The 60,948-nt window shown below is 33.4% G+C and overlaps 2 protein-coding genes across 2 annotated transcripts; both read right to left on the bottom strand.

Annotated features, from left to right (window-relative positions):
- Nucleotides 1-6,406: 6,406 nt before the first annotated feature.
- Nucleotides 6,407-7,985, bottom strand: LOC114376073 (serine/threonine-protein phosphatase 7 long form homolog). Its single transcript, XM_028333992.1, has 3 exons — nt 7,824-7,985; nt 7,283-7,372; nt 6,407-6,946 (listed from the first exon to the last, which is right to left on the bottom strand). The coding sequence occupies exons 1-3, from the start codon at nt 7,983-7,985 to the stop codon at nt 6,407-6,409; spliced, it is 792 nt and encodes a 263-aa protein (XP_028189793.1).
- A 24,001-nt stretch (nt 7,986-31,986) lies between these two features.
- On the bottom strand, nt 31,987-35,866 carry LOC114393823 (receptor protein kinase TMK1-like). Its single transcript, XM_028355286.1, has 2 exons — nt 33,337-35,866; nt 31,987-32,676 (listed from the first exon to the last, which is right to left on the bottom strand). The coding sequence occupies exons 1-2, from the start codon at nt 35,699-35,701 to the stop codon at nt 32,168-32,170; spliced, it is 2,874 nt and encodes a 957-aa protein (XP_028211087.1). The 5' UTR covers nt 35,702-35,866; the 3' UTR covers nt 31,987-32,167.
- Nucleotides 35,867-60,948: the final 25,082 nt, after the last annotated feature.

Genomic DNA, 60,948 nt, shown 5'->3' with positions numbered 1-60,948 from the left:
CGTTCAATACTTCTCAGGTTATAATGTTAATGTTTGTCACAAATTTAATAAAATGAATACTGGTAGAAAACTTAAATTATGTGGATTGCTATGTAGGTGTTTGAGTGCCGAGAGGATGTTTTGCGGTGGTCTCGATCTGTTGCTCATGAAAACGGATTTGTGGTGGTGATTTTAAGGTCAAACACAAACACAAGTAGTAGAGGAAGGACTACGTTTGTGTTAATTGGCTGTGAAAGGATTGACAAGTATAGGTGTAGGAATAAAGAATTTATCAGAAGAGACACTGGGACTAGGATATGTGGGTGTCGCTTCAAGCTTCGTTGCAAGCCAGTGGTTGGAGGAGAAGGCTGGATGGTGAAGTTGATTTGTGGAGTGCATAATCATGAATTGACCAAGTCATTAGTTGGATATCCATATGCGGGGAGATTGACTAAAGCTGAAAAAACACTTATTGTTGATATGACGAAGTCCATGGTGAAGCCAAAAAAACATTCTACTAACTCTGAAGGAACACAATGACAATAGTTGTACGACCATTAGACAGATATACAATGCAAGAAGTGCATTTCATTCTTCCATAAGAGGAAGCGATCTTGAAATGCAACATCTGATGAAACTTCTTGAACGTGATCAGTATATACATTGGCACAAAATAAAGGATGAAGACGTGGTTCGTGATATCTTTTGGTGTCACCCTGATGCAGTGAAGTTAGTCAATGCATGTAATTTGGTGTTTTTGATAGACAACACCTACAAAACAAATCGGTACAGACTCCCACTGCTCGATTTTGTTGGGGTGACACTGACTGGGATGACATTCTCTACCAGTTTTGCATATGTGGAGGGTGAACATGTTAATAATTTGGTCTGGGCTTTACAACGCTTCTGAGGCCTTTTTTTTTAAAGTGTGATGCCATCCCTGGAGTTATTGTCACTGACAGAGACCAAGCATTGATGAATGCAGTGAAGCATGTATTCCCTGAATGTACAAATTTGTTGTGCAGCTTTCATGTAAACAAGAATGTGAAGGCCAAATGTAAATCACTAATTGCGCAAAAAAATACTTGGGATTATGTCATGGATTGCTGGGGATGTCTGACTGATTGTCCTTCAGAACAACAGTTTGATGAATGCCTAAAGAAGTTCGAAATGGCTTGCGCACCTTGGCCAATGTTTGTTGACTATGTCAAGGAAACATGGATAATACCACACAAGGAAAAATTTGTTTCCGCCTGGACTAATAAGGTGATGCACTTAGGAAACACAACAACAAATAGGCTTGTGAGCTATCCAAATATGTTAGTGGTTGCATCCCACTGGATTCAATCCATATGTTCTGGAGGAGACTCAGTTTTTTAGACCAAGGGTTATTTGAGCCCGAGGTGAGAATCAAGGAAGTAATGGAAACAATATCCAAAAGATTTAAAGAACTTGATGTTTGTGGCAAGTTTACTCTGAAGACTAAACTTTGGGAAATTGCATACCCTGATCAGAATTCGATGTGTCCTCCTCCAACAAAGGTTAACACAAAAGGGGCACCGAAGAAAGCTATGAGCAGGAACCCAAGGTCAACAAAGCGCGATCCATCTTACTGGGAGTATGTAGATGCCTTTGAATCTATGCAAAATAGCAATTCATCGGTGAGGCGTACTGCATCATCCTCTGAGCAACCGAATCAAAGAACGATGATGCCCATGTTGGACCAATTTCAGCCATTTATGCACGACTTCATTGATAAGATTGTTGATGTCAAAGCTGATGGTAACTGTAGATATTGGTCGGTTGCCGATTTATTAGGTATTGGTCAAGACTCTTGGTCGGTGGTCTGCAACCATCTGCTTAAAGAACTTGCCAAATTCTCAGAAGACTATATCAAGCTCTTTGGTGGCACAGAGAGATTTGAGGAATTAAGGATGTCACTACTTGTTGATGGGTTAACCAAGGTATGTAATTTATGTATTTGATTTTTAAGACTTAACTTTGAAATTATGTTTGACGTGTATATTTGTTTCATTCAGGTGACTACGGATAAGTGGATGGATATAACGGACATGGGACATGTCATTGCATCAAGGTATAACGTAATCGTTGTATCCTTGTCTAAACAGCAAAGCACGACATTCTTTCCTCTTAGAAGTCAACCGCTGGCAAATTCTTCATTGCATTGTATAATTTGTATCGGTCATGTGTATGGCAATCATTTTGTTGAGGTACATTGTAGATATGAAGTGTTTTTTTTTATATTTATGCAATGAGTTTTGTAGGATTGAGTTAACACTTTTTTCGCATGTACAACAAGTTTATTTAAAAGAATGTTGTCCTTTACCGCTTGTCGCATTGTTATGGTCTAGCAATTGTCATCCTCAGGCAAAGCCGTGGCCAAATCCATATATTAGCAGAATGCAACATTACAAGAGCTTCGTGATGTTCAAGAGAGACTATGTTAACATAAATGATGATTGAACATGTAATTTATAATGACTGATAATTTTGAATTGGATATTCACATTTATGTGTCTTTGTATATTTGTTACGTCCACAACAAAATTATTACTTAATTCTAAAAAAGCATGTATGATATATCATTGTCTGAGTTGACAACACATTGTGAAAAAACGTGTATGATAAATTGTTGTCTGCATTAACATAAAGCGCGTGAAAGCACCTTGCACAACATGACTACACATGCAGATCTGATGCAAGCTAAAGCATGTCACGTCATTGGTGTAGTTGACAACACATACAGAAAGCATGTGCATGCATATTTTTAATCTTTAAAAAATGCAGCACTGATATTAAAACTCATCTATGTATATGACACAACCTAACACTGTAAAAAACCATAAGTTCCAGTCGTAACCCAACTCTTACAAAAAACTATGGCATTCTTGGGAGAGACAAGAAGTCAGACAGTTGTGAACTCCACATTAGGTTTTATTTTTCCAAATGGATCCATTGTTCACAACGGCAATAGTGTTTCCTTTCAAGCTTCCACTCTAGTTCCCATTCGAGTACCTAACGGGTGTGATTTTCAAACGTTAAAAACCAAAATACACAATACCCTTAAGCTAACCGAAAAGCAATTTTTGGATGAAATTTACTACCAGAAGCCTTTCACATATGCAGGTAATCAATTTCGGTTTCAATGTATGCAACTGAAAGATGATGCTGATGTTAACACAATGTTAATGTGTAATCATGAATTTTTGTTTGTTGGTCCGATTGAGTTATTATGTAGCATTGCTAGAACCCCAGATGGTATTTTAAACTTACTTCAAGCTACTATGACCCCTACTCATGATGTCCTGCTATATTACAATGGGAGGTGGAACATGTCACGCCAAAATGAGTTTGTTGGTTACTCGTTCACAAGAAAAAATTCCAAAAAGTTTGACATTTCCACTGGATGTACCATGGATGAACTGAAGGATTTGATCAAGCAAGTTGCGCCTCCTGGGATTCCCCCTTATGGTATTAATGAAACACAAATGGTAAGGCGATTGTTTTTTGGGAAACCAAGTCACCATGAGTATTCAGAAAAAGTTATAAAATTTGAAACAATTGAACTCAAAACCAACGATGACGTGATGAAGGTGTTTATTGAGTCTAACTACTAGAAAAAGATTGGGCCAATAGCTTTTTTCAGTAAACTTGTACCGGAAATGGAAGACGAGTTGTCCTTGTCGCAAAATTAGCATGAGTTAGTTGTAGTATTTCATGCAAATTTAATTTTGTTCGACTATGTTGAAGTTAATGTATTGTTTGAATTCATGTATCGCATAATCGTTTTTTTTTTTCTGGAAATGGAAGATGACTTGTCGTTCTATGTTAAATTTGATTTCTACTACTTTAACTTTTTTGTCAGTCTTGCAATTTTATTTTAAATATAAAAAAACTACAACAACCGAAAAATAAAAATTAATTATTTATACTCAAGTAGTTCATTTTTTTTAAAGAAACTACTATAAAATTAAAATTTAATTAAAATATATTTTGTCATCAATTAAAAATAATTTAATGTTGAACTAATTAAAAATATTTAACAAAGTTTTAACCCTGATGCAAAATATGGAAATGAAGAAAATAAATAAATTATATGAGTCAATTATTAATTTAATATGTTGTATAATGCTTCAAATGAGAAGGTTTTATTTTTTAGTCTCTTAAATAAGGTTTTATTTTTTAGTCTCTTAAAATAAAATATAAATTTTACACCTAATTATAAAATTATAAAATATAAATACGGATTTTTATCTTAGGAGAGAAATTAAAAAAACATTTTTTTAATTTGATAGAATAAAATTATAAACTTTTTTTAATTAGAAGTTTTTTAAGCATCTGTTGTTGGACAAGTGGCCTCAGATATCTTAAGAAGGGGGGGTTGAATTAAGATATTACAAATTATTTCCCCAATTAAAAATTCTATTTAACTTTCTATTCAAGTTATAAATTCCCTTAATAATGAATTTCTTAAATGTTGATTCAAATAGAACAATTTGAATATGAATATAAAACAATAATAAATAAAGGAGTTTAAGGGAAGAGAAAGTGCAAACTCAGATTTATACTGGTTCGGCCACACCCTTGTGCCTACGTCCAGTCCCCAAGCAACCCGCTTAAGAGTTCCACTATCTTGTAAATTCTTTTTACAAGTTCTAAACACACAAGGACAATCCTTCCTTTGTGTTTAGAATTCTTTCACAACAAGAGACCCTCGGTCTCTTAATCCCTTTTCAGAATGAAGAAGAAGAAAAAAAGAAATCTCTCTTGAAAGAGATAGATTGAACAATTTGAGCACTCAAATAATTCCTTATTGAATCACAAGTGGTTTGGCCAAGGAATTTGTAAGAGGATAAAACAATTTTGCTTGTTAAGAGGATAAGACCTTTTTGTTCTTCAAAACTCTTCGCAAATTCGTGTCTCAAGTCACATATATATAGACCTTTGATAGCCATTCAAGAACCAAATAAAAAGATGTGACTGTTGAGAATATTTTTTGAAAATCTGTTCTGGTAATCGATTACAGTATATATGTAATCGATTACAATCTTTAAAAGTTGAATTAAAACGTTCAGAAATTGCTGGTAATCGATTACCATATATGTGTAATCGATTACACAGTGCAAATTTTGAATTCAAATTTTAATAGCTGTTGTAAATCAGTTTTGGCCACTGGTAATCGATTACATCCTCTGGTAATCGATTACCAGAGAGTAAATTTCTTGTAAAAGACTTTTTAACTTAAATTTCTTGGCCAAACCTTTTGCTACTTCAATTGGAATTCCCTTCCTATTTAATATACCCTTTCTAAGACTCTAAAGACTGTCTTGATCATCCATCTTGAATATCTTTAATTTCTTTGTCTTGAATAAAGCTTTGAGACGCATGTGATCCTTTGGCATTACCAAAACATCAGCTTGATCCTTTGTCTACCCATGTGATCCTTTGGCATCATCAAAACATCAGCTTGATCCTTTGTCTACATCTGTGTCCATGTTTTCGACTTCTTTATTTCAATTTCCAATTTTTGTTTAATATATTCTTTTCTACACCCTTTCCACAAATAATTCAAAATTAGATTTATTAAATTAGTTGTAAGACTCAAGATTTTGTGGTTCTTAATAAATTTAATCCAATCAAAAAGTTGTTTAAAAGTGTGTGTTATAACTTTTTCTAACTAGAAATATCTAGTTTTTACTCTTTAAACATAAATAAAACTCTAATTAAACATTCTAATTAAAACTCTAATTAATAAACTTAAAAGTATGTGTTATAACATGCTTCCTACACTCTAATTAAACATTCTCCCTCGGCACCACATATTTTATTAAAATAAAATATTTTTTAGTCTCTTTAAATAAAATATAAATCTTACGCCTAATTATAAAATTATGAAATATAAATACAGATTTTTATCTGAGGAGAGAAATTTAAAAAAAATTAATTTGATAGAATAAAAATATAAAATTGTATAAGCTAGATTAGGCAAAGGGAATACACAACCAATGGAAATAAATAAAACTAACATTACTAATGGAAATAAATAAAACCAACATTACTAATGAAATGGGTTCAAGTACAATATCTGTATATACATCGAATATCAATATAAAATATGTAAATAAACTATGTCTGATCTGTGCGCCGCCTGCGTCGAGACCTAAAATATACTAGTTGGTCCTGTGTGACACTCCTGATCATCCTGAGGCATTCAACAATCCCATGGCAAACTTCTTGTTAAATACAAAACAAACATATCACACAAATTATTATGAAAATATTGACGTAAATGACGTAAATTATTAGTATTACTTACCACTGCATGTCTAGGCTCCTCCACAGTGAGCCTCGCAGATGTCGACGATGCTCCTAGCTCCGCCACGTGAGGGATATTTGTCTGTGGGGCCTAAGGGACGACTCGGGGCTGCGGAGCATGACCATTTGGCAGAGGATATGATGCCTGGCCTGGTGTCATGAAAGGATGCGAGATGCGGAAGAACCAGTCCATGTAGTCGTTGGCACACTGACGTGGCACAGCGCACACCTCACCTGCTGGAACCATATGATCCGAGTAGTGCATCCACCTATCGTGTATATCATCATACGACACCCATGAATCGACAGGCGGAGCAGGAATGATCTGGGTGTATCCAAACTGCCGCATGAACCTCTCTAGTCGGTAATACACAGCAACGAGCCCCCAGCGCAGGAGACCGGAATAGCATGAAATCAAATGGAAGTCCCAGACCGGTTGGTGCTCCCCATATGGGATCCAACAGACATCTGAAATCTGGAGTTGGTCCAGGCGCTCCCTGTATGCCGGTGTATGTATGCTCTTCACGGTCTTCTTCGTCACAATCCACCTACAGGCATGCGGTGAATCCTCGTCGTAGTCCTGATCAGCAGTGGACTCCGCGACTGAGGGAAAGTGCTCGTATATCCAACACTACAAAGGTAACATCAAAATGATAAACGTTAATATTGAAAGTCTAACAAAATTTAAAGTTAAACATTGTTGAACCTCAACGAATGAAAAACATGTTTGTTACCTGCAGCAGTGTGATGTAACCGCCAAGTTGTCAGCTGCTACTGATAGAGGCATCGTTCAGCTGATCGTACATATGCACCAGCGCAACTACTCCCCAGGCGTACCTTCCGGTCTGACTGAGGTCACGAAGGGCCTCCAAATACACAACATGAACATTGGTTACACTCTTGTTAGCAAACAGAGTGCAACCCAGAAGGTGAAGAAGATACGCGCGAGCCGCAACTGTCCAATGACCTGCCTGGCATCGGCGCTCGTAGATATCACGTACCCATTACAGGCGTACGTACGGTCCATGACATTGCCTTGTCTCAGCCCTGGAAGCCTCTGCAGAGACCATCAATAAGTCCACCAGCATCTGAACCGCATCATCCACGTGCAAGGGCTGAAAGGCGTGCAAGTCGCCAACTACGGGCATATGCAGAAGTGACGAGACGTCGTCCAGCGTGATCGTCACCTCTCCCACAGGGAGATGGAAACTAGACGTCTCCTGGTGCCACCGCTCGACAAATGAGGACAAAAGTCCCTGATCGCCAGTGTCTACCGAACACATGATCAGAGGACTTAGTCCTGTCCCAACAACTAGTCCTTCAATGGCAGGGACATGCCTGCCTAAATTATGGACCTTCCTCCCGTGAGAGGATTACTTCAACTCAGGACGCTCCTGAATTGAATTATAAAGGTACGCAAAATTCGTTAAAATCATCATTTAAAGGAAAAACTAATTTCAATCATAAAGTATAATTAGCAAGTAACTAAAAATAAATATTATAAATACCTCTCCCGTCCATACGCTGCAAGCTACGTGATCCGCATACTGGGTAAGCACGGATGGGTCGCTCGGACCACCCGGAAATCCCTCATGCTCATCCTTAGCAGCCTGGGCGCCTGTGTCTGCAGGAATGTCTGCCCCAGTGTCCTCTACATCAGCTAGTACCATCGGGTCATCTGGAAATACGTCAGCCTCTACATTTGGCGCAGGGAGAACTGGCTCATCGTGCACTGCAGTCACAGGTACTCACTGCCTCTGTGCGGATGCGGTAGGCCATCAACACTGCGGAGCATCATCGGAATCATCACAATCTCCTCTGCCAGTAACGTGACCTAAGGCACGACCTAATCCTCTGGTCCTAACCATGATCTGCAAATCAGTACCACAAATTCCATCACTGATTTCATTCACTCAAATTTCATTGCTCTAACGCAAATTTCATCAACTCAAACTCACGCAAGTTGTCAGCATTTCATTGACTGTATGGCTGTCATTCAGTCTATTATTTGTTGGATCGAGTGGCCTCAGAATAATTAAGAAAGATGGGGTTGAATTAATTATTCATAAACCTTTACTAATTAAAAAATTACTCTTCTAAGGCTTTTACTAAATTGTTAAGAGAATGAGGACTAGAAGAGAAACTTAACAGAAAGTAAAAGCGGAAATTAAATGCATAGCGGAAAGTAAAAGAGTAGGGAAGAAGGAAACAAACACACAAGAGTTTTTATACTGGTTTGGCAACAACCCGTGCCTACATCTAGTCCCCAAGCGACCTGCGGTCCTTGAGATTTCTTTCAACCTTGTAAAAATCCTTTTACAAGCAAAGATCCACAAGGGATGTATCCTCCCTTGTTCTCTTTGAAACCCTAGTGGATGTACCCTCCACTAGAACTGATCCACAAGAGATGTACCCTCGCTTGTTCTCAGTCAAACCCAAGTAGATGTACCCTCTACTTGTACCACAAAGGATGTACCCTCCAATGTGTTAAGACAAAGATCTCAGGTGGTTAAACCTTTGATACTTTGTGAATGGGGATACAAAAGAATTCTCAAGCAGTTAGTCCTTTGAACACTTTTGTATAAGGGAATGGGAAGAATCAAAAGAATTCTCAGACTGTGTCATTTTGAATTCTTTGACAAGGGAGAAGGGAGACACAAAAGAATTCAGGTGGTTAGTCCTTCGTTCTTTTGGAAAAGGGAGAAGAGAGACACAAAAAGAATTCAGGTGGTTAGTCCTTGGCGAATTCTTTTTGGCAAAGGGAGAAGAGAATGAAAAGATGAATAGCACAAGTTTTCAAGGTTTGGAAAACCAGAAAACTTCAGAAAGCTTTTGGTACAAAGAAGAAGAAGAAGTTCAAAGAGATTCAAGGCTTGTAAAGGATTATAAGAGACTGGTTGGAAAAGTATTCAAGATTGAAAAAATTAATTAATTGAAAATGCAAAACAAAGCCTTGATTTTATAGACTCTTCATTTCTGGTCAAGAAGACCATTTAGAAGAGTTATAACTTTTAGAAAAACTTAAAACCAATTTGAAAAAGTCAAAACCTTTTTGAAGAGTTACATCTTTTGATTTAATTAGAAACAGTCATTGGTAATCGATTACCAAATAAGTGTAATCGATTACACAAAGCTTTTATGTGAAAGGATGTGACTCTTCACATTTGAATTTGAATTTCAACGTTCAAAGGCACTAGTAATCGATTACCAAAACATTGTAATCAATTACAGCTTTTTGAAATTAATTGGAACGTTGTAAATTCAATTTGAAAACTTTTTCAAAAAAATTTTGCAACTTGTAATCGATTACAACAATCTGGTAAAAACTCTTTGGTAAACATGTTTTGAGAAAAATCATGTGCTACTCAATTTTTGAGAAAAACTTTTCATACTTATCTTGATTAAGCCTTCTCTTGATTTTTGAGATCTTGAACCTTGCATCTTGATTCTTGACTCTAAACTTTATTCTTGAGTCTTGAATTCTTCTTGATTCTTATCTTGAACTCATGAATTGTTCTTGTTTCACTTGAGTTGTTCTTTGATTGATCTTTGAGTCACTTGAGTTGTTCTTTGATTGATCTTTGAGCTTTTTGTCATCACCTTTGTCATCATCTTTTGTTATCATCAAAACACCTTTGAATCACCTTTGATTCACCATGAAGCTTTGCTTCTACATTATTTATTTGCAAAGTTGTCAGGATTACATTTATGTATTTGAAAAGTTTAGTTTAAATGTGTATTTTTTAGAAATTTTAGACGATTAAAAATCTATCAAACCCAATGTTAATATTAGTTGAAGTTAATATTAGAGGTATGTACCATATTCACCAAGCAAACTATATGTCATTCCTCGTACAATTCCTAGTGGCTCAGTTCCTAGGGTTTCCTTTGAGAGGAAGAGTTCTTAGAGGATCATCAGCTATAAATGGAGGGTTTTATAGTAGAGCAACTGAGGAATTTGTATGCAAAACTGCTTGGGACAAGGTCAAAACTTCCATAGACACTCTCGTAACTTCCATAGACACTTTGGAATGTATTTTCTTTTTGGCTTTCGGAATGATTAATTTGAAAGGTCAAAACAATTCTAGAAAGAGTACAAAAAACAATTAGGAAGTGCAAGAAGCAACAACCCTTGACATGGGAGCAGTGAGGACATTTCTACCTAGGCCATTCTTAGTTAACCTAAATACCTAGCAAAATTGATTAGTCCAACCCAATCTTAACTTTCAGCCTACAGTTGTCAATATTGCCCAAAACAAAAAACCATCATGCCATGTATCATTGTATTTAACAAACATGTTTCTATTGGATTGTGATTGTTTCAAAGAATTAAGCGACAAGTATTTTTACTCTTTTTCATCAATAATTAGCTTAAACTTATACCTATAATATGTGGTTAAAATTTTGATTGAGTCATTATCCACTGCTCACAAATCTCTAGTCATGTGGAAACCAACGATTATCTTGGTGCGCAGATTGATTTTCCATATCTTAAACCCTTCTCTGCCATGCCATTGCCATTATCAGAGAATCAATGTGGATATATATCATTTTAAAATATATATTTTTTGTTGCACATATCCTGTGAGAATGATTGCTAGAACAAACATTTGGTCATACATAGCGTAGAAGAATTATTATTATTGGGAAGCAACTGCAATAGCAGTAGCGAACATGGAGATGTCTTTGCAACTGAACTGCAAAATGACATTCAACAATAGAAGAACTTTTTTTGGGTTTGGAGCTGGATTGTTCTTCCCTACCACTAGCCAATGCCACCAACTAGTTACTCTCTCAATTCATCCTACAATTGTTTTCTTTTTCATTTATTCTTAAACTTGATGCTGTATTTCACCTTCATCAAGTAACGATCATAATTTCTTTCAAGCAACTGTTAATCAATATCCTAGATTCTTATTAAAAAAATGTTATTAACATACTCTTAGCTGTAATTTTTAATATATTTTCAACATGATGCTTACACCATAATTATGGGTTATGTTAATGTGCTTATGCTTTTAGACATCTTGATTAATATAACAGAAATAATCTTTCTTTTTTTACCATGGCGATGTCAATTCAAGGCTGGTTTTCTCACCAATTCAGCATTCAATCCTAAATTCAAGTTCAACGGGTATAAGGTTACACAAATGAAACTAGAGCTAAGGGTATAAGGTTCATCTAGAGTAATGGCACCTTGGATGAAACCTATGAACCATACATAAACAAAGCCAAGAATTCAAGTTCAAGGGGTGATGTCATTTTGGCAGCAGGTGCATTAGGTAGTCCCCAACTTATGATGCTAAGTGGCAATTACATAAAAGGCAATTACATTTTTGCATTAAATCCAAGTGAAACAATTGATATTCTCCAAAATGACACTATTTATCAAATATTTAGCATAGATTCAAAGGTGATACTAATAACCAAAATTCCTAATTTAATAAAAACTTACTATTTATCAAATATTTAGCAATTTTTAAAATTAAGATTGAAGTATCCGGATCAACTTGATCCGTAAACTATCTTCGAGTAGTTTACGGATCAAGTTGATCCGCAAACTACTCGAAGCATCCCTACTCTGAGAACAATGGTGAAAACATGGTTATGACGCTTACCTCGACGGTGGACGATGACGATGCTCCCTCGACGATGGACGATGGCGTTGCTCTTCATGGAAACCTCCTCAATGCACCTCGTAACCTCTTCACGGCAAGCTCCTCTTCACGACAACAATGGTTGGTGGCTGAAGAAGAAAAAGAACCTTTCCCGACAATGGTGACAAATGGAGACGCCAGTGAGGTGAGCAAGAACAATACGAAAATGGCCGAGGTGTGAGGAAGAACAAGAAGGAAACGGTCTGAGGAAGAAGAGAGGAAAACGTTGTGAGGAAGAAGAAACCGAAACGTAGCGGGAGAGACAGAGTAGCGGGAGAGAGAGAGAGTCATGCGTTTTTTTTTTAAATTAAGCCAGGGGTATTACGGGCTTCTCACCTCAAGTGTTGGGTGCACCAGCAAAAATGCTGGGTGCACCTAGCAACACTCTTTCGTCCCTTCACTCTCTCCGTTGCTCCATAGGCTTCATTGTGGAGACTCCAATTCAAGATCAGTTTTTTTTTGTTTTTTTTTTATTTCACTCTCCAAAGGCAAAAACAGAGAACGTTCCCATGTTCCCAAACCTCCTCAACACCAACCCCCGTCCCCTCCAAAGCTCAACCGTGCGGTCACCACCAACCTCTTGCGCGCCGACACCGTCACCACCAAATTCTAAGATTACATGGGGTTAATGATGATGCGCATCAGAGCACTCCCTTCCCAGAATCTTGTTTGATTCGTGAAGAGAGACAGGGAGAGGGAGAGAGAACCAAAACAAAGAGGGGAAAGTAGATCGCGTGAACAAATGAAGAAGAATCAAGCGTTGATTTTTCATATTTGCTTCTAGATTTTCTTGTTTGGTTGGGATTAATTTCTAAGTTTTGATTTTGGGTTTTTAATCATTCATTTTGAGATTCCATTGTGGGTTGATTGTTTGATTGAGATTAATTGATTCTGGTTTTTGATTTTGGGTTTTTAATCATTGATTTTTACTTTTGATTGTGTTCTTTATCAGGTCTATTGATTATGTTCTTTGCATGATTTCGGTTTATTTTTTCCTCATCCAAAGCAACTATTTTCTCCCTCTTTTTTTTTACTTTTACAGAGAAAAAAATTGTTATTTTATGCTAAGAACGAGTTCGTAATGACGATCCGTTCTCCATGTTGGAGATCCCGTAAGCGCACTCCAATGGACGATCCGTGCACAGTCAATTCGTGCTTGTGACGAGCGGTGGTAAGAACTACTGATGGAGATGCTCTAAGCTCAATACAAATGGAAGTTCCATGGGTAATCTTCCAAGGCATTCAAGGTTCAAAGGTTTATTTAGAGACTCTATCGGTAAGTTGCTATTAGGTTTCTCAGGAACTTGCGGTTTCTCTAACAGCCTAAGGGGGTATTTCGTAGATTAGAAATTTTTTCATACATGGGAAAATGATTTGGAATATGGTAAAATATGTTTAGTTGATCGTTAAAAATTTTGTAAAATACATAATTAAAATTTTCTTTTCACTCAAAAAAGTTGGATTTTTGTACCCTTGGGATTATATTTGCAGGAAAATAGGATAAATTTAATTTCCGAGAATCATAATTTCCTTGAAATCTTTTTTTATTAATTACTCACTAAACTTGGGAATCACAGTTTCTCACTTTTAAGATTATGAGAAAGTAAAAATTTTATTCTACCAAATGCTTCCTAAATGTATAATTATTCACAATCCTTCATGGTTTAGAGTTGGGTCAGGCCAATGGTTTTCGCTCTCTTATATCTGAATCAAACTCAAAGCTGGTGATTCATCTTATCAATGATGAAATAGTTCTCATCGATGCATGCTTAGATTTGCTCACTTGTGACAAGAGCTTAGAATGTGTCTTTCATACATGCTTACAAAGAGAAGCAACTAGTTAGCAAAACATGAGGCAGAGGCTAGTCCCAGATGTTGAAAATGAACGGAGGACTAAGTCCCACAATCCATTAGTCATGGGATGTTCTAATGAGGCCACTGAAGCCCACTCTTTCATCATTCCCTATCTGACTTCCATCAACATTTAAAATGTATTCTCCATTTCTTCTTGGATATTGTTAAAATTTTATAATTCCTAATTAATTAATATGAACTATAAATTAAATTATAATATTTATATTAGTTATTTACATTTAGGTGAGTTCAATGTAGGTGGGTTCAATATAAGTGATCTAATTTAATGAGTCCATTAAATTACCAATAATAAAATAGCATGAGCTTAGTGAGCAAAAATCAATTTGGCCCATTAGGAGATAATAAGTTACAACTAAGATATGGTTGTAGTTCTCAACACACCAAATCAACAAACAGTTTCTCCTTTCTTCATCAGAGAAAAATTCCAACAAGCGGTATTAGAGTCATTATTACTCTTAGATTATTGAGATTTAAATTTTTTTAATTCTTATTATACATAAATTGTTTTGGTTATATGAACCCTAACTTATTTTGGGGAATTTGTTTATTTTCATTTTTTATACATAAGTATTTGTAGTCAGGAATTTTTCTATCCATGGCTAATTGTGTTTTATGTTGATAAAATAATTATGTCTTGCCTTGCCATTGCTATGCGTTTGATTAATGGTTTCATATACATGTTATATTTCCGCTTTTCGTGGATCCAGGTTTGACATTGTTGTCCATAGTTAATAAACCTTGTTTTTTCCGTATAAAGAAGATGTCATAGCAATTGCTTATGTAAAGGTTTTTTTTTTAATTACAATAGCTACAAAGTTACAAGGGCTTATAGTTTTACATAAATTATTATTATGTGTCATTGGATCGAAATTTTTGTATGTCATTGTCTTGATGATATGACACATTTTGTTTTGGATGGATTTTGTGTATTGCGTTTCCTTGATACATGAATTGGTGATGCTACAATAAATTTGATATAATGTGATTTGGGATAGTGTTATTTACATATGTGTTAATTACTTTTCATGATTAATATGCTTTATATTATTTCTGTCATAATTGGATGTAAATTTAGTAGTTATGGACCCCCTTATTTATTTACATGTCTGGTAATTTTTTAATTAAATTGATTGACACAATATATTATCAAAGTAATATCTATTGTGAAAATTGATTTGATTAAAATTTCATAGATGCTACTATGAGATTATTTATGCAAATTGTGTTTGATCCAAAGGAAGTCACAATTTGGCCAAATAATAACATACAGGTGATGATAAATATGTGACAATTATAAAGTATTTTTCATGTGAATAATAGTCGGTCCAAAGAAAGACTATTATTTGATAGAATTAATTGTCAATATTTGATCATTGCATTGAGAGTATCAATTACAAATTAATTTCATTGTTCAAAGACCATGAATTAATGTTGTGTTCGGTATCTTGTGATGATTGTTATGTGAAATATTTGTAGGCCTTATTATATATATTTTATATGAATTGCTTTTTATTTGTGAAAATGTTATTAATTTTTGTTCTCTATTTAGTTAATATTGTTAGAGCTACAAATGTAATCAGTGTCATATTTCAGTTATTTTTTGGATTAAAATGTTAACATTTAGTTTTCGACTGTAATATTTTTCTTATAAACTTCCCTTAAACCTAGTTATTATATATATATATATATATATATATTTTACATTTACTAATGTTTTTGTTTAAATATGAAAGATTCATCCATGATTTTGTAGGTTTTGATGGTTGTTTGTTGGATCTAGAAACCAAGTCAAAAGGAAAGACAAAATGATCATTTTTCCAAGATTTTAGACATCCATTCTAATCAAGTTTCTTCAGGCATAAGTAATCAACTCGCCTGGGCAAGCTACAACTTTCCTGGGCGAATTGGTGCCTTCAGCACTAAGCAAGAAATTCACCTGGGTGAGTTTAGATCGCTTGGGCGAATTTGCCTGCACCTTTTGGCTCTTTTCTATAAATAACCATGCAAATGAAGAAGGAAAACACATCCAGAGGCAGAGAGAAAGCGTGAGAAACACAGGAAGTGAAAAATAAAATGGAAAGTGGAGCCTGGACGCTATAGAGTTGTGACCGTGGATCACATCCTTCGTCATTTCTCTTGTTAGTCTTGTGTTATACCCAATGATCAGTTAGTTTCTCCAAAGGATTGGATGTAATCTTTGTACCCTTATGTATCTCTTTTGATATTATATATTATATATGTATATATATATATATATATATATATACATATGTATGTATCTATGAATCTTTTCTACTCATTATTGGTGATTTCATTTTGTTCATAATGCTTGATTCTATTTGATAACTAGTTTCATGAAATTAGATTTTAAAAGTTTGATTGGGAAGTACTCTTAGAATTTGAACTGAATGAATTTACTTTTTATGTTATGTTGCTAGGAATAGAGCATAACATTTTGATTGCAAATAACATGAGATTATGATTGTAATGCTATGATATTTACTTCATATGCAAGGGACCAATATTCGGTAAATATTCTTAGGATTCTCAAGTGCGAGGAATCGATTCGGGATAACTTAATGTGTGCAGTAATGTTAGAAAATGATTCACATACGTTAATCTTATTAGAATACTGAGGGTATGAATAATGAAATCCAATCGTACGTTTTTCTTGAATTAACTAAATTCATTATTATTGTTTTCGTAATTTTACGTATTTCTGATGCACTAAATTTTGTTATTTCTATTATTTCCATTACTTTAAGTTATCTTTCGTTAGTTAGACAACCCCATGTTATGTCGATTAAATTTGTACATAACTATTAAATTGATAACCTTTATCCGAATGAATTAAATAACTCAAGTCCTTATGGAGACAATCTCTTTTTATAAATCTGTAACATGTGACGACAATTGATACGCTTGCCAAAAGTTTAACAAGTTTCTAGCACCGTTGCCGAGGACTTGAGTCATCCACTTAGTTCTTTCGGATTTAAATTTCCAGTTAGATAGACTATTTTTCTTACTTTTGTAATTATTTCTTTTATTTTGGTTTTGTATAAATTCTCTCTTGTTATATTTTATTTTCACTAACCTTGGTGCTTACGGGTTGTTGTAGTGTGTTCTTTTTTCCTTTATGCTAGGTAAATTTCTAGCAGATGAAACACCATTAGATCGGGAAATTACCAAGATTAAAAGGAAGAACAGGAAGAAAAAGAAACAAGCAACCATTAAATTACCAGGTGAATCTTCTTCTATTGATTCTCCTTCAACTGAAAAGACACTTGTAAATTGTAATTGTTAACATGGTAGATCGAGGAGGAGAAGGAAATAGGCCACTGTAACGACCCGCCTCGTCGCTACGATATCACCACTCTAATAACTGGAAAATTTATTTCTTTTTCTTTCTTTTATGAAAACTCCATTATTTTTGCTTATGAAAATCATAGTAAATTTGAATTTCACAATTACACACACACACACACACACACACACACACACACACATATATATCCCCAAACACGCACCAATGTTTAACCGAATACATGAATATTAATACAGTAGTTCAGTACACATCATACACATAATGAAGATTAAACCAGTTCAATACATAACCATGAGTTCCTCAACCATGACCGTCAAGGAGACTGAGCTCCTCATCCATAATCATCAAAAATTCCTGAACTCATCTTTATGTTTATTTATCGCTTTCTATTAAATTTCAGTATTTTATTACCTTATTTATTGTTTTGGATTTTTCGCTTGAAAACTTATGCGAGTTTGTGCTTTTGACTGATTTATGCATGCTTGATATATTTTGTTATATTAATGTAGTTGTAGATTATATATAACTCTTTTTGGGACTTAAACAAATTTTTTTCTTGGACATAACATGCTTTGGAAAGAATTAGCAACCGGTATTTTTTAAACTTACTTTTGATTGGATTAGAACAAAACAAAAGGATTTTTGGAAACATTAAGAATGAAAACAATGAATGGCTTTCCCAAATACCAAATGAATTCAGATGTTTTTGCATGGACTTGATAAAAGAACAACTTTCAAAACACTAATTTGATTTGAACATGGAAATAGGCCTTAAGCTTTAGTGATTGTGTGCAACCATAGATTTTACATTGAGTGTCCTCATTGATATGTTCTATATTTGATTTTGCATGAATTTCTAATTGTCATAACATATAATTCATGGATATGATTTAGGCATTATTTCTTTCTTTACATTTTAAGTTTAAGCCACTGGCCAAAAAGCTATCCCGATGTATATTGTTTTATCATTTGCAAGCCCTTTGAACCAAACACTTCATATTTTGTTGGAACACTAAACTAGGATAAAAATTTCCTACCTTGCCTTAGGTTAGTAGAGCAAAGGTGTTTTGTTAAGGATTTCTATCATTTGGTGGCTAATATGATGTAAATATTTTGTTTTTAAATGTGGATATTAAGGGAAATTAAATATTTAACACAAAAGAAAAGAAAAAAATAAAAAAGGAAAACAAGTTCTTTATGGATAAATAAATGTTTGAATCATGTACATTTTATCCTAAACTATACAGAGTTGTTGTAAATATCTTAATAGAAAGTAGTGATAACTTGGTTGAAAAGAAAAGGAATAAGAAGTGATCATTCATTTGAGGTTCTAGCTGATTTTTATGTCTGTTCTCCTATTCTCAAGGTATGTTTGAATATCCAAAAAAGCCAAGATTTCCTTCAAAGCCAAGTCCAACCCAAAAAGCCCTAATGATCCATGATGATTATTCAATTTATCTTTGATTTGATGGGAAATGACTTACAAAATTGATTTATGACATATCGGTGATTGGAATTGAGATGAAACACTTGTCTGTGTGAGAATTATACACCTTTGAGAGGTTGTTCTCTGTTTGAGTGAATTAGGTGTTTTCTCTTATGATCTTTAGAAAGAAAATGCAATTGATCTTAATCTCATTTGGTTATGTGAATTTTATCTATGTGCTTTCATTTCTCATTGTTGCATTTAGGAAAATGTTGTTTTGATCAGTTTGGAGTTGATTATTTACAAAGCATGTTCATAGTTTTTTGAAGCATATTTATTTTATACTTATACTAATGTTATTTGTAGTTTTCTACATATTAAATTATATTATTTATATTAGTTATTTACATTTAAGTGGGCTCAATATAAGTGATATAATTTAATGAGCTTATTAGACTACCAACAAAAAATTAATATTGGATTAATGAGCAGAAAACAGTTTGGTCCATTAGAAGATAATGAAAATCCTAATAAGTTAAAACCTGAGACACAACTATGGTTCATAACACACCAAATCAACAAATAGTTTCTCCTATTATTGCATATTAGGACACTCACTAGGGCATTGTCTCATTGTTGTAAGTTTCATGTTCTTTATTAAATAGGTTAGGTGGGATTGTGTATCAAGTGTGAAGATATTTTGTTATTATACTTATATTTTCCCATACTAGTTTTGAGAGATTGGATTTTTATTCTTTTGCATAGGAACCTTTGTTCCCCGGGATGTACCCTTTCATGTATATGATGAAGATGATAATACTTTTGAAAGGCTTCAATGATATTTTGACAAATATAGGAAAACTTATTCTTAAGTAAAGGTCATCATATATGTCCTATTTTCTTTATTTGTTTGAGTTTAATGCAAAGTGAGAATAATATCCTTCAGGGAGAAGGTATTTGTTAATTATATTAATGAAAATTGTACTAGATAAAATTTAATGGGAAATTAAAATTTCACATATATACTATATATATTTATTAATATCCAAAAAATATATACTAATTTATATTTATTAATATACATACTAATAATATATGTACCAAAAAATACATCCTAATGATATTTGCTAACACTTTTTGAGAGATATAAGGTTGGCTTGGTGGTAAAAGGTGAAGGGAGGTAGGAATAGGTCATGGTTTTGAATCCCCTCGCTAATAAAAACTAATAATTAACATTTGTTGATTAAAAAAACTAATAATATTAAGTATTAATAAATGAAGTGTTAAATGCTAATAAATTATAATTAAACATCATTAAATGCAAACAAATTAGTAATAAGTATATGATAATATGATTAAATATTGATAAATTTAAATTAATATATATTAATATAATTTTATAGAAATATAAATATGTTAGATATGATGTAAATTGACTTGTCTTGTTGATTTAGTAAAAGAACCAGAGCAATGACCAATTTGATCAATTATTCAAATAAATTATATTTTAGTATAATTTTTATTCGTCTATCAGAAAACCACACCTAGATCTAGTGGTTTTAGTGTTGTTGGAGTAAAAGTTGGGGTAAACTTTCAACCCAACACTTTTGTCAATTTCTTCTCTAATTTTCACATTACAATAGCTTATATGTGTATGTGTTTAGATTGTCATGTCATATGTCACATTAGTCTTTGTTGTCACTGTTGTTGTGAAAAAGTATTACTTGAATGTTCAATTAACAAGTGTAATAAAACACATACCTAAATCATCCAGATCAACTAATTTAATAACAAACCAAATTTTTTATTAGTCTTATTTGTTATTCAAGTTGGATGCATGCTTCTGACTTGTATAAACTTGTTTGGCTCACCTTTTTGAGCAAAATGGATGACTCGACCCAATTCAAAGTCACAACATTCACTTTTTTTATTGAAAATTTAGACTTTTTTTTTTCACTTTTCAACTTGTCCACTTATGCAAGCTTTTATGTACTTGTCTAATCACATTACAAAGTTGTCCTAATTAAACATTCAATCACACTGCTTTTTTCAAAAGAGGCGGGAGTCTTGATTCACTATGCTCTGAAATTTGAATTTGAAACCCAAACAATTTTTTGCATTGGGATGGATTTGAATTTTCAAACCAAACACTTTGATTTCTTAAAATGAATTTAACCACCACACTAAAGCATGCAACATCTTCTTTGTAAAAGTTACATATTTTTATATACATTTGATTCATATGGTTCAACTAGTAATCAATGATTTAACCAATGACTCATTGATCCACTACATTGACTAAGTTGATAACCGGTTCATTTTTTATAACATCGTAACACAATGATTCCCAAAAGAATTAGATGATTAATACTAAGAAAGGAACTCTATTTCATGATTGTGGTTCTTATACTGCTCCAAAGAGCATTTATTAGTATTCAACGGTGAGCAAAAATTAAATTTACATGAATATAAAAAGGAAGTAATAAAAGGCAATAAAAACAATAAAGATATATGCAAAGTAAAATAGGAAATGTTTGATTGATTGATTGATCGATTGTGTTCCTAAAAATGAGTGTACAAGTTTTGTTTATATTTCTAAGCATTGAACTACCCCTATTCACCACACTTTTAACAACTTGATAACTATTGTTCTAGATAGGTCAAATCACAAACCACTAGTTATCACCACGAACTCACATACTTGTATAATCATGAACTTTGACTCGTAGAGCTCGACAACACATAGCTTAAGACGTGTGTTAGACACGTTGTCCTTAAAGATTTATCCACACCAAAAGAAAATCACTCAGGATTTAACAAGCTCATCTTGAATTAATTAGGGCATTAGAACTATCAAGTAAAAGAACTAAGAATCCAAATAGAAGTAGAGACAATAATGAGATTTTTTTTGCTGGATGTGGAAGCAATAAGGAGAGCACCCCGTTTATAGATAGAAAATGGTCCAACAATGGTCATGTTAATTTTATTTTTTGGTAATAAATAAAGAAATAATAAATATGATTAAATAAAAGTAATATGTAATTAATATGTTTTAAAGGAGTATGAAAACGTTTTAATACGCTAATTAAGTCAGTTAAATTTCATCATAAAACCTTTTAAAAAGGAAATTGTTCCACGTTTAAAAACAACAAGTAAAAGCCTTTTGAAATACTAAAAAATACAACAATCTCCTACATATTTCAAAAGGTTTCAAATGTTTAAGGAAAGATTTATAGGTTCTCATTTAGCATGTAATGTGTTAGACATGGTGTAACAAGCTATATGAATCAGACCTAGACTGGTAGGACATAACACAAAACATAGTTGGTGTACCAAGTTATATGAACCAAAAATGTTTGATGTATGCTAGTGGTCTACCAATCACATTACACTCCCAAAGTCATTGTTGTTATCGTTGTTTTGCGTTAATAGGTCATGTGTGTGCCCAATATTCATGAGTATTCTAGAGATTTCATCATGTGTATGCTGCAAATCATACATCACCCATAAGGGATATGAAAACCATTAAAAACTTTATAAGTTGTTAATCTTTCTCATAACCACATAAAGCTTAACCTCTCATTAATGCAATATCTAGCACTTTCTCACACCATAGGAAGAGGCTAAAAATTAAAATTGATTAAAATCAATGTAGTGCTAGCAAAACTAACAAGTGACTTGTTCTTACCCATATGAACATTCTTCATGGGATCTCCAGTCACAAAGGTTGAGTTACTATCACTTGTTTGTTTTTCAAATGACTTAATAAAGTCTCATTCCCCTTTATGTTTTATTCAATTATTTCTTCCCAAGCAGTTTAAGCTAAAAAGTGCTTATTGTTTTGCATGAGTTGTACGCTATGACACATAAAATTATAAAATATTTTGGAGGCATCATAAATTATATATGATATTAAACATTATGAATTTTCCATTATATTAGAAAATACAATGATGTTAAATGCATCTTAATTTGATCTAAATGGTTGTGTCACTATTGTAGTATATTACTTTGACATCAACCAAACAAATTATAATTGAGTCATCTTTGTTCCTCTGAAGATGGTTGATTATGAGGCTTGATGGTTATAACATTACTACAAAATAGCTTTTCAACAATGGTTCTGGAAGGGTTTCAATAACAATTTTCAAACATCATTAAAATGACCATCATTAAAAGTCGAAGGCTTTTAACGATGGTTTAAAATCGTCGTAAAATGTTGTCTTTCAAAAATGGTTATTAAAACCGTCTTCAAAAAGGCATCAAAAAAATCTCTGAACTACATTTTCAAAGACGGTTTCCTTCAAAATCATCTTTGAAAGTTGACTTTCTATGACGATTTTTGAAAAAATTGTCCTTGAACATGTGTTTTCAAAGATGGTTTTGAAAGAAACTGTTGTTGAAATTTGACTTTCTACATCGGCTTTTGGGTAATTGATGTAGAAAGTTCCATTTTTTTAATATTATTTTTGTTTTGGTAACAAATCCAACTTGTAATTTCAAGCAAAACCAAATCCAGTCAATTTTTAACAAGCAGATTTAATTATATTTAAATTATCATAAATCAAAAGCAATAAATTCAAAAATATTAATAAATAACAATAAACTGATCCCACATTATCAAATTAACTACATTAAACAAGAAAATTCAACATTTGTCATGTTTACAATGTAAATCCAACCTAAACCTATTCTAAAATACAAGTTTAACCATCCTAGACATTCTCATTGTTAAGTGCTTCATTTCTAGCTTTAAAAAAACATCTTGCCTATTCTTGCTGAACTGTTTTCATTCTCTCCGGTTCTGATGGTGTTTGATCACTAAACCACTACAACATATAATAAACACATGTTAAAACTAATCACATTAAATAATCAAAATACGTACCTTTCACCATAAAATGCTCAATAGCAAGACATTTCAAGGCTAGGCCTGGTTCTAGATTTTCAGGAAATACTACTTTCTCATGTATTTAAGACTAGTCAATGTTAGGAATGGTTCTAGATCTATGGTGATTGTTAACAAATGTATTTTTTTAGGTTAAATTAGACTTTCTAGTTAATTGTAAAAGGTCACTTCCTCTGATGCTTTTGCGTTCTACACTTTTGAAACCATTAAAGTGGGTTCACGATATCAAATAAAAAAAGGTTGAATGTATAAACATTATAAGCTACAATCATTTAACTTCTCTAGCCTTTATATAGATACTTTCAACAAAGAGTTTGTATTTCAAGCATAGGACTACTACTCAAATGCATTTGTTAATAAATCTATTGGATAGAGTTCACAATAATTTTTTTATATAACACATTCATTTCTTGTTTTCTCATACTCAAAATGAGTCTTGTTATATATTATATACTATTTTAACTAGTAATATCTCAATCCTGGTTCATCAATATGGCAAAAAGAATGTGATATCATGAAGATTTGGAGTTGAAAAGCTAAACAATATTAATTAATCATAATGGATGTAGCTTATTGATAGGTCCATTATTGTTATTGGATGGAAAGAGAACCAAAGGCCCATTCGTAGGACTCAAGTTCCCAATTGGCACAAGGAATATATTTTAAATTCTGAAATATGTCATTTACAATTGTATTAGGAATTTACTAGAAGCTTTATGTGTATCATCCACGTGTAGGGTGATCTTAGCTTTTACATAAGACCCTCTTTGTATTAATATCTAGACAAAATTTTAATGAAAGATGCAGAGAGTATTATTCCTAATTAGTTATAGCATAATAGTAGAATAGTCTAAATAGGGTTTTCCTTAAGAAACCCCACAACTTACAAATGAATTGAGGAAATGACTGAAGTTTAATTACCATTTAGATTTAGATACTACTAGAGTTTCATGTTACCAATGTTATTTCATAGATATTTCAGGCCTGAGTTGCTCAAATCCAATGCAAACCCAAGTTTAAACCAGAGAAGACACACAAATGGGAAGTGAACTAGTGGCGTATAGAAAATTCATATTAGAGCAATCAAATTTATTTACTTTTACTTGTTACAATAAAGTAAAAATAATGTTGTTGCAATTAGCTTTTTCTTGGTTCATTAATTCTTAAGAGCTAGTTATCATATTGACCACAAGTATCTTTAATGGTGAAACACTCTTTTCTTCTTGATTCATTAATTCTTAATCAGTTAAATCCTTTTAAAATGAAGTCAAATTGGTTACTCTTCTCTAACAACTAACAAGCCAACCATTTTTCATATTATATCTTACCTAATAGATAAAGATACATATATATGCAAACATATAAGACGAAACAAGCTAAGTATTTTTTTAATGCACACACATAGATGTGTTGCCAAATTGACATAACTAGAATTTTGCTTTGAGTCTTGTTTTTAATTTGTCAATCTAATCTAGTGTCATTCTAGGACTTCCTTTGTGTTCCACCTTGGCTTGTGGTGATGTCCTTTTTCTTTATTTTTCCTTGAATCTCATTGAATTAATGTCATGTTAAATTTCCTTTTGGCTTAGCTTTCATTTCACCTTTTGGTTTCTTGCTTGTCTTCTTTTTTTGTGTTTAAATGTTGCCTACAATAAGGATTGGAAGAGGAAATTGGTGCGTTGCTTGAAGGAAGATTTTTTAGTCTTGGAGGTTAACCATCCTAGGAGAGCCATTGGATATGAAGCAAGCAAAGCCTCACCAAATTTTGAGTGAAACACTTGAGAAAACAAACAAGCATTGAAGAAAAATTTAAAGACCTTAATTGCTTTGTTAAATTTTTTGTAATAGAACAATTGAGTGCTGAATTTTTTGTATTGCAATTCCTTTTATTTGGACATTCTCCAGGGGTATATTGGGAGTCTCCAAGAGACCACCCAAACCTCTATTTGTGTGTAATAGCTTAGTGTAAACCGTGTAGACTAAGTGAAGAGCTAGCTGGGACCTCCAAAGGGTCATCCAAGCCTTCACATAGGAAACCATCTAGCTTGCTTTAAATTTCCTTTACCTTCCATTGTTAAACCGCCCAGATAGCTTGCTTTTTACCAATTAGTTTTTACCTTATCTTTCAAACCTCTTTTAGTGTTTATTTTGGCTAGTTTCAACCATAGTTTCTTTTACCTTTTGTTTTCAAACCCCCAACAAGAAAGAACCATAACTTTGGAACCAACATGAGTCTTTATTCTTCATCTAGTGTTAATGGTGAGGGTTCTACTTCTAAGGACCCCTTGTATATGATATTAGATGACTTGAGATCCCATAAATTGTGGAAAGAAAAACAAGAGAGAAAAGAAAAAGGAAAAAAAGAGTGGAAGAAATAAGTCAAGATGAAAGAGAGAAAATAAGAGAGGAAGAAAGAAGAAAAATAATGAAAGAAATGAAAAGAGAAAAACATGTCGCCTATAGTAGTCATGGCTCTTGCAAGAGTTTAAGTGAAGAAATTAACGACTATTATGGAGGGCGGCATAGGTTACATACTAAACATCACTCCCAAAGAGGAGAAAATGATAGAAGACCTCAAGAGGTTAACATTAGTCTCCCATATTTCTATGGAAAAGATAATGTTGAGGCCTACCTAGATTGGGAAATGAAGGTTGAACAACTCTTTGCTTGCCATCATATTAGTGAAGAGAGAAAAGTTTCATTGGCTACCCTTAACTTCCAAGGGTATGCACTCTCTATTGGTGGACTTCCCTTGTTAGGGAAAGAAGGATTCATGGGAATCCTCCAGTAGAGTATTGGAATGATCTTAAGAGTGCCCTTACGAAAAGGCACATTCCCTCCTACTGTGAATGGGAGCTTATGGATAAACTCCAAAGGCTTAGACAAGGGAGTTAGGGTTTCATTATTTTGGGTCTTGCATTTAGGGCTCCATAGTGTAGGGAGGGTGTCCTAGTAATATAGGATTTTTCAGCCCTTGTATTTTAGGACACCTAGACTAGTTTTTGTATTAGGAGTAGTTTTGTAATTTCACTTGCATTAAGTGCACTATTTGATGTGTATGTTGGGAGAGAAATTTAATTGAACTAGGAGAAGTCCAATCCAATTAAATTTCAAACTAGCCTAAAGGGGAGGTGAGCACTTGCTTGCTACAACCCATTGTCACATCATATAGTCACACTTTGTGCATGTCTTTCATGCTTTACATGTCTCATGACACCTAAGCACACTTAGTGAAGAATCTTGGATTTGATCTTGGATTAGTGGGTTGAACCATAACTAAAATTCACTAATCATAATTAGTAAAATTTTAGTTCCAAATTTGGCTCCACAAATTTAAATTCAAATTCAAGTGAAATTTGAATAGAAATTCAAATTTCCCTCCAATTTTGTGTGACACTTAGGTTATAAATGGAAGCCTTGTGTGTGCATTTTTGACAACTTTGATCATTTGAGAAATTAGACTTCAAAGTTCAAACCTCATTTGAGGCATAAATTTTGTTCCCCCCTCTCTCCCTCTCCCTCCATTCATCTTCTCTTACCTTTAAGCTCTTATCCATGGCTTCCTATGGTGATAAGCTTATTCTTGACTCATCTTCTCTTTGAAGTGGCATCTCCAATCATCTTTCCTCCTTCTCCATTCCACTTTCGTTAATCTTCAAGATCCAAGGCCTACAAGCTCTACATGGAGCTACATTATGTGGTATCAAGAGCATCTTCATCTAGGTGATGTTCTTTTGCTTCCTCTATCTTTTGTTCGATCAATTCACTTTAATTCCTTGTTCTTCATCGTCTTCTCCATGTATCTCCTCCATTGTCTTGTGGTTTGGTGCTGTTTAGAGTAGATTAAAAAAAATAAACCGATTAAATCTTAGATCTACACTTGTTCTTGCATTTCTATGGTTCAAATTTTATAAATCTACTATTGAATCATGTTTTTGTGTTGATTTTCGGTTCTATAATTTTTCAGTCATAATATTCTTGTGCTGAACCTTTAGATCTCAATTTTCTTGCAAAATATTGATTAGAAAAGATAACACAAAAATTTGAGTGTAAATCACTTCATTCATGTTGTCGTAGAGTCATGCTTAGTCATAATAATTGTCACATTATGTTCTAAGTTTGTGTTAAATTTTGATTTTGTTGATTTAATTCTAGATACATTTGTTCATGTATTCTTGCAATTCTTAGTCTATCATTTGAATTTTGGATTTAATTCATGCATGTTATTTAGTTCATAACATGTTTTAAATCAATTCCTAGAAGTAGTCTTGTTGTTGAACTTTTCTTGTTTTCTAAGTGTAGGCAGGATTGGCAGTGGCCGCATCTCCTTCACTAATGGCTTTAGGGGACAAGGAGTTCACCAATGACATACCAATAGAGATCATGGGATTGTAGAAGTGAGGCATGTATGGTCTTCACCAATGGTTGCATGTTTTAGTATTTCAAAAGGTTTTTACTTGTTGTTTTTAAATGTGGAGCAATTTCCTTTTAAAAGGTTTTATGATGCAATTTAATTGACTTAATTATTGTATTAAAACATTTTGATACTCCTCCAAAGCATATTAATTACATGTTATTTTTAACTAATCATATTTATTATTTCCTTATTTATTACCAAAATTAAAATTAACATGGCCATTGTTGGACCCTTTTCTATCTATAAATGAGATTTTATCCCTATTTTTTTCACATCCAAAGAAAACAAAAGCCCTCATTATTCTCTCTACTCTCTATTTGGGATCTCGGTTCTTCTTTTACTTGTTAGTTCTGATACCCCAATTAATTTAGGATGAGTATGTTAAATCCTTGGGATTTGCATTTTACGCAGATAAATTTTTTATAACGATGTGCCTAACACGCGTCTCAAATTATGTGTTGTCAAGTTCTTTGAGTCAAAGATTGAGTGGAGGTTCATGATTATACAAGTTCATGAGTTTGTAGTGATAACTAGTGATTTGTTATTTGACCTACCTAGAACAACAATTTATTCCCTGTTTAGGAACAACAAGTAGAACCTTTTGAAATGTTAAAAAGTACAACAATAACTATTCCAAACATGACTGATATAGTTACATTAGCTAATATTACAATGGATTAACTAGTTGACAGTCATGCCTCATAATATTACAAAGGATCATTTAACTTTTTAATAACTACCAAAATATTTTTCTCCTAAAATATACTACATCCATTCCTTTTTATATGATATTTAAGGTTGTTTTTGTAGAAATCAAGAAACACAATGATTTTTTTTTAATTCTAATAAAATAGTTGTTGAATTTCTTATTTCACCCCTTTCTCTTTTTCACTTCACAATAGATCCATGTATAAATTAATTAAAGATAAGAAAGCATGAACAAAAATTCTCCAAAAATCCTCACTATTTCGTTTGTACCCATTAATGGCTAACTTTTATTATCAACAGTAAGTAGTGAATATTTCGAAGAACAAACATATGCCCCTACATCTTTATGCTGAAATTAATTTAAGTTAAGATGATGTATTTATTTTGAATTTAATAATGTACCTCTTGAACTTCCAACCGACGCCTTTGTATTATCCCTCTAAACTTTGTCACCGTATCTCTAGAAGATTTTTTCTCTTCTAGGTCTTGTCACCGAGTTCTAGCTCTTTGGATTCCTTATCTCACGGTACCTTGATGGGTTCCATATGAGAAAAGTAGAATATAGCCTCTGTCTTCTTCATTAAAGGTGATGCTTATCACATATGCTTAAGCTTACAACAAATCAATTTCTTCCTTTTCACTAATGAACTATTCAATATAAATGGTTCTATAGGCTAGCTAACTCAAATACACACATTCTTGGGACACTAACTTGTCTATAGTTGAGGGTGCATGTTTCCTATGGCCATAGTGGCATATTCTACCTTAGGAAAATGTAAAGTGCACTTGTTGATCATTTGCCTAAATCTCTTGATGAAATCTAATACAAGCTCATCAACCAACTACTTGAGATTCATTATATCTACTATTGCAACCTTTGACTGTTGTCTATACAAAAGATCATGGAACACTTTTCCATATTTGCTTAATTTTAAATAAAATTTGGTGGAAGGGAAGAATACCAAGTGAAATTTTGTTCCTGTTAAGGATAATAAGAACAACTAAAGCTTATGATATTCTTTCCATTTTCCTTCCCCACATTATGTTTTAAAGCACCTAATAATACATAGCTAAGTATGTTTACATCAGTGCCAGTTTTATAAACTCTTCATCTTTTCCTTTATCTTTAGTAAAATGCTATCAGAAAAATGTTTTAAATTCCAGGAAGTTCAATGCTTACCATTTCATGTAAAGATTAAATCACTTAATCAAAACAATAAATGTTTCAAATTTACGAATAAGGTTGGTTAGGTGGTTAAGAAAGAAGAAAATGAGGAAAATATTGTGGATTGGATCTCTCTTGTTAACAAAAAGCTAACAAACTAATAATTAACATTTTTCGATTAAAAAAAAAGGTTCATACAGATTTGGCTATATATGCTATATTTTGTCCACAATCTTTTACTTGTGATTGTGGATGATATCAGTTAGCCCCTATGGTTTAATGCCTTGCAAAATCTGCTAACTGCAGGGGAGATTTCAACACTTTCATTTGTTTTTAGTTTTTGGTGATAGATTCTTAAAAAGGAAAGCTATTAGAACTGGATGGTTTACATTTGACATTGGTGTGTCAAAATTTGCTGAAAGTTGGTGTTTTCAAGGAAGAAATCTTGTAATTTTTAATCATTTTTTTCTTCTGGCACTTCACATATTTCAGAGTACCTGATGGAAGGCCTGCTGTGGTGCTTGTTGTCTTTGTTGGGAGCGTTACCTTTGCAGAGATTTCTGCACTTCCATTTTTATGTACTCAGGTGTGTCATAACTGTTGCCTTTGAATGTCTCCTAGACACTATCTTAACCAATACACTTTTCCTGTAATTTAAATCTAATTTTTTGAATATGGTTATTGGTCCATAATCAGGTAAACAGTTTTCCCTGCTTAGTAAATTTGTGTGGCCTAAAATATCAAATCCAACCAAAGTTGAGTGAATTTCTAAATACACACAACATAAAAGGATTTCAAAATCAAATCCTATTTTATAACTTACCAAACACAATTTCTTTTTTGAATCAAATTACTCCTTTAATTGTTTTTCCAAACACATTCTCAAAGACTTCTAGACTCACTAAATTATTGACAAAGTTCTCTATGATAAACGATACTCCTGCTTATGGATCAGTTCTTCAATATACTCGAAGTATCTGCATATATGAATGACCTAAGCTTCATATTATAAAAACAAAATTAAGGCCAAAATATTATAAAAACAAATTAATGATATAACATTATTCATACTTAGCATTCACATAAGATGCTTTAAAAACTAATTCGAACTGTATAACATTACTGCTTTGTATTATTATACAATTAAAAATTATTAATTTTATAATAATTATTTTTTAAAAAATCATATTTTAAAATTGTCAATCAAAACTGTGTTATTTTAGTTTAGCTCACGAAGCCTCAGGCTCAGCAGTCAGCCCTTCACTGTTAAAAAAACAAAAAGGTCCTTTTTTCACAATTTTTTATTGGCAAGTTAGTTTTTGTTATATGAAAAAATCAAACTCAGTACGTTTTTTTCTATTTTTTTTTCTTAATCATTCAATCAATCTTATACCTTATATCTTCAGATTCTTTTTTTCATCATAACGATGCACTTGAAAATAACGAATCACCTTAGACAAAACACTGGTCCGAAGAAAATGTGGATCTAAATGAAGTAATAAGCTTTCGGATCAAACCGTTGTTTGTCCTTTTGGGACAATGCTCTTCAAACCGCTTTACATGACAAAAGAACGCATAAACGTTAAATGAATGAACAAATAACAAGCATTTTCATTGATCACGGTTCACTATCTACAGCCATTGACTCTTGAATATCAGAGTTGAAAATACAAAACATACACATGAAAACTCTTAAAACCACCATTACACCACTGCCACTAAACACTTGCCATAGACAGAATGAACTGAGAAAAGAGCATGCTGTCTACATGTACCAAATCACTGTCTTCATTTCATACCCCCAATAAAAAAGCAACATGTGAGTAAAGAAAATTTCCAACTTTGAAAGAGTTTTATTCTTTAAACCACGTTTCACTTTCAATTGTAGAGCCATTGAAGGAAGGAACAAGGTTTGAAATGGAGATACAAAAGTGCAATTGCACCCACATCGTCAAAAATATCATGGTCTCTGAAACCACCACAATGCAAAAACATTTGTGTACAATTTTCTGCAATTTTAAGGTTTCCAAGACTCCAAAGCTGCAACCATAACTGCAATTTAAAACCTTTGGAAGGAGACTGGAGGAGGGCGAGCCCTGGTGCAGCGGTAAAGTTGTGTCTTGGTGACCTGTTGGTCATGGGTTCGAATCCGGAAACAGCCTCTTTGCATATGCAAGGGTAAGGCTGCGTACAACATCCCTCCCCCATACCTTCGCATAGCGAAGAGCCTCTGGGCGAAGAGCCTCTGGGCAATGGGGTACGAAGGAAGGAGACTGGAAATGGGACAGGAGATTTCAATCCGGATTTCACCAACTGAAAACTAGAAAATGGAAAACGAGGTGCATTCAAGAAATCCATAAACAACTTGTTTCATCGGCCATCAATGGAAGTAAAAGACTCGGCTAACCCAGTAGGCCTTTCAGGGATACTACTCTTACTGTCTTGTAGGTCCACATAGCTCAGGTCCTTTCCTTCTGTCTCCTGCCACTCCTTCACCATTTGGTTAAGGGGAAGACTGTAATCTACGCCAGCATACTCCTCAGTGTCATCATCTAATGGTTTCCATTTTTGAACAAGTGGCGAAAGAACATTCACAGCATGACTCATATCTGGCCTTCGGTTTGGTTCTCTGGTAGTGCAGTGCCCAGCTAGCTCAGCAACAATGGAGACGACATCGAACATTTCTTCCTTTATGTCGAGGGCCGGGTCAATAGCAGCCATTAGTTTCTCCTTGTCTGATTTTATATGCCAGAACCACGACGCCAAGTATTGGGTTTCCTCAGGTCTATCCTCGTCAAGTGCCATTAATCCAGTTAGCAGCTCCATTAGGACAACGCCAAAACTGAAAACATCTGCTTTGGTAGTGACTTTTCCAGTCACTGAAATAAATAAAAGCAGGAATCAGTATAGTTTAATAGTTTATGAATGCATCGAATAATAATCAGGAGACACGAACATATAAGTTTCTATATGGGGTCCAGTCACAGACAATCAATGATATCATGCAGAATCTTATGAAGTCTATCCAGGTGCAGGATATTTTTCCGTGACATTTTTAGACACATTCACTTCTCAAGATTTCTCAATCTTACTGAATTATACATACATGGAAAAAAAATTGACAGGTTTTTTCAGTAATTACAAATGGCTGAAAGAGCAACCATATGTTACAATCTTTATTCGGTGTACAATCCATATTTAACATGCTATGTATGATTTATACAAGCAAACTGAAATATGTTTCTCCTTATAATCAGTTACTTTTTAACACCCTTGAATCCCATGTTAATAAAGCAGTTAACTAAAAATTGAGGACAATGGCTCTATTAGTTCTGCTAGAGTTCAAATAGGAAACCTGAACCTAAAAGAAGGCTAAAACAGCCTTTGGAAACCATATACAGAGCAGGCATTAGCATATATAATCAATAGAAATTACAACAAAAATAAAGTGATCAAATTCGGGATATGTAATATAAAAGAGTTGCAAAATAAAATAAAATTACCAAATATAAAAGATTTGCAAAATAAACTAAAATTACCTGCATATTCTGGTGCCAAGTATCCAAATGTACCAGCAAGTCGGGTCACTACAGATTTTTTGCCATCAGGAGCAAGTTTTACCAATCCAAAATCTGAGACTTTTGCTCTAAAGTCATCCCCAAGTAAAATATTTGATGACTTAAGATCTCTGTGAATGAAGATCTGATGAGCCAGACTATGAAGATACTCCATTCCTCTAGCAACATCCAAGGCAATGTTGAGCCTCCTCTTCCAAGACAGTGGCTCCAGTTGTAAGCTCTTCCAATGGAAGAGATGCATACTGAGAGCCCCTTGTGGCATATACTCATAAACTAGAATCCTTTCTTTACCTTCAACTGAATAACCCAAAAGAGAAACCAAATGCCGGTGCCGGACTTTAGATAGAACTGCAATCTCAGACTGAAATTCATCCAAAGCCTTGCTGGTAATCACACCGGATTCCATTCGTTTCACCGCAATCTTAGTCCCATCTTCCAGTTCTCCCTTGTAAACGACCCCAAACCCACCACGTCCAACCTCGTTCTCCCGTGCAAAATTCTTGGTCACGTTTCGAAGAACCTGAACCGATATCACAAGGTTCCCAGCTTCAATGACACGAGACTCACCACTTCGAGTCATAGTCCCAGACCCACTTCCAGTCACCGTGGAAACACTCCGACTGCTGTTGTTAGCAACAACAATCTTCAGCACGTTGTCCGGATCAGAAGCATCCCTAGGGTGAATCACCAATGACCCTGGACCCTCAGAGACACCCTTTTTCTTCCTGAAACAATACACATAAAGCGGAATGAGCACAAAAGCGGCAGCTGCAACACCTGCAATAGGAACCACAATTGGAACTATTTTTTTCCCATTGGAAGAATTATTCGACTCAAAAGAACTACTAGACTTTGGATTGGGACTAGAGTCTTCAGATGGATTAGGATTATGCTTATCAGTGGAAGGAGATTCACCCTTTGTAGACGACGAACCAGTCCCGGGTAGAGAAAGAGAACCTTCTGGGGCACTTCCATGAGGATCCCCATCAATCACAAGCTTCAACCCTTTCCCAAAACTCGGCAAGGGACGCGAAATGTTATTCCCACTCAGATCCAACAATGTCAAAGATTTCAAACTAGTCCAATTACTCGGTATCGTACCACTAATATCATTACCTCCCAACCTTATCTCAACAAGAGAATCTAACTTGGCAACAGAAGGACTCAAAGTCCCACTAAGATTAAACTTTTCCAAAATAATCATGTCCACCTTTCCGTCCCCATTGCACCTTATCCCCAACCATGGCCCGTGACAAGGGTCATTTCCACTCCAAGAATCAACCAAAATCCAAGGATACCCCAACCCTCCAAGAAACTCCAACAACACTATCACTTCAAAAGCACACATAACCCCGGCCTTTGCCTCACAAAATTCATTGTTCTCATAACTCACTTTACTCGCTGCAAATTCCGGGATCGGACCCATGAAGTGGTTGTTATTCAAATCCAACTTATCCAATATCATTCCACCCAAACCACTCGGAATCAACCCAACAAACTCATTCCCATTAAGATCCAAATCCTTCAAAGAAACCAAATCCCCAATGTTCATAGGTACACTCCCTTCAAAACTGTTCCCACGAAGCAACAAACTCGTCAACGAAACCATACTCGCCAAGACGTCAATTTTCCCACCGAGTCCCTCTCCACGCTGGTTGTTCAGCCAGAGAACCTGCAACGCCGGAACGGCGTTCAACGTCGCCGGAATCTCCCCGGTTAAATTGTTGCCCGACAGCAGCAACACCGACAGCGACGCCATGTCCCCAAAGAACCCCGGAATGGGGCCCACCAGATTACAGCTCATGCAACTCAAGTTCCTCAGCTGCGCCGAATCCTCCAGCGTTGCCGGGAAGTTCCACCCGCCATTACTTGCATTTAGTTTTTCGTTGTAATCCAAAGCCAACACCTCGAGACTCTTCAATCCCTCGAAGAAATCTACGGGGATCGAATCGAAGTCGTTGTGACCGAGAAAAATGTATTTTAGATTGGTTAAGCCCTTGAAGGAGGGTAAAGGACCGTTAAGGTTGTTGTTCTGTAAACCCAGATTCTCGAGCATGGTGAGTTCGTTGAGGTTTGGAGGGAGTGGGCCCACCAGGCCCAGGTTCTTGGTCTGAATCTGAGCGACTCTGTTGCCGTTGCAGAAGATGTATTTCCATGGAGGGCTCCCGCACGGGTCTCCTCCTTCTTCGGGCCATGGTAAGAGCTCTGAGTTATTCAACCCTCTTTTGAAGCTGTTCAGAATCTTCACGTCGTTCGAGTCCGTTTCGGAAACAACGAGAGTGAAGAAACACAAACATAGGAAGAGTACAAGGTTCTTCATCATCATTGCGTGGGTTATGTTATGATGCTTTTGGGGAAGGCATTTTCTGATGCATTGAGATTTGAGACGTCGATTGAGGTTTTTTGTTTGTTGCTACCAACAATTACTAATAGTAGTGAGAGCGCCATGTATTTAAATGGAGATTGAGAACAACAAAAGGAGAAAGATGTTAATTAAGAGATTTGGAGGGTTCCAAAGTTTTGTTTGGGTCTACATTAATAATTTATAATGACTTCCGCACGTCGTACTTATATAATAAGGGTTAATATTAATTAATTATTAATTAACACTAATTTACTTAGCTTCTCTTGCAATTAACTTCTAAATTCCACTTCTCTTTTTCTTTTCTTTCCTCACGGTTTCTTTCTTAATTTAGTGGCTAAAAATTCATTTTGACCTATGAGATAATAATAAATTAATTCATGAAAGATAAAAAAATTTAAATTTATTTTCTGAATTTGCAAAAATATAATAGATTAGTATGCAGTTAAATTTGTGAGAATATTTTATTATTAAATTAAAATATTTAAACATTAATTTTACAATAAGATCTATTTTTAAATATTAATCTAACATTGACTTATAAAATGTAGAGATCGATTGTGATAGTATTATCTGCAAAACCAATCTATCATATTTTTCACATATTTAAATATTAAATTTAAATTTTTTATCTTTTAATAATCAATTTATAATAATATCACACCTTCGATGGCTACAATAAATATTAATACTTTACCTTTTTTCTTCATTTATCCATTTTTTTCATTTATAAATTAAGAAACAGAATGTACATTAATAATTTTCTATACAAAATAAACAATTATATATATATATATATATATATATATTCAATTACGTTATATAATTTTATTATATAATATTAAATATTTTTTTATAATGAATTTAATTTATATATAATAATGTACAAAACTTTATTATGATATCTAATTAAAGATTGTATAATAAAAATAAATTAATTTTTATAATAATTGAAAATGTCTAGCATAATTTTTTTACTTTAAGTTTTATATGTTATTATCGAGAAAAAAATTTGACACTATCCACTAATAAAAAGTCATAATAAGTATAATTTTAAGATGGTTATTGAAAAATTAACAAATTTATCATATATAATAATTTAATATAAAATTCATTTATATTATTAAAACATAGATTATTTACTTAACTTTTATTAGCTATAAAATCTTTACACTAATGATATATGAAATTTGTTTTTATTTTATACTAGAAAAAAGACAGACACTATCATACTTGTTTATCTATATTTTTTATTTTCGAAATTGAATTCGTTTACATATGTAATTGATATGATTTTTTTTTATAAATGTAATTGATGATAGTAAAATTATTTGCAATAGCAATTAAAGGATAAAATTGGCTAAAAAATATAGAGATCAAACGAAGATATATCCTTTATGAATAGATAAATATACAAAAGTTCATTATAATTTAAAAGTATTGTTTCGTTTTAATATTTTATTTTAAACTTTTGATCTCTTATTTTTATCAATTTGGTGAATTATAATTTTTCTTACAAAAAATACTATTTCTTATTTATAGAAACCAAGATCACCCTACTTTACATTTTTTTTATACACGAAAAAAGAAAGGACTATTTTTCATTTGAAGACTAAGTTAATTTCTTTTATATATTTACGTTAAACTGAAAAATCTATTTGACCCAATGATATATTATTGTTATTATTGGATTGGACTTATCCAGGGATTGCCACGCAACCACATATGTCGCTATGAAATGACATGCCATCATCGTTCTACTTCTACGTGCCTCGCTGTCTGTCCTGTAAACCATATTTTATCTTTCTTTTTTGTTTTCTTATGGAAGTAAATTAAAGTAATATAGTTTTATATTTTAAATTTTTTTTATTAATTATTACTTTAGTTACTTTTTTAACAGATTACTTTCTAATTCTGTAAAAAAAAAAAAAAAACAGATTACTTTCTATTTCCATAATACTAGTATGTTATAATGGGTTGTTTTTGTTTTTGTCATTTGACCAGAAATGTGAACTTTTCTTGCATCCAATTGTTAAGGACAAAATTACATATTCTGCAACTGTACCCGAATTTAAGCCCAACAAATAAAATTTTTAATTAGATTTTAAAATTATGACTATTGTTTATTTTAATTTTTAAATTATAAAATATATATTTTTATTTATAAATCATCAAACATTGATTATTTTAATTTCTTTTTTGTACTTTAAAAAATTAAAATAGCTCACTTAATAACATCAGAGATAAATTAAGTTTTTTTATAAAAAAAAAATATTTATTTAAAAATACTAAAAAAATTTAAGGTTTAACCACTATCTCTTTAAGGAAATATAATAATATAAATTTGGAGTATTATATTAAAATAGATATTTATTGATATATTTAAAACTGAAATTTATTATAGCTTATATAGATAATTTGACACGTTAACTTATCTGGAAACTAGGGCTATTGACTTATTTAAAGAAGTTAATATAAATTAAGTTTTAAATACATTTCTAAGTCAAATTAAACTTTTAAAAAATTTAGGTCAAATCTTCTTTTCTTTTTAAAAAGTATATATTAAAATGAAAAACAAATTCAAATTGAACTTAGATCTTACGTTTTAGTGGAACTGACCTCAAACCTTTTAAAAAGTCTTTAACATCAGTCTTAAAATAAATAAATAAAATATGAGAGAGAAAAAATTCTATAAAAAATGGTCAATTTGATTTATCGACAAATATCAATTGATAAAATTAATATATATTTTACACTTATAATATGATAATATAAAATATAATTCAAAGTCAATGCATCCTTGAAAAAAAAGTCTTACCAGCGAAGAATTATATACTAAACACGTCTAGGTTTGGTTGTAGGTATTTACTTACAAAAATTATAACAATGGATGAGTACTTTATTATATATCTTTTTTTTATTAAACTTTATTATATATCCAACCCACGCCTTACATGTTATTTAATGCATTAAATTTTAAACACTAATATTACACAAATCACTATATGTATGATAAATATTACCCAAAATACTATATAATAAAATATTGTGTTATTTTAGCTAATTAGTATGAGAATATAAATTTTTATACTTTTCTTGGAGAATACAAACAGCAGACTTAATTATAAATTTATAAATTAGTTATTTCATAAGTTTTTTATGTTGAATTTGAATTTATTTAAATAATTTTATTTGTTACAACTAGTGGACATACATTACTTTTTATAATCAATTTACTAAGCTAGATTCAAATTTAGTTAAGTATTTTGTTTATTATATTCTAAAATATGGGTAATGGATCGAATATGAGTACTAGGTACTCATGGAATATAAAAAATAAATAAAAATACTAAAGCTACCCACACAGATATAGATCATAGGATGAGTTCTTTTTCTTTTTCTTTATTTATATGGATATGGATTATTTATTGGTCATACTTAAACGTAAATAGGTCAAACTTAATTTATAAAATTGGGAGTTAAGTTTGTTTAAGTAAAAGTTTGACATGACCTAACCTATTTTTATCCTTAATCCTATGACTATTTTCTATTAATGACTATAGATAACAAAAGATTTGAAGTGGTTGAAATTAGAAAGAACGTTACACATGAACATTCAATCAAGCAATCAAGTTAGAATTCGAAGCTCTTAAAATATTTTGTATATCTTAAAAGTAGTTAACTTTGAGTTTAATCTTTGTATTCATCTATAAAATGTTATAGTCAATGCACCATACCTTAAACAAATTTGTGTGATTTATTTGAAGCCTAAAGAGACTTTGATATCACTACTAGAAAATAAGCTTTTTACATCGGTTATTTAGGACTTTTAACATCAGTTATTAACCGATGTTGAAAGTATTATCGTTAACATCGGTTTTTGAAAACTGATGTTAATGTAACATGACAACATCGGTTATTCAAATAATCGATGTTATATAATAAGTATTACACAAAAAAAGGTATATATGTTCATACCAGCATTGACAATTAACATCAATTTTTATAGAAAATCCATATTAACTTTCAAAACGTTAACATCAGTTTTTAACAAAAACCCATGTTAACGTTTGCAGTTAACATCGGTATTTTTTAAAAAACTAATGTTGTTATTAGGAATTTTTTTAATACACTGTTTATTTTTTCAATAAACCCAAAAATTAATCTACAAATTTGAAATCAGATCACACAATACAGCATATATCATTTGCATTCTGTTTTGAAATAGTTTTTAGCAGAAAAATTCCATGACAAATTTATTAATAACCATGAATAAAGAATATTGAATGTTAAAAGGAAACATCAATTGCAAAACATGCAAACCAAGCTAGTAAACTAATTAAGTAAACTAAAATTACAAATTTGCCTAACATCCTAAGTTTCATTTCTTACTTTGAGATAATATTTTTCCCACTGGATGCGAAGCGCCTTCAATCTCTCTTATTTCAATGGTCTAACATCATTAAAATATTGCATGATAAAATAAAACATAAGTTAATAATATAATACCAATCACAACAAAATCAAAATTTGTTTGAAATAAACAATTACTGTTTTCCAATTATTCTTGAAAGTTCCTAAGATTATAGTTGACATCCAATGCATCACGTAATAGCCACACTCAATGCTTCCTTTTTGTCTATTACACTAAATACATAATGAAATTTAGATATTCAACGTTAACTACAAATTAGTGTACACAAACATAAAATATATATATATATATATATATATATATATATAAGTAGAAGCATTGTTTAAATCACTTATTTTAACAACAATCCACCTAGCACTAGCCTTGAATTTAGGTTGTGGAGTATCGTCAAGTCCTTTCAAAGCACTGTTGAATACAAACATGAATGCTTATTGTACAATTAAAATATTGATGTTCCTGACTAATGCTAATGCAAATGTATTGAAAAACAACACTGACCTGTTAATTATTCCTTTCAGGTAGTTGTCTGGTCTATTATGCAACGAACAAAACCAGGCGACAAGATTTTCCTTAGGCAAAATGACGACCATTTGTCAATGTGCACTGCAGTGGAGACCAATATAGGTTATTGTAGTATTATACATTATTTAAATTCCTTTTTCCAGTTTAACTTACGCATTTAGGTAGGCTCCTAGGTAGACATCCCGTTTTGAATTCTGCATCCATTTCTTCATGTAACTATCTGATTCAAATTGCGGTTGCCTAGATCTCTGGATGGACTGTGGCTCGAGGAATCCATATACATCAGAATTCCCCGCTCGCATACTTGTCTTAGTCATATGCCTATTGTTGTTAAGACAAAGTAAATTATGTATGAATTTAAAACAATAACTTAGGTAATTAACAATAATCTAAATTGACTTATAGAATCCATAACTATATAACAGAGATGCTTAGACATTGACCATCATGTTCTATTTCAGATAAATCTTCATGCTTTTATGTGCAAGGGGAAGTGTTCATTAAAGATCCTGAACACGGTAGCATCCCACATAATCTGCAATGGCTTAAAAAAAAGTTGCGGGATAATCAATGTCATAAGATATAGGGGATCATCGACCTCATGATCTGGCCTATCTGCAGGTTTTGTTGGTCCCACAGCTCCCTATTTATTCAACATAGTTAATTAACATTATTTAATTACAGTGAAAAATTCAATTGAAAAAAGAAGCATTTAATGACACTAAAATACCTGTTCTAATAAACGCTTGACGAGATATGTCGGTCAAGCAAGGAAGGTGTTAAGTGTTTGCTCTACTAACTTAACCTCTTCAGTGGGTACAGGAATGAGAGCATTTGCATCTCTAACCTCCTCAACACCGACCTTCACTTGATCATGCAACAAAGGGATGTTGTGAACGCTTGTCGATCCCTCATAAACTTTTTCTAGGGCAACCTAGGCGGGGAGGATTTTGTTCGATGTACAACCCGCATTTGTTTGAGTCACTCGTGTTTGGATCGTTCCCTGAGGGATCAACACAAATTTCCTTTGTCCTGACACGAGCAGCTGAAGGACCAACCTTAGGCTCTAGAGGCAGTGCAAGTTCCTATGGTTGCATTTGTGACTGAAACTGGGATTGCATCTGGCTGAAGGATAACATCAGCTATCGAGTCACTTTTTCTGTGATCGACTCCTCTAGCTGGTCACTAATTTGTCGAGTCAACTGCTCTAGTTCTTCGGGAGCCATGGAGGAAGAAGTATGGGAGATCCGTGGAGCTGGTCCAAAGTATTGCTTGATTGTCACACCGGCTCCAGCAACACGCACACGACCGGGTTGTTCTGGTCGTCCAATGGCAACAGTCAGTACATCCTGACGTCCATGGGCGACAAAGGAACCCTGTGATGCCTGCTCCTCCAATGAATCCTGTAAAGAACGCATTAATTGGTTTACTCAATCACACAATAAACATAAATAATTACAATTATTAATTGAACATGACTTATAATCTTATCAGCAATTTGTTTTGCTACCTCAGACGTCATCTGACCAGTTTTCTTCGTGTAGGTCATCTTCCATTTGGCGTGTCGTCTGATGGAAGAAAAAGAATTAATCACGGTGTCAGTGCTTCCGAATTGAGCAACTTCCTCCAATTTTTTCTTTGTCTTCTCATCTATCAGCTTTTTTTCTAAACATTTATAACCCCCACGAAACAACATGTGGGGGGCAGTGTTTTGCTTCTGGATGGCCTGTGCTTTTTTCCGCACATCCTGCAAAAATTGAACATTAATGAAACTCATGATTAGAATGTATTATAATAAGTGAATTTAAACTTGAAAACAATGAAAATCACAAAGTACATACCTCCCACGAAGGGTTTCTGCGGCTCTGACAAAATTGGACCCATTTCTCCTTGCTAATGTCGTATTTTTTGCATACAGTGTCATTGACACTGTCCTTGTCAGCTGCAAGTGCCCATTTTGACGTCAAATCAGACTTAAAATGTCTCCACCGCTCCCCCACAGTCTGAAGTATTTTCTTTTTTGTCCTAACGTCAAATGCTTCAAGGATATCAAATTCAGCCTGATAAACAATAAATTAGGTTTTATTGTTAGTAAATTAAAATTTTTGGCTAATAAACAATATGCAACATGAAACTAAAATACCTGAATATATGTTAGTCATCATTTACGACTAACTTTTGTATAGAAAAGTGTTATAAAATGTTTGTCTTTTCCCCAATTTATGGTTCTTTTTGTAGGTTTGTACATATTTTTAGGTTTAGCTTAATTTTGTTCAGTAGAAATGCCCAACATTGTGAATTTAATGTGTTTCAACTTCAATTTCAGGTAAAAATGATGAAATTTGTGAACGCTAGTAGTTGGTGTCTCGCTAAGCGAGGCTTGTGCGCTTAGCGAGAGTCATGCGCTAAGCGAGGCACTCAGCCCACTTAATGAGTTGGGAGAATATGGAGGAGAATATGAGAATCATCTGTGCGTTCAGCGCATCATCAGCTCGCTCAGCGAGACGTTTGTCTCTTCCTGCGCTAAGCGCACCCAGGTCGCTTAGCGGATATTCACTAACTCACACTAAGTGCAAAAATGGTGCTAACGTAAATCCTACATCATCAATCCGCACACCGGTGTTGTTGTCAACCCATTTATATTTGAAAACACAAACAGTAAATTTAACATAGTTAAGCTCCCAAATTTCTTCAATGAACCCAAAGTAAGGGATGAAAGCTACACAAGGATTATCATCATGTACACTAACGAAGTGTTAAGATTCAGCCCTTAGGGTGACCCCACTGTTTTGCATTGTACTTTTCTCGTCTTGTGTTTTTGTATAAAAGGAATACTTGTTTATATCGTATCCTTGCCAAGTTATAACATTTCTTTTAGGCCCATCTGCTAGCTTTCTTAATGTTTCAGAAGCATTATCATCAGCAAAGATTGTATCTTTAAACCAATCAAGTCTTGTTATGCTTTTTCAAGACCCAGTTCTTCGACATTTTTGGATTACTTTCGTTCATTAAACCTTCATGCTGAGGTATGTATGGCAAAACTTCATTACTATCATTCAACACATACAAGTGAGCTTGTAACAAATCTTCTACACTTGGAGTGATAACATGCAGTTCTCTTGAATCCTTACCGTCCACTCTATCGTCATGCCAAGACTCGGGAAGCCCAACAAGTTTATCATTTTCAATGTACTCTGAACAAAATTCAATGGCTTCTTCTGCAATGTACCTTTCAACAATAGATGCTTCTAGACGATGTAGATTCTTCGTATACCCTTTTAAGATCTTCATGTATCGCTCTACCGGGTATATCCACCGCAAAAAAATAGGACCACAACATTTGATTTCTCGTACCAAATGAACAATTAAGTGAACCATGATGTCAAAGAAAGCAGGAGGAAAATACATCTTCAACAGACACAATATAATACCAGCCTCGTTTTCCAGCTCATCTAACTTCACAAGATCAAGGACTTTGCTACATATGGCATTGAAGAAAAAGCACAGGAGAATTATGGCTAACCTGACTTTGTTAGGCAAAATGTCTCGTATTGCCACAGCTAACAATTGTTGCATCAAGACGTGACAATCGTGAGACTTTAACCCTACCAACTTGAGATCCTTCAACTGCACAAGGCTCTTAATATTTGAAGAGTATCCTTGTGGGACTTTGACCCGACGCAGACACCGACAAAAATTGATCTTCTCCTTTCTGGACAAAGTATGACAAGCTGGAGACAAGTATATTTTTTTTACCATCAGACCTTGGATGCAACTGCGATCGTATACCCATCTCAGCTACATCTTGACGAGTATTCAAACCATCTTTCATCTTGCCTTGAATGTTAAGGAGCGTCCCAATGACACCATCACATACATTTTTCTTCACATGCATAACATCAATATAATGTCTAATATCTAAATCAGACCGGTACAAAAGATAAAAGAAAATCGACCTCTTTTTCCATATGCAAGTTTCACTTTTTTCCTTCTTTTGGATCTTTCCAAATATAGTATTTAGGTGTTGAACCCGCTGAAAGACCTGCTCACCAGTCAATGGTATCGACACAGTTTCATGCTCTTGACTTCCATTAAATGCTTTTTTCAATCGTCTGTAAGGGTGATGAGGTTTTAGAAAATGTCAATGCCTAGTGTAGACTGTTTTTCTACCATGTTTCAGTTGTATGTAGCTTGCGTCTTCTTCACAGATGGGGCATGCATGATGACCCTTAACACTATAACCGCTCAAATTCTCATATGCTGGAAAGTCATTGATGATACAAAAAAACATTGCACGCATTTGAAAAATCTCATTTCGAAACCCATCAAACACTAAAACCCCCTCATCCCATAATTTTGTCAGGTCTTCAATCAAAGGGCTTAGATAAACATCAATGTCATTTCTTGGCTATCTTGGGCCCGATATCATCATAGACAACATCATGTATTTTCGCTTCATGCACAACCAAGGAGGCAAATTGTAAATTACTAGTAGAACTGGCCATGAACTGCATTGAGTGCTTAAATTGCCATATGGATTCATTCTATCACTGGCTAGTCCAAGCCTAAGATTTCTTGCCTCTTTGTCGAAATCCAGAAACAAACGATCTATCTTCTTCCACTGGGAGCAATCAGTCAGATGACGGACCATTCCATCGCAGTTTCTCCATTTGCATGCCATGTAAGGTCTTTAACGACGTCTCCATTAGCAAAAAGATGCTTAAACCTTGAAACGATTGGCAGATACCACAACACCTTCACTGGGGGGCTTTCTTTGAGTTTTCAACACTACTACACTCCTCATCATCCTTGACTTTATACCGTGATACCCTACACCTAAGGCATTTGGACATTTCTTCAAATTCATGTCTGTACAGTATGCAATCATTCGGGCAAGCATGAATTTTCTGATACTTTATACCCATTGAACATAATATCTTCTTCGCCTGATAGTAATTTTTAGGCAACATGTTTTCCTCTGGAAACATATCGTGTACTACTTGAAGCAGTGAACTAAAGCTTTTGTCACTCCACCCATATCTGACCTTCACATTAACCAGACTTAACACCGCCGACAACAGCGTCAAGGAATTCTTGCACCCTGGATACAAAGGCTTCTTTGAATCAGTTTGCAATGTATCATACATAGGAGTATGTGCTTGCTAAAAAGACTCTTGTCCAAGATCACGAGCCATATCCTCTAAGCGATCTCCCATTTCTACATCAAATGGAGACCCCCTCTGCATGTCTGTCAATTCACCATGCCATATCCACGTGGTGTAATTCTTCTTAATCCCATCACACAGTAGATGCTCCCGAATGTCGTCAAGTATTGGACGTCTTCCGTTCTAACAATTGATGCAAGGACAATAATATTTTCCGTCCTCATCTGGTCGACTTCCATCGGAAGCAAATTGCAAAAACTGATCAACATTTTCCTCATATGTAGGGCTCATGTGACTTTCATTCATCCAACTTCGACCCATCTAAATAATAACTCCATGATACTCACAAAGTTATTCCATGCATCAAATTCTCACTTTTTCATTATAGGTGTGGCCCTAGCCCATTCAGGAAGATATTTTTTTATGGTAGCTTCATACATCAAGGTTAGGTAAATTTGACAAAATTTTGTGACATTATTTCCCCGATAATCAGTGACATTATTTCCCTGATAATCAAGTATGCACTCAGAGAACAACTAGAAATGCATTATACCGAAATTTCATCAAATTGAACGAAAAATTGTCAACCTTAATGCACGAATCTACCATAAAAATATAAGTCTCCCCAAACTGTCCAAACAGACAATTCAAGATTGAATACAACGATTAATGCAAACTATTCGTAAGAATCATTGTATCCAATCTCAAATGGGAATCTAAGGTTCACAAAGGACTAACATTAACTATATGCACAACAATAGTCATTAATCACATAAAACAACGTAAAAAATGACATGATTTGCATTCGTACCTGTAATAATGGTTAGTAATAGTCTCCAACAATGAATATCGTGACTGAAGATTCTTCAAACCAAATGATAAGTGTCTCGGAGCTTATGCTGCAGCAAACAAGGGTTCAGTCTATTATTGCTCAGTTGTCCCTTATGATTATAATATCTATGTATTAATAATATTTTACTATTATGATCTTGTTTTCCAGATGCAAACTATTTGACAAATGGGCATATAGACTCTGCCATAGACTGGATTCCTGGCTTGAAGAACATCACTCTAAGGGACCTTGTTGGCTTGACTCTATTAAGTGTAATTTGTGGAAGGAAGAGTTGCTCCTTGTTTCAATTGGCAGATTGTTTTTCAAAATTGGTTAATTAAAATGTATGCTAAATACAGTAGCAAAATTTCCCGTATCAAAGACTAGAATTTGAAACTCCTAATATACACAATTGGCCAAAAGCCTCAAGCAGTTGACTAAAGGAACAAAAGCATCAAAGTAGCTAGCCTTAGAGGAATAGCTATCATAGCAATTACATCAAAACATTCAAACAATGCAGCAACACCAGCAATCAATGCATTGTAGTTCACACACCTAAACTAGTATGAAAGATTAAAAAATTGAAGAAATGGGATACCTGAAAATTGGCCAAGAAACCAGAAAAAGCAAGGCAGACAATATATGGACCAACTTTCTACTCAGACCCTGCCCAATCAATTTTCACTAACCCAATTAGTCACATTATAGCTAGGCGCCAACACACAAATCAAAAGTGTACTAGTTAATTTTAGTTCACCAACTAAAATCAATTCATTTTATGTTATAAATATTTACAAAGAAATTTATCTGAACTTTGTACACAGATTCGGTTTTGGAAATTGTGTTTCCTCTGCAAGCATCAAATAAACTAATGGCATGTTTGCACAGCAGAACACAACAAACCTAGTGTATATACAAGAATTCCACATATTACTAAAGGGTAGCACTAAGGGTCCTTCACAGCCTCCAGCAGTAAATAGAAACCATTAGCATCGAATGATCACTTGAATCCTTGAAGAACTATCTGAACCAAATTCAAGAATTGCTACTTTCTGAAGTACCACAAATATTAGTCTTTGATTGCTTAATTAGTTCCTAAAAGCACACTTTCTATGTGGTCGTAAAGTAGTGGGTGATAACAACCAAAGATTAGTGGTTGATGAGGTTACTTATACTAGTTTGATTAATGCTTATTGCGTTGATGGGGAGTTGAGTAAGGTTCTTCGTTTGCATGATGAAATGATGCAGAGAGGTTTTTTGCTTGATAATGTTACCTATAGTGTGCTTATTAATGGACTTAATAAGAAAGCTAGGACAAAAGTAGCAAAAAGGCTTCTTCTGAAGTTGTTTTATGAGGAGCCTGTACCACATGATGTAACATACAATATGTTGATAGAAAACTACAGTAATAATGAATATAAGAGTGTGTAAGGTCTTGTTAAAGGATTCTGCATGAAGGGTTTGATGAATGAAACAGATCGAGTTTTTAAGACAGTGGTTCAGAGGAATCATAAGCCTAATGCATCAATTTATAATTTAATGATACATGGACATTCTAGAAGGGGGAATGTTCACAAGGCATATAATTTGTATATGGGTTGGAGCATTCTAGTTTTGCTTGTCATTCAATAGCTGTAATTGCTCTCGTTAAAGCACTAGCTAGGGAAGGGATGAATGATGAGTTGAGTCGGTTATTGCAAAACATATTGAGGAGCTGTAAGCTCAACGATGCCAAGGTAGCTAAAGTACTTGTTGAGGTTAACTTTAAAGAAGGCAACATGGATGTTGTTTTGAATGTGCTAACTAAAATGGCCTAGGATGGCCTACTACTTGATGGTGGAATTCATTCATCTGCTCCAGCAACTACCTAATGTCTTCTGTTTTGTGTGCTAAATTGTATTATGCTAAAATAAGAAATTATCCTTCTAGTGGACACCTAGCATGATCAGTTTGGTGACTTACAATATGGAAATGAAGGGAATGTTCAACACACCTGCACCAACTTCATGTCTGCTTACCATCTTCAAAACAAAAGACAAAATTGCTATACAGGATGTCACTGGATTTTGCTCCTCTGCTTAAGCATATACCTTTAATGAAATATCTATGGAGGCATTTCACAGAACAGGTAGAGTGTTTTTCAAATCATGAATGCATATTTTACTATGTTTGATAACCATGTTTGAATTAGGGAGGAAGAACAGAAGGAGAAAAGAAAGGGTAAATCGTCTATTTTGTCCTTGAAAGTGTTGGGTGTTGCTACCATAGTCCTTAAAATTAACGAAATTTTCTTTAAAAAAAGTTCCTAGAACTGCAATCTACCAATCACGTTACTCCATCTGTCACTTGATTTAAGTGTTAATTTAGCATATCTTCAGGGATCAAAATGATAGTAATTGGTTAAATTGAAACTTATATGAAACAGTTAGCAGTTTTTCATGGTTTTATTTGGATTTTCTCTAGCTTCAGGGACCCATGTGATAACATTTAACACTTTCAGGACAAAAAAAAGTGACTTACCAAAAAAAAATTATAACTCAAAGGACATACCAGGTTTTGTTCTAGATATCCTCATAAATTAGGATATTTAAACTTGCAGAGGATACAAAAACACTAACAGGAAATCTTAAAAATCTTACTTAATTCTACCTATAATTCAATATGATTTGAATTTTTAGTATTGATTATTTATTAAAGTACCCTAGTTAAATGAAAGACAAAACTCTACAAAAATGATCATGTTCTCATTATGTCTTTACTATCAAGTTCTCAACTCAAATTATGATATGTGGATAAATATAATTCAATATGTGGATTTTTCTCTAGTTTTTCAGGGCTTTATTTGGATTTTCTCTAGCTTCAGGGACCCATACATGCCTTAATTTTTATTACACCAAAAGTCATTTTCTTGCTAATCACACCAAATATGTCAGAAGGGAATGTGAGTTCAACAATTGTCTCATGACTCATGAGTCATGAGCCCAAAGTTTAGAAGTTTTACACTAGGAGGGACAAAGGGAGACTAGAGAGGAATGATGACCTGGCAATAAGAGAGAAAGGGAAGGATGGAGCTAGTTATTGAATAGCGAAATGTGTTGTTATGTTATAAGAGAGAAGGGGAGTGAGGAGGGTATCCTAGCATATCATTTTGTTAGTTATGGATACAAAGCAGTATCTCTCGATAATAGTCGAGCAGTATTTCTCTATAATAGCAGAGCAGCTCAGGGTAGTATAGACCTCATTCTGCTGAATTTTCCTCGGTCTTAATAATACATATTACATACATCGTCTTTCTTCTTCATTCTTGCTATATTTCTTTCATCTCTATTATTGTTGGATTTAGTTTTGTATCAAACTGGTCAAACCTACCATATTCTAATTCTAAGGGAGACTAGTGAACTAAAGAGAGTTTCGGGTTGGGTTCTGCTGCTCGAAATGGGCCATTTTAACTCAGGTGGCCCACACATTTTAAAAGTATTTAAATGTTATTACAGAATGGGACCAGAACTTATCTATTATTTGCAATATGTGAAGCAACTAATATAAGCTTACATAATGGGACCAATACACAAAACTAAGAGATAGACAAAATAGATACTTTCAAAGAATTTTTGTGACCAGAATCACCTGGAATCAACTGCTAACTTTCTTCCAGGAAGATCAATTTGGTTTCCAGGATTAGATAGCTGAATATGTGTTACAGGAACAAACCTACAAAGACACATACAGAAAAAGAAGAAAGTTCATACAAGTTAACTATTTTTCCATAAAATGCAGTTTCTAACAACAATTATCATATGTTCTAGCCATTCTTTAATGAAAGAAAACTGGAAACACTCCCTCCATATTCCATAATATTTAAAGAGAGAGAGAACAAACAGAGACAAGGTCAACAAAACTGTGCATTTCATTGCAAAATATGAGCAACGACAACTTCCCAAAATCAAATGTAGCAACCAAAATGTCTTTACCCCACAACTACAAGAAAAAAGATCCACTCACAACAACAAATTTCATTCAAATCAAAATAACAGAATCAGGATAAAACCCATTTAGAATTAGGATAGGACTTACTCTCTAGTGAGGCACCATGAACAACAACAGAATCAGGATATGACTTACTCTCTAGTGAGGCACCATGAACAAAAATAGAATCAGGATAGGACTTACTCTCTAGTGAGGCACCATGAACAACAACAAAATAAGGATAAAAACCATTTAGAATTCAAATTTGGAAGAAATGATGTATTTATCAATTATGATTCGGAGCATGAACAACATAATTCCCTTTTGGAGCATCACAGTGATCCTTCCTTTGATGAGCATGCTAGTGGTCATCATCACAATGACATTGCTTGTTCAAAAAGGACAAAGTTGCTTCAAAGGCTAAAGAGATGGGTTGATGGTAGTGAAAAACCTAGAGTTAGGCATTCTATTTCCAAAGGGGCAGAGGAACATTGCACCTGAATGACTAAGGAATGCACCAATTAATAACTGCCAAAGTTGACAAATACATGGCACGAGTGTCTAACAACTTTGTTCCCTTCCTAGTATTGCCTCTTTCAATGGATACATGACATCAATGCATAGGAGGGAAAAACATAAAAAAAAGACCAGAATTGTTCAATCCAAATGAACAATGCTACACTACACTACACTACGCTACCCTAGTTTTACAACAGACATTAAGCATTCAAAGAACTGCAAAGTGAGCACGACTTTCCTCAATCAAAATGAGACCCTGTAAGCACCAGTGACCACGACACGAAACGTACCTCAGGTCACCAAGAGTTCCCCAATCCTTGTAGCAGAAACAAACAAAGGTCCTTGGGTTAACCACGAGTTCCCCAAACAGACCTAGGTATTCAATAGAACAATAGAGCTTAGACGAAACATACCTAGGTAAGGTGGCGATGGAGAAGAAAAAGAGAGTTGTCACGGTCTTGAGCGCGATGGAGAAGAAGAAGCTTAGACGCAGAACAAGAGAGGTTAGACGGAGAAGAAGAAAACGCAAACAAAATAGGTCGCGTATGATATAATTTAAAATGTAAGTCCAACATCGGTTTTCAATAAAAAAAAAATCGATGTTAACAAAATGATGTTAACTTTAACATCGGTTTTCAATAAAAAAAATCGATGTTAACAAAATGATGTTAACTTTAACATCGATTTTCTTCAAGAAACCGATGTTAACTTATCATACGTTAACATCGATTTTATGAAAATCCGATGTTAACGAATACATATTATTTACAATTATGCCACCGCGTTTATCTTAACATCGATTTTATCAAAAACCGATGTTAATCTGCCGATGTTAAATCTGTTTTTTGTAGTAGTGTATAAATAATACTTGGATTATTAACATGTAGAGACTAGTGTAAAACTACTTTGGGTTGAGCTAGAAGTGGCTTGAGAAAATAATATTTATATCTTTGAGAAAAATAGTAAAACTTGATGGTTTATCAACAATTGAATGTAATCTCAGTGTTTGAGATAAATTAGTATAAAAATTTGTGTTTTTATCTCTTTTAAATATGTTTTTATTTAACCTTTGGTTTATCTCAAAGTTGTTTACAAATTTTTTTTTTATAAAATAGATTTTTAAAACTATCATTTGTTTCCTTATCTGTTCCTTGTCTAAACATGTTTTATAAGGAGATATATGTTCCTGCGAAAGTGCCGAAAAAGTTTTCAAGAAACACAATTTAAAACCTCTTGTGTTTTCATGTCTCTACACCTATCACTTGAAAAAATTGAGATGGACTCAAATGGTAAATAAATAGAAAATACCAATATGAGTGTGAGTTATATACATGTAGAAGATTCAGGCTTTTTCAATTAGAGGAGAAGAAAATAATCGAGAGAAGTTTCTTTTGCCACATCTGAGTATGAAACAATGACATTTAGTGTTGAGCCAGACAAAATGTTCCAATCAAGGCCAAATAATTCTAGGCACAAGATTGGTTATAGAGTTGCTTAGTCCAGAGTCATGTTCTGGCTTGCTTTCGTTATGGTCATGGGTCTTTTATCTTGTTGGGTGCTAGGTTTTGACATCAGAATAATGTCAAGCAATATATCCATTCCTTGATCATTGGATTGTGTATCCCTAAAACTCTATGGATGATTGCTTAAGGGATTGTTCAAGATTTAGAAGATCCAGCTTGGTGTTCAAGCTCTAAACATGACCCAAATTCAAGAGGGTGCACAAATTAATATATATATATATATTAGTACTGACCTTTAATGTTGATCTTTATTATATAAATTATTGAAGTGAATTTCTACCTTTTATTGAAGAATAAAAGATTAAAAACAGCTAAGATATTATATCTAAGTTTTGTTCAAATAATAATAGTAAAAAAAGACAGACATGTTATTGGAAATTAAGGTCGCACTTATAATGATCAACTCACTAACTGGGTCGACTAGAAAAGACAAAATATGCTATTATCTAATGACATACTACCTTATTATCATCTAATGAGTTTAACACTACTCATTATGTCAAATTCATTCATTAATGATGCAATTACACTGACATGATAGTGTAATTTTTTTATATATTTATATGTATATATAAATAAATATGCAAATATAACTAGCTAGAATTTTTAAGAAACCCTTGTCCAACAGATAATTAAAGATGAAAAATCTCTGGAAATTTAATTACTACATATAATAGAGATAAATTAGACAACTGAAGAAAGTTCTTTCTTTCTTTTATTATCATATATCCGAAGGGGGAGGTAGATTCTTCTTCAGTGATTATAATATGTTTGGTGTTATTATTTTGACTCTTATATTGCACTGAGTAAAAGTCCATTGGATTTGAGAAACTCCACAATGAAAACAAAATGAAACTTTTTTCCTGTTGGAAAGACATGTGTAAAGGAATCTTGATATTTTATTAGGCATCACGTGGACCTTTTTGGACGAGATCGCTGGCGGTGATATTGACAAGCTTAAAACCTGGTGGCAATTATCCAGATTTGTCCTTTAACATTGCACACATAATTGGTGACAATGAAGATGATGATGGAAGAAAAATCCTTAGAGAGGGACCACAATTGGTACGTCTAATATCAGCCGTTAAATTTGTTGAAAATTTTATTTAGGATAAGATCAATGGTGGCCAACAAGGACAGGTTACCTACGGGGTTTGTCAAATTTGGTCAATATTATATTCATGAGCTTAGAATTTTCTTTTCTTGGTAATGGGACCAAAGGGGGAGAGAAAATGGATGAGATTATAGATAAAATTGGGGCTAGAGATATAACTCACCCATTCTCCTACTCTCTAGTAGAACAAATTTATGCTAAACCAACTGATAAGATAATTGTAAAGTGAGATGAATTGGATCTGGGAATTAACTTTATGCGATTTGAGTTAAATGTAAGTGAAAGTTATAATTTAAACAATATCATATTTGTTAATTTGTTTGCGTAAGAATTTCCATCAACCATCTTTCCCAAAGTACTTAAAATGAGAAACCCATACATATTTAAAAAAAAAAATTTGAATGTTTAAAAATAGTTACAATTGTAAGTGAAAAATATTTACAATTATATTATATATAATACTATTATTTAAATAATTTTTTTAAAAAAAAATTACACAAAAAAGAGTTATTCCCACTATGATATATGTAAAACAATAATTATTTTAATTTAATTAGTATTCTCTGTGGAATTCAAGTTCTTAAGACAACTACAATAAAAAGTGATAGAGAAAATATTATGGCTCGTGATGGTCTTATTTAACTTCAACTATGTTATTTATACAAAAAGGTAGGCTGGGTCAAATCTTTAAGAGATTTTCTTTATTTTTTTATGGAACACCCAATAGGAATATTAAACTAACAAGGAAGAAAAAATTAAAAGAAATAACATTTTTTGCCGAAAGAGTGCTCACTTGAATGAGGATAGGGGGGCTACTAATTAAACTCACAAAGTTTAGTTTGAAGATCTTATTCAGCTTTAGCATCCTTTCATTTAACGTTAACAAGAATAATGCACAGAGAAAAGAAATAGAGAAAAAAAATGTTTAGGGTAAGGTTTGATTCAATTTTAAAATAAAATTATTTAAATCAAAACATAAAATAAAAATAATTTAATTTGATTGGGTTTAATTATAATATTAAATCCAAATCAAACTAAATCAATTTTTTCCTGTTTGATTTGGTTCCATTTAATTTTATATTTTTTTAATTTTTTTAATTTATTATCATAATTTAAATCTATTACTAAACTTACATAATTAATATTATATATGCTATATAATTTTAAAAATAAATTTTATTTTTATTAATTTTTTAACATATTTTAGTTAAAATTTATTATCTTCACTTATATTTAGCATTAATATAAAATAATATTACCAACTCTTTTTATAATATAATAATAATTTATGCCTTACTTAATATTTAACATTATTTTTTAATAATATTAGTACATTTTTAATATATAAAAATAAAATATACATCTTAATTATAAAATGAATAAAAAATAATTAATTATTTAATATTCGTCATTAATTATCACAATAAAAATCAATATAATTATAATATAATTATAATATGTGAATGATTCGGTTTAGTTTAATTTTTTACAACAATAACTAAAAATCGAATCAAACTTTAAAAAGATACGTTTTTTTAGATTTTTGGATTTTGTAATTTTCGTTTAAGTGATTTCAGTTTTTTTAATCGATTTCACTGTTTACAAACAGTTTGATTTGATTTTTAACCCCTGGAAAAAGTATGCCATGATAATCTCGTTTTAAAAATGGATGAGCCATTGGAATTGAATTATCCAGTCAACTTTCTACCTTTAAGACTTGGATATAAATTCATAATTCCTTAAGAGGAAAATCAATTGGGAACATCCTACTACCCGGCAAATCGTTTTATATTAACTAATAAATGACCATAAAATATTGTTGTTTGTTAGAAACTTAATTATTATTCTCACCAATACTATGCATCGCATGTAATTAAACTTCTAAAAGCCATATGTAGTTGGGAACCTAAATTTGTATATTAATGTTATGCATTCATTGGACATATTTAACCAATCATTGTTCCTTCAACAAACATACCAACAATTGTGTGGGTCCATCTCCACCTATCACCATATCTATTTCTTAACTTAAGTTCTTATATTATATAGTTTATATTTCAATTTCTATTGTGGGAGATAAATCAGAGACTCAATTATTATCATGACTCTAAAGTGCCGTGAGGCTTTGGGGTGGGCTTGAATGTGGGGTAGAACTCAGACAAAGTTGGGCCCATCGTCTGGTGCAATATTTTTTGTTTTGTTTGTAGTGTCTGGTGAATGAAAGAGTGCACTTGTTGGGACCAAAGAGATAAGAGTTGGTCTCGTTTCACTTTGCCCTTTTCTCTGAACTATAAAATGATAAAATGTCCATCGTATATTTCTTTCCATTTTGATATCTGTCATAAGAAACGTTTGTTATTGGACATTCACCACCAATGTGATCCATGGCAGTTGATAGATTGTAATCCTTCTTAGTAAAGATATGTGATAAGAGTGGCTGATTATGAACAGACAGTGAGGCAAGTGTCTAGGACAGTTATGAAGCCCTCATTTACTAAATTATACAACTTGCACTTCCTCGTTCATGAATTTTTAAATATGAAAAACTTTACATTATTTTCTTGATGATGTCCGACTTTTGTTGCTTATGACATGTAATTAGAGATGTCCAAATGGTTTGATGGCCTAGCAAGTCAAGTTAGACTTAAAAAATTAGGCCAATTTGACTTGGCTCAAGGAGTTAAAATAAATCAAATCAAGTCTTTAAATTCTTAGTTTGAACATTATCACGCCTATTTGATATGACATTATTTTTTTATTTCTTTTTTCTTTTTAAAATTAGTATAATTCAAGCAATAAAAAAAGGGCTAATTTGGCTTGATCGGGCTAAGAAAAACATGATATCTGAGAAATTCAAGTCAGGTCAACCAATTTTCATGATTTGGCCCATCGAGCTAGGTTGAGTTAAGCCAAGTCAGTCCATTTGAAAGTTACTTGAAAAATTATTAAGTGATCTTAAACTACATTTGTCTACGGTCTCAACTAATATATTCTTAAACTCTAAACCTAGCCCTAGCTAATACGGGAACAACGATAATACTTGATTTGTTATGTAAAAATTAGTTGAGATCATAGATTAAATGATAATCGAGAAGTACCTAATAATTTCTCGTAATTGAGATGTTCATACTGAATTTTCTAAGTTCATCTGTTGACCTCAGATCGTAACAATATTAAAACAAATTCCCAACATATATGATCAGATCAAATGTCTTTTATTTTATTTTCGATCAAAGCCAAATGGCAAAAATTCGTGCATTTTATAACAGGACAAAGGGAAAAGAGAACCCCAAACAAAATCAAATGGTATACTCTCGTGGTTGTACAATGTTGAAACGACGGGGAATATAAACATTGGGTCCTGGGAACCGAAATGAAGAGAGCAAGAGAGTAACATGCTAAGAGTCTTGTGCATGTGACCATAGATGGCCACAAAACTCCAATTATTTGAATGGACAAGTCTCGGACCTCCAGGCTCCAGTTAATTATTTTTGGTACTACGTCTCTTTTCGTATGCCCAAAGAATTAATAATTAATGACTTGAGGCCAATGAAAAAGTGAGATACCCTCTCTAGCAGTTCCAATCAACAAACAAAAACTAGATACTTTGATCCATTTTCTTGTGGGTTCAGATCAATATACTATAAATTCAAAATTAAAGGAAGGCCACTCTCTAGGGATATATTACAAACATTGGCACATGCACAAAACCAAAAACTGTTATTTGGTTCATTTTTACCTTGTACGGATGTGGGGAATGTGAATTTACTTGGACTTTAGATTCTGATTATAACTCTTTTCTGTACAAATGTGTGGGAAGTGGAATATGTGATCCTGTGAAAAAAAAGGTTAAATTATTTTTTTTCTTTAATTTATTTTTTACGTTAGATTTGGTTCTCTATTTATTTTGTTTGGTTCATGTTGGTATTCTAATTTTTAAAATTGGTTTGATTTAGTTCTTTATTTTTTTTAATTTGATCCTCTGATTTTTAAAATCAATTCAACTTGGTCTTCCCATCTAAATTAATTTGAGTGGTCCTATCATCTAAATTTGGTGTTATAGTCTAAATGAGTGTTTTATAACGGTTTAAATCATCATTAGGTGGTTTTAAATAATCATAAAGTGCAGTTTTTTAACACCGTTGATTCAATTTAGACAGTAGAATCAACTTAAAAAATTAAATGATCAAATTGAATCCCTAAAAAATTAGAGGACCAAATTAAACTTAAAAAATAAATTAGAGAACCAATAAACTAATTCAACACAAAAAACAATAATTTAATTAGGATATTTTGGGTATGAATCATTTTGATGATTTGATTTAAGCTTATAGGGGATAAAAAATAGTTAATATTTAAAAATAATAATTTTTTTGAAAAAAAAATATTTAATTTTAATTTTTCACATTTGTACTCTCATTGTATAGTGCATTTTTTTTTTATAACACATCCATAGAAAGTTCACCTTTATCATGCACCACATATAGTGATTCATGTTAGACATATTTTTTCATGATAAAACTCAAATCATAACTCATAAAGGCAAATAAAAAACCATATAAAATCAAATCAAAATAATAAAAAATAAATTAGATCATACCTCTTCCAAATATTCATAGGTGTCAACACCTATTAATAAAAAAAAATATGAAAGTTAAAAGTGCCAAACCCTTCACAAAGAAAAAGATAATGAAAATAAAAAAAAAGACCTAAAATTTCATAGAATTTTAAATTTATTTCCCATAAATTTCTCTCATGTTTGCCTTCAACATTTCAACTTTGACAAACACTAAAAAGCAAGGCAAAAAAAAATGTTATATAATTGAACATATAATATATAGTCAAAGGAAAAAATGGAAAAGAGAAAGAAATATCCAAAAAGAGTATGGACAAAATAAATGAAAAACAATAATCGAAAGAAAAGAGAGACACAAACTGTTACATAAGGCTATAGGTGCAACAGGAGGAAGAAGGAAAGTATTCATAATAGAGAGAGAGAGAGAGAGAGAGAACTAGATATTTTCTTCTTATTCTTCCTATAGTGCGCTATCCTATATAACGAGGAACAAGCGCTAACATCAACCCGGCAAGCATAAAGAAATATAATTGCCTAATAGTAGACTGCTACCCATCACCTGACAAAGACATGCACTAAATAACCGAATTCTAACAACGTCCAACTACGCTGTTGGAACATCAGCACTTAAATGTAATCACAAAAATGTTGAGGAGGTGTGACCTTCCTCTAAGGCCTTTCGTGTTGGGCTTCATGCATGTTGACTAGTCTATCACTCCCGGTCCCTTTGAAAATCACATTGTCCTCAAGGTGATATTCCTCCTTTAAAGAAGCCCAATCTTCCCAAGATGTGTCGTCAATTGGTAAACCGACCCATTGCATTAGCACTGTAAACGAGGTCCACTGTCTGTGTCTACCCAACGAGTCTTGAGGATAGTTATTGGGGTAATGAGAGGACGGTTGTCGGAGTCCTTTCCAGGTAATGGAAGTGGGCTGGGTTTAGTTGTTGCATCATGTCAGAATGGCTTGAGGAGTGAGCAATGAAAGACAGGGTGGATACATGAGTCCTCCAGAAGAAGGAGTTTGTAAGCCACAGTACCTATGCGTTCCAAAACCTTGAAGGGGCCATAAAAATGTTTGGCGAGCTTGGTCTTGTTAGGGCCCATTACGGACAACTAACGTTGAGGATGGAGTTTGACCATAACCCAGTCAACTTCTGCATAGTGTACTTCTCGATGGTTATTGTCCGCAAAATGTTTCATTCAAGCTTGCACTTTTAACAATTTACAACATAAGGTATCAAAAACTGCCTCTCGTGTGGTGAGTAATGTGTCCACTGCCTCCACTGAAGAAGAGCCTATAAACGAGGTCCATTGTCAGTGGTTTCTTGGCATATGTGACCTCAAATGGGGAGGTGCCAGTGCTAGTATTTCTGGAAGTATTATACGACCCAAGGTAAGAACTTACCCCACGACGATGGACGATGATGAACGAAGGCATGCAAAAATTGCTCAATTATGTGGTTCATAACCTTAGCTTGGCCATTGGATTGAGGATAATAAGTCGAGCTTAAACGTTACTTCGTGCCAGATAACTTAAACAGTTATTGCCAGAACTTTCTAATAAACAAGGGGTCTCTGTCGGAGACTAAGCTTCGAGGCATGCCGTGAAGCTTGACAACTATGTCCTAGAAAAGGGTGGCAACTTGATAAGCAGTATATTGAGATGGAAGAAGGCCCAAATGAATACCTTTGGAGAACTGGTCTACAACCACCAGTATTATGGTGTTTCCTTTATATGACGACAATCCAATAATGAAATTGAGTGATAAGTCCTCCCATGGCTAAGTAGTAAGAGGTAGTGGAGATAACAATCTTGCTGGTTTCTTGGTCACGTATTTGGTGTGTTGACCATCGAGGCAATGTGTAACAAAATCGTGAACGTCCTCTCGATTAGAATTCCAAGTGAAGTTGTCCTATAGTCTGGCCAAGGTTTTTGTGACACCCATATGACCACCTGTGGGTGTGGAGTGGAATTCATGCAACAAAAGCCTGATGAAGTTTAGTTTGTTGGGTAGCCAAATGCTATCATTTTGCAAGATCAACCCATCAGTGTAAGTCAGAGTAGGATGATTGGCTGGGTACTTCTGTAAGTCTCGTCATAGAGCACTAAACTTGGGGTTATCAGCTAGCTTTCCTTTCATTTCATCCATAAAAATGAAATGTGGCATTGAAAAGTGAGGAGCATTCCCTTGGAAAGGTCGGAGGTACGAGATAAGGCATCTACGACCACATTGGAGTGTCTAGAGCGATAATGTATGATAAAATCATATCCCATTAAACGCGTGAAATACTTATGTTACTCCAGTGTTTGGATAGTTTAAGCCATTAGTTCCTTAAGACTCCCATGGTCAGTGAGAATAACGAAGGGATGACCCAATAGGTAATGTCTCCATTTTTTAACGGCAACTGTTATGGCGCATAGTTCACGGGCATAGGTGGAGGCTTAAAGAAGCTTAGGGCAAAATTGTTTATTGAAAAAAGCTATGGGGTGCTTGTTTTGGGAGAGTACTGTACCCATGCTAGACCCTGAGGCATCTGTTTCCAGGGTGAAAGGTTT

This window comes from Glycine soja, chromosome 2, assembly GCF_004193775.1.
Source record: "Glycine soja cultivar W05 chromosome 2, ASM419377v2, whole genome shotgun sequence".
NCBI lineage: Eukaryota > Viridiplantae > Streptophyta > Magnoliopsida > Fabales > Fabaceae > Glycine > Glycine soja.
Note: the sequence above shows the minus strand (reverse complement) of the source record. Positions and strands in the feature narration are given on the sequence as shown.

Excerpts from the sequence above, each read along its gene's own strand:
- LOC114376073 (XM_028333992.1), bottom strand. The coding sequence starts at position 7,985 with ATGGTACTAGCTGATGTAGAGGACACTGGGGCAGACATTCCTGCAGAC. Across the intron at positions 7,373-7,823 it reads GCAGCGTATGGACGGGAGAG|AGGCTTCCAGGGCTGAGACA; the intron begins GTATTTATAATA and ends TGGTCTCTGCAG. Across the intron at positions 6,947-7,282 it reads CGAGCGCCGATGCCAGGCAG|TGTTGGATATACGAGCACTT; the intron begins GTCATTGGACAG and ends TTACCTTTGTAG.
- LOC114393823 (XM_028355286.1), bottom strand. The coding sequence starts at position 35,701 with ATGATGATGAAGAACCTTGTACTCTTCCTATGTTTGTGTTTCTTCACT. Across the intron at positions 32,677-33,336 it reads CTTGGCACCAGAATATGCAG|TGACTGGAAAAGTCACTACC; the intron begins GTAATTTTAGTT and ends TATTTATTTCAG.